At 35.5% G+C, this 72,089-nt stretch overlaps 4 protein-coding genes across 4 annotated transcripts; 3 read left to right on the top strand and 1 right to left on the bottom strand.

Annotated features, from left to right (window-relative positions):
• Positions 1–10,771: 10,771 nt before the first annotated feature.
• Positions 10,772–13,059, top strand: LOC131155844 (uncharacterized). Its single transcript, XM_058109292.1, has 4 exons — positions 10,772–11,022; positions 12,000–12,096; positions 12,598–12,657; positions 12,814–13,059. The coding sequence occupies exons 1-4, from the start codon at positions 10,772–10,774 to the stop codon at positions 13,057–13,059; spliced, it is 654 nt and encodes a 217-aa protein (XP_057965275.1).
• An 18,099-nt stretch (positions 13,060–31,158) lies between these two features.
• On the top strand, positions 31,159–32,668 carry LOC131154900 (ribonucleoside-diphosphate reductase small chain-like). The gene is made up of 2 exons (XM_058107715.1): positions 31,159–31,299; positions 31,442–32,668. The coding sequence occupies exons 1-2, from the start codon at positions 31,223–31,225 to the stop codon at positions 32,442–32,444; spliced, it is 1,080 nt and encodes a 359-aa protein (XP_057963698.1). The 5' UTR covers positions 31,159–31,222; the 3' UTR covers positions 32,445–32,668.
• Positions 32,669–35,425: 2,757 nt separating this feature from the next.
• Positions 35,426–38,258, top strand: LOC131154899 (probable starch synthase 4, chloroplastic/amyloplastic). The gene is made up of 5 exons (XM_058107714.1): positions 35,426–35,504; positions 35,886–35,999; positions 37,563–37,624; positions 37,741–37,837; positions 38,042–38,258. The coding sequence occupies exons 1-5, from the start codon at positions 35,442–35,444 to the stop codon at positions 38,159–38,161; spliced, it is 456 nt and encodes a 151-aa protein (XP_057963697.1). The 5' UTR covers positions 35,426–35,441; the 3' UTR covers positions 38,162–38,258.
• A 12,948-nt stretch (positions 38,259–51,206) lies between these two features.
• On the bottom strand, positions 51,207–51,812 carry LOC131155843 (uncharacterized mitochondrial protein AtMg00810-like). The gene is made up of 2 exons (XM_058109291.1): positions 51,515–51,812; positions 51,207–51,406 (listed from the first exon to the last, which is right to left on the bottom strand). The coding sequence occupies exons 1-2, from the start codon at positions 51,810–51,812 to the stop codon at positions 51,207–51,209; spliced, it is 498 nt and encodes a 165-aa protein (XP_057965274.1).
• Positions 51,813–72,089: the final 20,277 nt, after the last annotated feature.

Genomic DNA, 72,089 nt, shown 5'->3' with positions numbered 1-72,089 from the left:
GATCACTTCACTCAATTTTCGCAGAGAAGGCTGTTCAAAATACTTTCTGATCACTACCCAATTCTGTTGGAGGGGGGGGGGGGGGAGTCATCGGAGAGGTAGAACTCCTTTTTGCTTTGAAAATATATGGTTGAGGGTGGAGAACTTTGTTGATAAAGTGAAGGAGTGGTGGGCATCCTATTCGTTCCAAGAAAATCCTAGTTTTATACTAGCTAAGAAATTGGCAGCATTGAAGTTGGATTTAAAAAAGTGGAATGAGGCAGAATTTGGGAATGTCACTGTTAGGATACAACAACTTTGGAACAAATTGAATGTGTGATGACCCAAATATATATATATATATATATATATATATATATATATGATTAAAGTACAATAATAATAAAATAATAAAAATAGTCATTAAGTTAATATCAATACAGAAGTGTTTTTCTGTAGGATCCTTGATTCCATGTTTGATGCCTAAGAAAGACCTTGTCTTAGCGAGTGCTCAGAGACCATTGCGGCTCAGTCGCTCCCTGGAGGTCGGCCTGGTCAAAATGGAATTTCATAGGATAAACAGGATAGACACTATTTGTATACGTAAATAAGTATATATACATAAAATAGTGTTTTAACAGACATAATTTGTAGAAATACATAATAAGATGATAATAATATAGGTATCATATGTGGGGCCCACAAGACTATGTGGGGTCCATATGAGTCCCGGAGCCACAAGACACTGTTTATATACGTAAATGAGTACATAAAACAATGTTTTAACTGATATAATTTGAAGTTATATGATAAAATAATAATAATATAGGTATCCTATGCGGGGCCCACAAGACTGTGTGGGGCCCACATGAGTCCCGAAACCGTATGAAGGTTTTCACAAGTCTCAAAACTATGCAGGATGCATAAAATCGTATAAGAGTTATTGGAATTACGTACGATCCATTTGGGTCTCGAAATTGTGTGGGGCCCACAAGACTACATGGGGCCCACAAGACCATGTGGGGCCCACATGAGTTTTTAAAATTTAAATTTAATTCTTGTTCAAAAATAAAATAAAATAAAATAAATACTAAATATAGTTTAAAATTAATAACAATGATAATAATAATGATTAAGAAAAATAATAAAATAATAAAATAATTAGTTAGGTAATGGATTAATTAATAAGGTAAGTAATTAATTAAAAATTTATTTTGTGAGAATGGTGGCAAGCACTCCCAAATGGCCTCCACTCAAGTTTAAAATTAATAACAATGATAATAATAATGATAATAATGATTAAGAAAAAATAATAAAATAATAAAATAATTAGTTAGGTAATAGATTAATTAATTAGGTAAGTAATTAATTAAAAATTTATTTAGTGGGAATGGTGGCAAGCACTCCCAAATAGTCTCCACTCAACCCATACCTTGCCCATCCCTTGCCCATTCTTTAATTTTTAAAATTTTAATTTCACCCATCTCCCCACACTTTTATAAATTCTATTTCTTCCCCAAAATTTTCCTATAAATAGGGAGCTCTCAACCTTCATTTTTCACAACAATTTTTCAAGGAAGAGAAGGATTAGTGAGTGAAAGAATTTGTGGTGGAGAGAGAATTTTTGAATAAATTCTTAATCACCCACTTTTTCCGATCTCATTTCTTAAAGATAATTATTGTGTTCGTAGCACACGGTAAAAGAAGAAGGTAAGTAAAATTTGATTATGTTAGTATTTTTATTTAAAATTTATACCCGAGTTTATTTGTAAGTAAATTTTGATTATGTTAGTTTCTTTTTATTTTAAATTCATACCCGAGCTTATTTTGTACGTAAATTTTAATTATGTCAATTAGTTCCACAAAATTTTCATGAGTTTATTTTCACGCATATTTAATTATACCAGTTCTATCTTTAATATACTTGCATCTATTTTTGGGTTAAGAAATGTTCCAATCCCCTCGGGTAAATTTTCAGCATTTCTTTCTATTCAAAAATAAAATTATATATATATTTTTAACACAAAAATTGTGTGGCATGAGTTTATTTTTACGTTACATTTTTTATGTAAATATGAGTAAAGATAAGATTTTCACGATATTATTTTAAATTGCATAAATTATAATAAGATGATTTTCAAACCCCTTCTGGCAACGAAAGTTCAAAGTTACAGATGCTCGGTACCGCAGCTTAAAGTTTATACGGATCAGAGTGCACCCACACTGTTTACAGAGTGGTTATTTATGTTAGTGGATTTCTCCTGAGTGCACACCTGGTTATTTATGTTAATATTCCAGGCCCCTTCGGGGTCGGGGTGTTACATTTGGTATCAGAGCAATAGGTTATAGGTTCTGTAGACTTTAAAGAAATAATTTTACCAGAGCATAGGATATAGGTTCTGCATAATCTAATATATAAATTTTATCAGAGCATAGGTATAAAATATGATTTGGGTAGGATTGGGTAGTTTAGAATATTTATTTTAGTTTGTTATATTATTATGCGTTAATAATAGATTTATAATTTTAAAATAACATTTGATCATTATTTACGAATGGATCCTAAAGATAGTAGCATTGGAGGAAATGAGATTTACATGAAGGCTCCCAAGGACAGGTAATAATTATAAATTCTCTAAGAAAAATAGTACTATTATTGAAGACACGTTAATTAATTTAAATATATTATTTATGTTTGTAGAAACACGTACCCATATTGATGATTCATAATTAATTGTCAAATGCAATTAATAATTTAAATTTTTTATATATATATATATAAATATAATAATAATATTTGAGATTTAATTATTTTTACTGTTGTTATTTTCACTAAATTTATAAGAAATAACCTATTAGACCCTACTGAATTTAGAAGTGCTACACATACAAATAGATATGAACAAACGGTCTATTATGAAATCTGAATTTACCCAAAATTTCTTTGCATGTATAAGTTGGATATGAATATGTATTTTTACATTACATATTCAGTTATCAACAAAACATTCAAGCTTAATTTAGGAATATATATTTTGACAAAATCTTTAATTTTTATTTTGTATTAGTATATAAGGAATTAAATATCATTTAAATATTACTTATTATATTTAAATTCAATATATATATATAATCCCTTAGCATGTGCAAGTTAAATATGTATATCTATTTTTTTTTCCCATTACATATTCAATTTCCATCAAGTATCCAAGTTTAATTTAGGAGTACAAATTTTGATGAAATTTTTAATTTTGTATAACTTTCTAAAAGTTAATACAACTTAAAATTTTCTATATAAAAAAAAAAAAATATATATATATATATATATATTTTTAATGAAAGCAATATAAAAATTTACTAATTTCCTTCAAATAACTAACCAATGTCAAATCATCAATCGGCTAAACATGCCCAACATTTATTTGATCTAATAATAATAATAATAATAATACTAATGTTAATGGAATATATATATATATATATAAGGGGTACTCTTGTGGTTATAAAAAAAAAAAAATGAGCCTCATAGGTGGAAATCATCGGCTATAGCTCACTTACCCCCGAAGCAAGGTCAGGGCATGAGACCACTTGGGCGTAGTGGGGATTCGAACCCGTGATCACATGGATGCACGGCCGGTTCCTTACCACTAGGCCACCCACCCAAGTGGTGATCTAAGGATGAAATTAATTATAGTTAAAACATTAATAAAGATGTAAAAACATAAAAAGAACCTAGAATTTGCAAATTTTGCAATACGTGTCACTCGCTCAATTTCCGCGACACATGTCGCTATCTCTCGATTTGTGCAAAACGCGTTGCTCAATATCTGTGACACGCGTCGCTCTCTCTCGATTCTTGTGACACACGTCGTTCTCCCTCGATTTGTGCAAAACGCGTTAATCGATATCTGTGACACGCGTCACCCCCTCTCGGTTCTCACGACACACATCGTTATCCCTCGATTTGTGTAAAATGCGTTGATTGATATCCATGACACGTGTCGCCCTCTCTTGATTCTCGTGACACATATCGTTCTCTCTCGATTTGTGCAAAATGCGTTGCTCGATATCCGTGACACACGTCGCTCTCTCTCGATTTCCACAACACGCGGTCATCCCCTTATAAAAAGGGTACGCCCTCCTCGAACTCTAAGCATCACAGTTTTCTATCATCTTGAACAATCACATTTCGGTTTGTAGTGATTAGCTCTTCCCAACTTGTCTCTTAGTTGTCTCATTACTCGAAAATGTTGCCAAATCACCCAACTCCCGAAGTTGCTGAGAGCAGCACTAGATCGTTGATTCAAAGATGGAAACCCGGTAAGGCACAGCTGGAGATTCTAGAGGAGGTCTTCCACAACAGTCAAGGGGAACTCCCTTCAGTGGAGCAGACTATCTTGCTTGCAGCACAACTCCGACGGTATGGTTCAATCGAGCCGAAAAATATACGCTTTTGGTTTGAGAACCGTAGGCGTAGGCGGGGATCAGTTGGAGAAGCCACTATCTCAACTACTGCCCCAACAATTCTCCATATTACCTCCTCCGCCACTACCGACCCAAGTAGTGCCCCTGCCATTCTTCCAACCCTCTTCCCTATCGAGAATATTCCGGCTGTGAAACTTACAACTAATAACTCACCAATGAGCCATATCCCTTACAATGGCAATATCGCAGTCACCACACTAAGGGTTTCGGATAATGCTGGCCTACTTCACCATTTCAAGCAAACCCGATTCGCAATGAGACTCATATATGGGCCACCAATAACTCGGGAAGAGAGCAGCTCTTCCTCCTTCGCCGAACAAATGGGCGTCCTCTCCCTTTTTCCGACCCAAGCCGGCGACATTATAAGAGGTCAACTCTGCCAAGAAAGAACCCAAGCGGTTAGCAGTGACACCGTTAGTACTGCGATAGATGTTGACGTTGATCTAAGGCTCTAAAGGCCAGATCTCGTATATTTTTATTTATTTATAGGACATGTATAATATATATACATATATATAATTATCCTTTTCCACATCTTCTGAATTTCTTTTCCATTTCAACCACTATTAGACCGACGATTCACACTTCAATTCCCAAAATAAAATACTTCGTCAAATTGACTCTTAATCTATTCTAAGACTTAATTAAATCATTAATCGATTTACTCTTTCTAATAGCGCAAACCAGTTATACAGTACTCATTTTAAATTAGCAAATTTCGAGGACGAAATTTTTATAAGGAGGGGAGATTGTGATGACCCAAATATATATATATATATATATATATATGATTAAAGTACAATAATAATAAAATAATAAAAATAGTCATTAAGTTAATATCAATACAGAAGTGTTTTTCTGTAGGATCCTTGATTCCATGTTTGATGCCTAAGAAAGACCTTGTCTTAGCGAGTGCTCAGAGACCATTGCGGCTCAGTCGCTCCCTGGAGGTCGGCCTGGTCAAAATGGAATTTCATAGGATAAACAGGATAGACACTATTTGTATACGTAAATAAGTATATATACATAAAATAGTGTTTTGACAGACATAATTTGTAGAAATACATAATAAGATGATAATAATATAGGTATCATATGTGGGGCCCACAAGACTATGTGGGGTCCATATGAGTCCCGGAGCCACAAGACACTGTTTATATACGTAAATGAGTACATAAAACAATGTTTTAACTGATATAATTTGAAGAAATATATGATAAAATAATAATAATATAGGTATCCTATGCGGGGCCCACAAGACTGTGTGGGGCCCACATGAGTCCCGAAACCGTATGAAGGTTTTCACAAGTCTCAAAACTATGCAGGATGCATAAAATCGTATAAGAGTTATTGGAATTACGTACGATCCATTTGGGTCTCGAAATTGTGTGGGGCCCACAAGACTACATGGGGCCCACAAGACCATGTGGGGCCCACATGAGTTTTTAAAATTTAAATTTAATTCTTGTTCAAAAATAAAATAAAATAAAATAAATACTAAATATAGTTTAAAATTAATAACAATGATAATAATAATGATTAAGAAAAATAATAAAATAATAAAATAATTAGTTAGGTAATGGATTAATTAATTAGGTAAGTAATTAATTAAAAATTTATTTAGTGGGAATGGTGGCAAGCACTCCCAAATAGCCTCCACTCAACCCATACCTTGCCCATCCCTTGCCCATTCTTTAATTTTTAAAATTTTAATTTCACCCATCTCCCCACACTTTTATAAATTCTATTTCTTCCCCAAAATTTTCCTATAAATAGGGAGCTCTCAACCTTCATTTTTCACAACAATTTTCCAAGGAAGAGAAGGATTAGTGAGTGAAAGAATTTGTGGTGGAGAGAGAATTTTTGAATAAATTCTTAATCACCCACTTTTTCCGATCTCATTTCTTAAAGATAATTATTGTGTTCGTAGCACACGGTAAAAGAAGAAGGTAAGTAAAATTTGATTATGTTAGTATTTTTATTTAAAATTTATACCCGAGTTTATTTGTAAGTAAATTTTGATTATGTTAGTTTCTTTTTATTTTAAATTCATACCCGAGCTTATTTTGTACGTAAATTTTAATTATGTCAATTAGTTCCACAAAATTTTCATGAGTTTATTTTCACGCATATTTAATTATACCAGTTCTATCTTTAATATACTTGCATCTATTTTTGGGTTAAGAAATGTTCCAATCCCCTCGGGTAAATTTTCAGCATTTCTTTCTATTCAAAAATAAAATTATATATATATTTTTAACACAAAAATTGTGTGGCATGAGTTTATTTTTACGTTACATTTTTTATGTAAATATGAGTAAAGATAAGATTTTCACGATATTATTTTAAATTGCATAAATTATAATAAGATGATTTTCAAACCCCTTATGGCAACGAAAGTTCAAAGTTACAGATGCTCGGTACCGCAGCTTAAAGTTTATACGGATCAGAGTGCACCCACACTGTTTACAGAGTGGTTATTTATGTTAGTGGATTTCTCCTGAGTGCACACCTGGTTTAAGTCCAGGACTTAATAAGGAAAATCTCACTTAAAGTTTACGTACGTTGATTTAGTTTGGTCGGCCAGCCAGCTAAGTCCAGTCTTCGGACCGCACAACCCAGTCATGGGGGTAAACATGACTTACGGCAAACAGGCCTAAGGGTGGTTTTTATAATATATGTTTATACATATTTAATTACGTATACAAGTTACTGATGATTTGAAGGAAAAGTATAAGTTTACGTGAAAAGGATCATTCTGGTGCTTAAATGACGATCTAAGGAAAACGTATAAGGAAAAGTATATGTATGTTTATCATTAAATGTTTTTACAGTTTTAAAGTTAAAAGTTTAATTTAGCAGTTATAATATATGATTATAAAAATTTACTGTTGAAATTGATGACAAAAGTTTTATGCAGAAATTTTTAATTTTATATTTATTCTAAAAGCAGTCTTGAAGTTATATTATTAAATATTGTTTTACGAAATTCTTTAAAAGCTCATTTTAGCCACACACTAATAATAATCTTATTTACTTACTGAGCGTCGTCTCACCCCAATCATATTTTATTTCAGAAAACTCTGAAGGACATGTCGGAAATCAGGCTTAGCAAGCATGCGGGTGGGGATTAGAAAAATAAAGATTGATTAGAAATATTAGTATGGTTTCAGATATTTATGTTTGTGTAATTTTTCTTCTTTTGAAATAAGTGATTGTAACAAGAATAATTAGCGCTCTGGTTTAATAAGAATCGAGTTTATTTGCTTCCGCTGTAAATTAGTAGTAAAGAGTTAATATTCCAGGCCCCTTCGGGGTCGGGGTGTTACAGAATGACTTGGATGTTAGGGAGGAAACTCATCCTTTAACAGCTGAGGAAAAGTTAGAACAAGCTACTCTCTGCACCGATATTGAAAAGCTCACTCTTTTAGAAAAGATTAGTTAGAGGCAGAAGTCTAGGGTGCTACATTTGAAGGAGGGGGATGCAAATACCAAATTTTTCCATAGAATGGCTAATTCTAATAGAAGAAATAATGGTATTGAGAGCCTTGTGGTTGATGGTGTCTTGTCTTCCGATCAAGGTTTGATTGCTGATTACATCACTCAATTTTTCATTTATTTATACTCTGGGCAATAAGTTAGTCGATCATTCCCAGAAGTCTTAGTATTTCCAAGAATATCCGGTGATAATGCAGATTGGTTAGATAGACCATTTGAGGAGGTGGAAATTTTTGATGTCATACAAAATTTTAATGGTGATAAATCGCTTGGACCAAATGAATTTACAATGGCTTTCTTCCAAGCTTGCTGGGGGATTCTCAAACCTGATCTTATGGCTGTGTTCCATCATTTTTTTGCTAAAGGCCAGTTTGAGAAAAGCCTGAATGCTACTTTCATCACTCTCATCCCTAAAAAAAATGAAGCAATTGAATTGAAGGATTTTCGCCCTATTAGTCTTGTTGTGGTGGGGGGGGGGGGGTTTATAAGATCATTGCTAAGGTCTTAGCCATCATACTTTGCATGGTTATGGAAGATATAATTTCAACTTCACATAATGTTTTTGTGAGGAACAGGCAGATTCTTGACCTTGTACTTATTGCTAATGAATGCCTTGATAGAAGATTAAAAACTGGGGTGACAGGGCTACTATTCAAATTAGATGTTGAGAATGCTTTTGATCATGTGAATTGGGGTTTTCTCATGCAGTTATTAGAATAGGGTGGGTTCTTTGCCAAATGGAGGCGGTGGATTTTCTTTTGTATATCTACAGTTCGTTTCTCCATTCTAATAAATGGCACTCCTTGTGTTTTTTTTGAGAGCTCTAGGGGGTTGAGACAAGGTGACCCATTGCCTCCTTTGTTGTTTATCTTGATTATGGAAGCCCTGGGGAGAATGTTGGATAAAGCTGTCCATGATGGTCACATGTCAGGCTTTCGTGTGGGGCGTATAGAGGGAAAAGCTTTGGTGGTGTCTCATCTTCTCTTTGCAGACGATACTCTAATTTTTTGTGACACTAATCTGGATCATATTTTGTTTCTCCGTGTGATACTTATGTGGTTTGAGGTAGAGATGTCTCTGGTTTAAAGATAATTTTGGGCAAGTCAGAGTTGGTTCCTGTTGGTACGACGTTTAATTTTGACTTATTCTTGCACGTCCTTGGCTGTAAACAAGGTAATCTTCCTATGAAATATTTGGGTGTTCCTTTGGGAGCCAAATTCAAGGATAAGACAATATGGAACCCAATTTTGGAGAAGATAGAACGAAGGTTAGCAGGGTGGACACGTTTGTCCTTATCTAAGGGAGGTAGAGTCATGTTAATTAAAAGCGTTCTATCTAATTTACCCACTTACTTTCTATCTTTATTTCCTATTCTTGCTGCTGTGGCTAACTGTATTGAGAAACTTCAAAGGAATTTTGTATGGGGTGGCATTGGTGATGAACCAAAATTCCATTTTGTTAAATAGGAGACTGTTTGCTCTCCCATTTCTTTGGGTGGCTTGGGTATAAGGAAGGTAAGACAGTTTAATGAAGCTTTGCTTGGGAAGTGGTTATGGAGATTTGGGATGGACAAGGGTGCTCTTTGGAGGCAAGTGATAGAGGTGAAATACGGCTGTGAATGGGGGGGTTGGTGTACTAGGCCTGTTAATGGTGCACATGGTGTTGGCTTGTGGAAAAATATTAGTCGGGGATGGCTTCTTTTACTTGCCACATTCTATATGATATTGGAAATGGGTCTAAGGTGAAATTTTGGCAAGACCATTGGTGTGGTGAGACGTCTCTTGCAGTCAGCTATCCTGATTTGTATAGATTTTGCCGAGATAAAGAAGCTAGCGTGGCTGAGCTTATGAAGTTTGATAATGGAGTCTTGTTTTGGGATAAGTTTCTTTAGGGGTATTCATCTTCGGGAATTAGAGGCCTTGACTGGTTTTATGGATACCATATATGGTGGATCGGTGAAGGGGTCCGGTGAGGATAAGATGTACTGGAAATCTGATAGAGAGAAAGGCTTCTTGGTTAAAGGTTATTATGGTATTTTAATGGGCTCCAAAGATTGTGGCTTTCCTTGGAAAAGTATTTGGAAACAGAAAATTTCATCTAGAGTAGCTTTTTTCGTTTGGACTGCTGCTTTAGGGAAATGCTTAACGATTGACAATTTACGAAAAATAAAGGTTTGGATATTGGTTTGGTGCTACATGTGCAAGTGTAATAATGAGACAGTTGATCATATTTTTTATTCATTGTCCGGTTGCAATAGACTTGTGGGTTATGGTGTTTGGTTTGTTTGGAGTGAGCTGGGTTATGCCGCAATCTGTAGTGGGACTTCTAGCATGTTGGCAAGGCAGATTTGGTTGTTATTGAAATGGGTTTATTTGGTTGATAGTTCCTCATTGTTTATTGTGGTGTCTTTGGAGGGAGAGAAATAGTAGGTGTTTTGAAGATGAGGAAAGATCCATTTCGGACCTGAAGCTGTTTTTTTTTACAACTTTGATGGATTGGTTGGCTACTTTGCGAAACCAATCATTTTCTTATGTTTTTGATTTACTAGATTCTAGTAATTTCTGTTTTTGATTTGTTTACCCCATGTACACTCCTTGTGTACTTGGTGTTCATTTTTTATCTCAATAAACTTATTACTTATCAAAAAAAAAAAAATTCCCCAAAATTGGGATTATGATTCATGACTCAAATCTTAATTTGACTGCCATGAATAGACTTGTATTTAAGCCTATCAATTGTTTTGTAAGTGTATGTCATTGTCTAGTAATAAAGGCCCTATTAATTATTTTTTCCTTCTTTGTGTGTGGTTATGTTGGAGTATGATCAGACTATTGAAGATTTAGATGAGTACGAGAAGGAAGAAGGTGAAGACGGAGTTGAGGAGGTGGAGGAGGAGGAGGAATGTGAAGAGGAAGAACCTCCAAAACCTACCAAGGAGGAATTGGAATATCTTGAATTGAGGCAACGACTGAAAGAACGTTTTAGAAAGAAAATGAAGAAGGAAAATGGCTCTACTCAGGCCAATTGCCCTGAGAAAAGGAAGAAACTGTCGTATGATAAGTAAGTGATGTGTCCTTTTCATTACTAATATTGTTATTTGTGAGACTAATTCATCTTTTGCCTTTGTTGTGAAATAGCTTTCTAGTAATGCATTTAGTTCAAACTGGGGGGGTGCAAGTGTGCATGCAGCCTACATTTTGATTAACATTGTCATCATCATCATTATAGTCATCTCTCTGCTCTATCTGAAAATGCTTCTCTTTCAAACATTTGGGAAAGAGGGACCACACAATGATAAATACTATCCAAAGGATCAATTTTTCTTACCCTATTACCAATATTTCTCTTTCCAAATGCATCATCTAATTTCTTAATGGATTTTGTGTGTGCATGCAAATATTTTCTGCCCTTTCCTTTTAGTAAATGTTATTATATTATGATTTTTTTGGGGAGGGGGGGGGGGGACACCCTTTGTGAACTAATACATGTGAATGTTTTTCCTTATATTAATTAGATTAAATTATATTTTTGACATTTTATTTGGTAGTAACTTTTCCCGCTCTTGTACATGGGAAAGGATTTCTGAAGTTCCTAGCAAGAAACAGAAGTTTTGAAGTTCATAATTCTGAATTATTTTGTTTTAAACTTGTATTCACTTTTATTTTCACCTTGTTAGGGGAATACTATGTGGCTTTGTGAATGGATAGACTTGGTCAATGGTTTGGTCGCTTTTTGATTGTCTAGTAAGATTCAAATTGATTTGGTGTGGAATTCATATGAATTGTATGATTCTAATAACTATGGTTTGAAGTATGACATTGCTTGCTTTTACATATGACCTAAATGGTTGGTCAGGATCACATGATTGTATGTGGTGACTGTTGGTTTATTGGTGTGGATTGTTTCATTATGTTCCCTTTGTGATGTTTAATGATTATTTTATGTTCATGCATTTTTTGGGTACAAATAGTGAAGTGGTTTGTTGTTCCAAACTTTTTTCTAGGGATCTTCTTATATCTGTCATCTCATTTCTACAGTTATGGATCCTTCTTTGGCCCTTCAAAGTCAGTTATTGCTCAAAGAGTAATCCAGGAAAGCAAGTTATTTTTAGAAACTCGGCATTTGGCATCGAAGGTTTCTGAATTGTAGCATCGTGTATGTGGCTTGAATTTCTCAGTATAGGGTATTGTATGCTGCAAATTTGAGTTTTGCCTCAACATGTTGCTCATGTGCTTGTGGAGTGTTGTGATTCACCCTTTGATGAACCCTTCTCGAAGTTTTATATCAGAACTATTTCATGATATTTTCTTCATTTTAGATTGGTAAAAAAGTCCGTGATGCTTAAAATCTTGAAGTTGATGCCTTGTCTGACAGGGAGACCATTATAATTTTCCTTCATCTTATATTGAAAGAACATGGGTAATTATCAAATAAAGGATCAAGTCCAAAGTGTTGCATGGTTGGTTTCAAGTCTGGACAGTAGATGTTATTTGTTGTAGGTCAGTCGGCCTTTCTATATGACATAAATATGGAGATGTGGGAAGATGTGCAGAATGCAGTTGCATTGAAATGCTTTTTCCTATTCAACTGCTTTGGGGTGTAGTTTGTCCAATTATGTTTTACCTGCCTCTGCAGAATAAAAATGGCTTTGCTTCAACTGCTGCTCGACCTAGTCAACCGACAATGACAAATGAGGTAAAAAAAGGGCAATATGTTCTAGATTGATGTTGTAATTATGATAAGGACTATAATTTGTTTTAACTGTTGTCATGGATTTTTCGATTTGTACAGTTGAAGTTTTAACTGTTGTCATGGATTTGATGATATGTGCAATTGAAAACGAAAGTCCAGAAGCTTCAGGATACAAGAGATTACTCTTTTCTGTTGTCTGATGATGCAGAGCTTCCAGTTCCACCAAAAGAGTCTCAACCTCGAAATGGCACTGTTTCAAACTCTGGTGTGTTGTTTCTTCACTGCTCCAAATCTGGTTGCCGGTCTATGAGGTTCAAAGCATACTATTTTCATAAAGAGAACTTACACAGTTTTCCATACTTTTCCCTGATGTTGAAGACATGCGATTTTATCAAGCATCGGTAAAGAGCAAGAGCAAAGAATCATCAAGCAATAGTGGCAAACAATTCCTCAATAGACGTGTAGAAAGAAAACCAGTTTCTACAAATAGTCAAATGCAACCTAAATCAGGATCCCAGAAGTCCACTTCTAATAATAGGGCTAATATAATGTTAGTGGATTCTAGAAAACAGCTTGGTAGCAATAATGGAAATGGCCCAGGACGGCCCATGGGGCCAAAAAGCTTGCCTTCAAAAATCTCAGCTTCTGCTGTGGAGAAGGCTTCTGCATTAGGAGCGAAGAATTCCATGTCTGCGATGCACAAACCAAAATCTTCAAAAGTGCATGCGCCCATTCCAAAGCAACAATTTCAATCGACGAAGGAATCCCAAGAACACAATAAGGGTAAAATGATGCCAAAACAAATAATTTCTGCAAAACAGCAGGTGGTTCCAAAATTGCCACTAGCTCCAAGACAGTCAATGGCCCCAAAACAATCAGAAGCTTCAAAACAGCCAATGGCATCTTCAAAGCCTTAGGTATTCTCTTGCAGAGAGGCTTGTATGCCACGGGGTCATGGAACGGTGCCTTCTCTACTAAAACTGGCATGTAAGCAGTGTGATGATGCACAAGCATGCATGACATGGTTTTATTTTAGGGGGCCACAGTTCCCTATGGCACCTAAGTTTTTTCTATTTTGCATCCACATTTAAGATTTTGCTATTTTGTAACTAGTATGAAGGATTGCTTGATATTTTCAACTTTGCTGATTATAGTAGCTAAACAAACCTTTAAAGCAAATTTCATCACGTACTGGTTTAGAAGAGCACCGTCATAAGAAAAAGCTTGTCAGGCAGTACTCTGATGATGAAGATGATGATGAGGGTGGGCGGGCTATCAGTATGATCAGAAAAATGTTTGGGTAAAGTTTCTTTCCTCTTTCCTCGATTCTTCTATTTTTAGCATTTTCCTTTACTTTATCATCATGCTTGGACGGTTTTATCATTTTTTGTGTGTATAAAGATGATTGTCAAGTTACAAAATTCATCTTTAAAACCCACGAGTGGTTATCTGATTTTGGTTGTTGTTTACCAACATATTTCGTCTATAAAGTTTATAATTTTTATCATCTTGTCATGTAATTGTTGTGCTTTTTCGTTACTCAGTGCCCATTTTACATGGTGATTGCTTTTCTTCTAGAAGAAGACAAGAAGTCCTCAAAGTAGTGGAAAACAAAGGGGGGGGGGGGGGTGGAAATCAACCTGGAAATAGATTAGTATGGAATAAGTCACTTGTTAAGATTATCCCTCTTTAATTCTTCTCCATTGTAATTTATGGAGCTCTTCAAATTGTTCAATTCCCCTTGCTAGTTGCTCTTCCTAGCTAATATTTTCTCCAATTTATGAGATTTCTATTCTTTTCCCTGAAGAGCAACCAGACCTTGTCCAATAAATCTAACAGGACCAATGCATAATTGACACCATCAAAATTCCCCTTCATAACTTGATCCGATTAATCCTACATTAGTGCCAGTATCAAATCATCACACCTTAATCATGACTCTCTTTCCCATATTATCATGACCATTAGAACAAAATTTTTCCTTAGGCTCACGCACCATTTTTTTTCCAACAGCAGCTGCACTGCCTTCATTAAAAATTTTAGGTGTGGCCATGTTTGACAATTGATGTCTTAGACACAAGAAATGGCATCTTAAGGAAAAGACATATTGTGACTATACAGGATTGATAAAATTCTAGTGCCTAATTCATAGTGATCATTTATCAAAGAATGGCTATGGTTATTGAATGATTAAACAGTCGGGAGCAATTTATGTATGATACTTAGTTGACATTCATAAAAAGAATCTAATGAATTATGCGTTCGTAATTCTTCTAATAATAGCTCACCATCACACCCATAAACACTATGAAAGATACACATCTAGAGACGGACAGACAGAGATGTACACCAATCCTATTCAAATTGGTAAACACCTAACTTTTGTAGTAGTATTGGGATTCAAAATTAGAGAAACCATGGGGAATTGAGCACTGGTAGAAGCTTGAGTTATACAATCTAAGATATCAAGAAATCTCCTAGAAACTTGGTCATAATCCTCACAGGGGAGTGTTAATGTTTGTCATGCAAGTCCTTAGAAGTTCCCTTATGAAGGTTGCCCAGTTCTTCTTTCCTCTTGCTTCAAAGCAAATAATGGCAATTTCATTCGGATTTGGGAGGATCTTTGGGTTGGGGGTGGGGGGGGGGGTCGTTTACTTGTTTTGATGCCTCGTTGATGCAGGGCAGCATCAAAGATATGCAGCCATGGGCAGAAATTGAAGGAAATTGAAGAGAGGAAGGAAAAGGAAAGAGGAGAAGAGTGAAGGGGAATGGGTGGATGGTAATGGAAGAATAGAGATTGAGTTTGCGCTCTGGTACCAAATGATGCGGGACAGCATCAAAGATTTGCAGCCATGATGAAGGGAGGGTTGGGTCTTGGAAAGTTGGTGTCTAAAAACTCCGGTCTCTTACGTAAATCGTTATGGCATTTTCCCTCAAAAGATTCTTCCCTTTGGCATAGAGTTACTAGAAGTAAGTTTGGGTTGAGTGAGAATGGTAAAGATAGTAGTGTTAGTTTAAGATGTTCTTCAGAGAGTCTAGGGAGATTCAATTTATCCTCATTCGCTCCTCACACTAAATTTTTGGTGGTGAGGGGGTTCTCAGATCCATTTTTAGAAAGACTTGTGATTGGGAAACGATATCTTTTCCGCATCTTCCAATTGAGCTCAAGGCAAAATAGTGTTATTTCCTTCTTTGCGGTTGATTTGGTCAGCCTTTTGGTTTCCTGGGAATTTCATTTTAGGAGATCTCCTGAGGATAGAGAGCTAGTGGAGTTATCCTCCTTCTTGTCTTTATTGAATATTTGTTATCTTTCTTCAGGTAGGCATGTTTCTGTTTGGATCATTCGGGGGTTTATCGAAAATCATTTTATGAGTTCTTGATCCATTCCAATTCTTTTTTCCCTCTATATTCAATTATTTGGAAGCCCTAAGTACCCCCAAAATTCAAGGCTTTTATTTGGTTGGTTGTGCTTAATAAAATCAATACCAATAGTTTGTTGCAAATCAAGAGACCTTTGAAGGCTCTTTCTCCACATGTTTGTGTGTGCTGTTATTAAGAATTTTGAGACAGCATCTCATCTCCTTTTTGCACTGTGATTTTCTTTGGAGGGTTTGGAATAAGTAATTTGGTGTCTTGGGAGAATTGGGTTTGTCCTATATCAGTGGAGTAATTGTTCGCTACTTCATTGGAGGGCTTTGGGAGGAGAAAGGATGATGCTGTATCATGGAAATGTCGTATTTTTGCAGCGTTGTGGGAGTTATGCTTGGACCATAAGGCATGATCTTTTCAGGGAACAAATTGAATTGGCAGCTGGTTTTGGAAGAGATTCACTACTTGGCCTCTGTTGGTGCATTGGTTTTAGGTTTTCTTAGGGAGTTTGCTTTTTGGAAGTTCAGCATGATTGGAGGAATCTTTTGACTTGATTTTTTTTTCTTTTTTTCTTTGTTTTCTTTTATTTTTCTCCTTCTAGTTTGTTCCATAATGTTTTTGGGGGATGTCATTGTTAGAGGTTATATATGTCTTTAAGTATTATTATTATTATTATTATTATTATTATTATTATTATTATTATTATTATTATTATTATTATTATTATTATTGAGTGTGTTAGTATTTTAGTTAATGAGTGTTAGTAAGTGGTATTATTGTCAGTAGAATGTATTTAATTTGTATTATAAATAAAGGAAGAGACCTATCTTCAGGTTGGGTCATTCATTTAATCAAATCTTAACATGGTATCAAAGTTTGATCCAACCTAAACCCTAGTCCCCTCAGTTGTCACTGGAAAACACCATTCCCGCAGCTGTTCTTTCCTTATCCATATTATTTCATAAATCCAACCATATAACCATAAACAGAACCACCACCCCCCCCCCAGCCCCCCGACAATCCACCCCACAAACTCCCATCGTCAGAGGACACCCCATGCGCCCTCACGTGTTGGCCAAATCTTGGCAAGGCCAATCCCATGCGTTGGCACATGAGTTAAATTCCGGCCACTTTTTTTACTTTTTTCCTCTGCCATGCTCTAATTCCTTCTTTGGGGCTATATTATCAAGCTGTTAGGCCAGTCTTTTGCTTAAAAATTCAACCTTTTTCAACAATGCACTTGTGGTATTCTGTTAATTTCAATTCAGGGTTTGTCAAGGCTTGTTTGTGAATTTTTTGGAACCGTGGTAGCGTTCGTATGTTCAGTTGTGAGGCTGTGGCAGTGTATAATCCATCGGTAAGTTGCTCACCTAGTCTGTGGTTGTGTCAGTGCTTCACATAGTTTGTGATTGTCTCGATTATTGATTGTTCTTCTTGTTTTTGGTGTGGTTGCTGATTTGTGAGTGCTGTGGCAGTTCGATATCCGTCGGTGAGTTGTTCACCTCGTCTATTGTTGTTAGTGCTTCACATACTTTGTGATTGTCCCGATTAGTTTTGATTGTTGTTCTTGTTTTCAGTGTAATTGCTTATTTGTGAGTGTTGGGATGGAATCTATGAATCCCAAAAATTTGTTTCCTACATTGCTGTCACAAATAACGACTCAAACGTTGGATGGAAAGAACTATGTTCAATGGTCTAAAGCTGTTCGGATTTATTTAGTAGGATGAGGGAAATCTGACCACTTGCTCCATTCTGATTCTTTTGATGAGAAGAGAAAAGACATGTGGGTTCAGGAAGATGCCTTGATTGTTTCCTTTCTATGGAATTTGATTGAACCACAGATTGGACATATGTGTATGCATCTAGATACTTGCAAGGAGATTTGGGATTATGTCAGACTTCTATACTCCAATAACATTACATGTATATGATTTATCCCAGGAATGCTTTCAGTTACAATAAAGAGATAGGAGCATTGCAGATTATTTTGGAGGGATGAAACATATTCATGAGGAGCTTAATGTCGTGCAACCTATAACTGTCGATGTTTGTGAGATGCAGAAGCATAGGGATTAGATTACAATTCTCCGTGTTCTAGCAAACTTGAGACCTGAGTTTGAGGTAGTTTGGTCTTAGATACTCAGTAGTGCTGAGCTGCCATTATTTGCCGATGTTTATTCTTATGTCCTTCATGCTTCCTTTAGCACGCATTCCCCTGCTCTTGCATCTAGCTTTGAGAGGACAACCTTTGCTACACAGGGTGATTCTAATTCTCTATCAAATAACCACAAAAGTTATTGTGGTGGTTTGAGTGATTGTAGTGGTAGGGACAGATGAGGCAGAGGTACTCCTCGCAAGTGCATCCATTGTGGATAGAATAATCATACCATTGAGCAGTATTGGGATCTTCATTGCAAACCTTTACGTGTTGCCAATGCAGCCACCACTGACTACACACCTTTGGGACAGCTAACGTAGCCACCACTGACTCCTAACCTTTGGGGACGAATGGGGGGCAACGTACTGTATTTATGTCAGAAGAAGAGTATTCCAAGTTCTAGCAGTGTCAAACGTCACAACAAGCTTCTCTTCCCATTGCATTTCTTGCCCAAACATGTAATCACACAATGTATCTACCATCTAGTACTTGTCATCCTAGTCCTTGGGCCATAGACTCAACTACCACTGGTCATATTGCAGGTATACCTAGTTTTTTTCCACTCTTCGATATCCTAAAAATTTACCTTGTGTTACTCTTGCTGAAGGATCTACTACTGCAATCAAGGGAATTAGGACTATAAATCCCACTTCTTTTATTTCCCTTTATTCGGTTTTATATATTCTCAAATTTCCTTTCAACCTTATGTCTGTTGGAAAAATTACTAAATCCATGAATTGTTCAATGGCATTCTTCCTTGATTATGTGGTTATTCAAGATTCAAAAACGAGGAAGCTGATTGGCGAAGGGCGTGAAGCTGGTGGACTATATCACTTTGAGCCACTATCTCCTTCTACTGCCTACACTACTGCTGCTCCCACACCTTTTCAAATTCATCGTCACTTGGGTCATCCTTCATTGGAAAAGTTAAAATGTCTTGTTCCTAGTTTGAGTTCTGTGTCTAGTCTCGATTATGAGTCTTGTTAGTTGGGAAAGAAGCATCATGTTTCTTGTGCTTCCCAAGTCAATAAACGGACTGCAAGCCCTTTTATGTTAGTTCATTTAGATGTCTAGGGTCCTAGTAGGGTTGTGTCCAAGTTGGGTTTCCAGAATTTTGTAGCCTTCGTGGATGATTATTGAAAAATTACTTGGTTATATGTAATAAAAGATTGTTTAACGTGGATGATTATTTAACATGACCTTCACACACTATTTATAACAAGCCTCTAATGCATTTCACGTGCAAATTTACCCTAAAACTATATTAAAAGCAAGCCCCCCAAATACATAATCCTGATGCAAGCAAACTAAATGCACATAATTGAACAACTAAGTAAGCACATCTGAATTTAGAATCCAATAATCCATTGACCCTATTCTTCAACATAGGCCTCCAAGCTGGGTTGAAATGATCCATCGAAATACCTGCTTTTTGTCGTTCATCACTCAACTTTTCATATTTTAATCCATTCATAATGCTCTAGTCTATCCTTTTTATTTCAAAGAGGGGGGACATTGTCACTTGGGATTTCCAGCCTTTGGAATCTTGAGGAAAGAGAGCTTGATGAGCTCATCACATTTATGAGGGTTTTGGACTCTGCTTCCTTAGGCGGGTATTGATTATAGGGTTTGGTTGGGAGGTTCATCTGAGGTACTATTAGATGCACTGGTTAGAAAGAGTGAATATATTGGGGTTGTTAGCACCATTAGAATATAGAACAAGGGGAAAATATTTTTTTTTAAAAAAAGTGGGAGTAAAATCTGTTAAAATAAGATATAGTGGAATTTTGTTTAACTATCAAGGGCTATAAGGCAACTTTATACCAATGGAGCAAAAAACCCATTGCAGTTGGGGAAGTACCTGGTTGTTCTTGGAGCTTTAATTTATAGTTTAATGTTTTTGTTATTTTTAAAATGTGAGCCTAAATTTAAAAACTTTCATACTTTCAATTTGCAACTATATAATATTAATTTGGACATACTCTAGAGCACAATTACATTTTACTTTACTTTGATGTTTCTGGTGGTTTTATACGGATGGCAGCGCCATGCGAGTATGTTTCATGTGATCACCATCTATAGTTGTTTTTTTCGGGTATAATCCCAATAAATTTGCTAGCCATGACGATGATGATAGTGATATGGAGGCTAACTTTGATGATATTCTAGAGGAAAGGAGGAGGTCTGTGTAGACAAAAAATTTATATGAAAATATTGTTTGATCCCCTTCTCATATTATTACTTACGTGTATAATGCATGTATATAGTGTACCATATGTTGCTTAAAATAAGTCTGGCATATTACCATTCACGTGTAGAACTGTAAACAAAAGAAAAGAAGGAGGCAGTCCGGTGCATAAAACTCCCGCATATGCGGGGTTCATGAAAGGGGCGGACCACAATGGGTCTATAGTATGCAACCTTACCTTGCATTTTTGAAAAATTCTGTTTCCACGCCTCGACCCCGTTGCGCCTAAGCTCCCCTTCCATGTGTAGAACTGTGCTAAAAAAAAAAGAGAAGAAGAAGAAGAAAATGTACACTCAATGCGAACCCAAGCTGGCTTCTTTTGGCTTGAATTTTCTGTCAGTTTGAAATGTATGTAACACAACATATTTTGTTCAATTGTTGGTTTTCTACTAAGACTATTCTTTTGCAAGTGTTAGAAAAAGTTACAAAATTTTTCCTTTGGTGGAACTTTCCCTAAATCAAGTTCATTTCTCAATTGGCATTTGATCCCATCATCCCAATTCTTACATCAGCAACTGAGTTGCTAAGCCTCTCCCTTCCCAAATGGCAAGCACAAAGTTGAGCGTCATCCTCATACACGGTGTGGCAAGTTGGAAACCTTGTAGCTGCCAAGCACAATCCGTGCTTCCTATATTGTTGCTTCTTTAAGTTATCTCGAATTCTCAATCTGATGGAGTTCTGCCTCCTTGTCTTAGAAAGTGTTGAACTAATTGTAGCTACCATATTGATTCTTGTTCATCTACACTGCAACATGTTTCCTTCTGTTCAATTCTTCATCAATTGGTTTGCCTTCTACTTCCATTTGAAGCAGCTACAACCAATGCTTGCCTGCAGATCAACTTGTTTGCTATACATGCTGCTCAATGTGATCAACCCATCTGACTCAACTGTGAGGTCCCCCAAGTTTAGTTAGGCAATATGATAATGTTAGTTTGGTTGAGATTTTTACACCAGGCCAACCCTCTGCTCTGCCATCTGTGTATCTAAAGGGTGTTGGCTTAATGGAGGGGAAAGATGAAACATGATTTAAAATTTCACATTCTTCCTTGTGGTAGAAACAAAAGAAATTTGCTCTTATTTAGTGGAGAAAGTAACTGTTCTTTATTTACTACCTTTTTTTGGGGTTGGGGGAGGGTGTAGAGAGAGGGGAGTAATTGTTAGGTGAAACAAATTCTCATTTTCTATCTCAAATCACCTTGTTTGGGATTATGGAATTTAAACTTTGGATTTGGAACTCTGCATATTCAAGCTCTCTGCCACTTTTTTTCCCCCCAAGTTATTACCTTATTATGTACCTTTTGGGTGTCATATTCGTTTTTTTGCTACAGTACTAAATGGTTTTTCCTGTGATTTTGTGGTGATGCAGTGCAAGAATTGGAAGACAAGAGGATGAGGAAGAACTTTGAAGGAAAAGAGGAAGAAAAGAAAATGGAGAGGTCGAGAAAAATTGAAAAGAAGCGCAAACTGAGCAGGCGATGATATGAACAAAAATAATTTTTTGTCTGATTTATTATATTTGGTTTGTTAATTTAAGGGTTCAAGGTGTAAACACTGATTCGAGATCTAAAAATGCGATGCGGGACTCGATCATTTGTTAATGATACAAAATATAATGCCTTCTCAATGTAGAATAAGAAGCACGGCCTTTGGGAAATTTTGGATGAGTTTTGTTGTGTTTAATTAATTAATTTATGATGTATGTTTAGTTTAATTAGTATAGAATTGTGTATTTAGGAATTTTTAAATTTTTGTTTAGTTAGGAGTATGTTTGTAATTTATATAATTTTAGGGGATATATATGTAATGTCATGTGTTAAGAGGCTTGCTTATAAATAGTGTGAAGGTTATGTTATTTGAATTGAGTAGTTAAAATGAGATTTCCCTTTTCCCTTGTATTTCCTCACTTCCTTCTCCTTCCTTCCCCTCTCTTGCATTAAACCGTCGCACATCCTTGATGTTGTCTGCTAAGGCTCTGTTTGGACTCGGAAAAAAATATTAGGGAAAGAAAAGGAAAATGTTAAAGAATTTATATTTTCATGTTTGGTTATCAAGAAAAGGAAAAAAAAAATGAAATAAAAAATATAACAAATTTATAAACAAAATTTTTACTTTTACACATTATTAACATTTAATTTTTTTTATCGTTAATAATATTGAAATAAATTTTTGTATTCGATAGTATTTAATAGAAAATAAAAATATAAGAAAAAATGCTTTTATTCTTTATTATTTTTTACCCAAATGGATTTGTAGACAGGAAGAGAGGAGATACAAGGCAAAAATCTCATTTTAACTTCTCAATTCAAATTCATAAACAACTATTTTCATATGCTTATTTATAAGAAGGCAGAAATACATGAAATTACACATGCACTCCTAAAATTGCGTTAAACTACAAACATATCCTTAAATTATACAAATATTAAAAACAAGCCCCCAGTTATACAATCAAATTTTTTATTCGCAAAGGGACAATAATATTCACATTTCAAATTTTATTCAAAATTTACACTTGGAAAAAGGTTTTTAGCGCATACTTTTATTCAAATTTTGGGGGGTTATGATTTTTTATTTTTTTTATTTTTATAATCAAATTGTGGGGTTTTTTTTCGAAATCTCATGAGGGTTTTTTTTTTTTTGGCTAAAATCTAAGAGAAATTTTGTAAACTTAGAAAAAGTTCATGTGTTTTTATTAGACATTAGAGATTTGACTTTTTTTTTTATAAGGCAAAAGACATTAACTTTATTTTGTGTTTGACCAAGAAATAGAGTTCTCTTGAAATTTTAAACATTTCACAAATCTTAAAAATCTTAAAAATCCAAGCTCCTTGATAATCTTTTTTTTTTTTCCTGCTTCAACTATTATTAAAATAACTTAATATATCATTAAGTTCTTTAAAATAATAATTACATTAAATACAATTTCTTTTAAAAAAAGTAAAGATAGTTGCAGCATACCTCTCATATCTACCGAATCTTAGTTAAGGGTACTACAATCCATTGTGACAATACTAGTACCATAAACATCTCAAAGAATTCGTGCCTCCATTCTAGAACTAAGCATATTGAAATTAGGCACCACTTCATTCGAGACCATGTTCAAAAGGGAGACGTTGAGTTGGTTTATATTCCTACTGAAAGTCAACTAGCCGACATTCTAACTAAACCACTCAATGAAGAAAGATTCCATAAAATCTGACATGCCCTAGGTATGTGTACTCCTTCAGACATATTATAGGATCCTTATATTACTTACTTAATTATTTAGCTCATCCTTCGCTTAACTGAATTTCTCTCTTCCTGCTCTCGTCAACGAACACGGGGTATTCGTCGTCGAGAAGTCTATAGTATTCGTTGACAAATACAGGATATTCGTCGACGAACACAGGGGTCTCGTCGTCGAATTTGCCTTAATTTCGTTGACGAACACAGGGCTTCGTCGACAAAATCTGTCGGGAAACTTAATCTTCCCACTCGAACAAACCCTAGCCATCCCCTTCGCTCCTCTCCTTCCTCTTCGCACTCTGACCCTTTACCTCACTCCATCATTGTTCCGCGCTCCCTCTCAACTCTCTTCCTCACTCCACCTCTCTCTCTCTCTCTCTCTCTCTCTCTCTCTCTCTCTCTCTCTCTCTCTCTCCATAACACACCCTCTCCACGGCCTCCCTTCTCCTTGGTTCTCCACTTGTCGTCGCACCTATCGTCACTCTTTCCCAGCTCTCTCTTCTCCCAGCTCTCTCAACACACTCGGGCTCGTTTCCATCCCTGAACTCCTGAATTTACCCTCCGTTTGGAGTTGTGGGGTCAACTTCAAGGGGAGCAGGATTAGTCATGTGGACCGTAAAACGGACGCCTGGATACCCGGTGCATATTCCAAAAAAAATAGAGGTCACCATAGTGAATTATGAAGATCCTAATAATAAAATGTTAATAAAATATTTATTAGTTAGCATCTCAACTAATGTTTTAGGTATCTCATTAAGTATTTTAGAGTTGTGGTTTTCCTATGCATTTCAACTTAATTAGTTTGCTTAATAAAATTTCTTCTTTGATTTATTGAAAAAAATAGTAGTTTTGGCTGACAATGTCCATGATGAAATGAATATCTAATATTAAATATATTTCTATTTTAAAACTTTTCCTTGAAATGTTAGTATTCAAAAATATTAACTTAGTTTTGGGCATGACCTCATTAGCGTTGAAATTCAAAATTTAAAAATAATTACTTTTTAATCACGCTCTCCTAAATTGTTTAAAATTTCTTTTGATAGAAATTACATTTGTCACTCTCATAATTTTTTTTTTTATGATGCATGAAATTTTTTGAGATAAAATATTCTTGACAGTGTTACGAATAGACTCGAAATAGATACTCATATTTTATCTAACATATTATGAATATTATTATGTGATGAAATTACAAATTGTTAAAATTGAATTTTGGTATAAACAGTCTTAAAAAGTGTGAAGGGCTTTTAATTTAGGTATTTTTCTTGACGAATACATTTCCCAACTATAGAAACTTATTAACTAAGAAATTCAATAATTTAAATATTTTTATATTCTGCATCAATTTTTTTTTGAGATAAAATATTCTTGAAAATGATATGAATAGACTTCAAACATGAGTGTGCATAGTCTTAAAAGTGTGATGAGCATTTAATTTAGATATTTTTCTTGGCCAACACATTTTCTTAGTAAAGAAATTTATTAACTAAAAAATCAATAATTTAAATGTATTTAACTAATATAAGTCAATTTTATTGTAATTAAAATATTTATGCAAAAAGAGGGTATCCACATTAAAATTTTCATCTCATTATAGAAGGGCCTAAAAAAGAAAGATTTTTTGTATCATCAATGACAACAAATATAGAAAAAGCTAATTATAGAATGGAATAATGGTAAAATATTAAGAATATTACAACTTCTAAATTTTTGCAACTCTTCCAATACTATATAAACCCGCTTGTACCTAAAGTTTTTTCATGCCATTTTACTTGTTTTCAAAAGATAAAGGTAAAATGAGTTTCGATGCAATATTCAAAATTCTTATCTCAATGGTGGATGGTTCTCTTTTTCTGAAGTATTTGAAGAGAAAAGATTTTTGTCTAGAAGGACAGAAGGAAGACTCTTTTCAAATGAAGGTCCTTGCTCTTGGCAGGTCAAGTAAAAGCGTTTAGCTTTTGTAATAAATTGAAGTTTTATATATCAATTACACACACACACACACACACACACACACACACACATATATATATATATATATATATATTTATGATGTTTTAACAATTTGTATCACTTTTTATTTTGCTTATAAGTGAAACTGTTTGGAAACATTTGATAAAATTTGAATAATATGTAAGTGAGTTTTTTGTTTCCTTATTTTTTATTTTTTTTATGTTTTCTTTTTACATATCTTGATTATTCCGAATGTAAACAGCTGACTCTTTTATTGATTTAGGAACACCATGCTCAACTTTGGTGTTTTTGGTTTATGATATATAATCACTGAGAATTTTTTTTTTTTTTTTTTTTTTTTGAAGGGAAAAAGGAAGGGCTTAAAAAAAAAAAAAAAAAGAAAAAATCTAAGAAGTGGCTGGCATAGTGTCATGTATATAGAAAAAAAACTACAACACTAATTAGGGTTTTGTTCATTCTAAATTCAAGAATTTTGACCAACGGCTAATACATTAAACTCTTCTTCTTTGGAACCAACTCAAGTTCATACCAATAAGAATGTACTGATTCAAAAAGCACCAAAAGGTTCACAAAAATAAAATAAAATAAAATAATAATAAAGCAAATTCGTGAAGAATTATTCAATCAGTCTCATCAGGTCCTAACTCCTAACCAATGAAACACAAGTGTGGACCAAAAGGCTTGCATTCATGAGATTCTCCTTCTGCATCCTCGCTATTGATCTGGGGAGTTATCCGACCCTACTGTTGCGTATAAACCACATCATAGCCTTCTACATTCAATCCTGAAGCAAGGAATAGTGTTATTTCAATTACAAAATGCTCCGCTCTTCCAGTCAAAAAAGGCCTTGCAGCATCTAAGACCAGAGACTTGAAGGCTTCTTGTTTTGCTTCAGCACTTGTAGGTCACTCATGTCTGGACAATTGAAGGTTAGTGTAAGCACGGTATGCAAAAATAATTATAATGGAAAAGTGACTCAATATTCACAATATCCTTCACAATTTGTACGTGTTTATAGTTTCAACGCCAAACTTAAGCATATATGTGACATAATCCAGAAGGATTAACAGTCAGTGAAGGATTTAAATTTTAATCCATTTTGGATGGCATGTTATCAAAGTAAAGATGCATCAATCTTCGATGCTTGCTAGAATGCAACTTATGACCTTTTCCTGAATGAGTCAATTACGCCAAGTACATGATGCACAGTGATGTCAACATCTTCCTCCTACATAAAAATATTAAGTCGACCATGCATTTCATAAAATGAAAGGGAAAACTTGACACATTCAGGTAAAACATGCAGTCATCCTGATAATGGGTTTAAAATGATCAAATATTTTGTAAATTGGCAAAATCAGTAGGAAATCTAAAACTCTTGACCACAGGATCTTTGTTCCTCTAAGAAGCATCTTATGGGTTTCATTACAATGCCAAGAGTTTGTGGTTGGGATGTTGAATGCGTAGGTATCAATTGAGCAGAATAATGCAGCTCTCACTGTGGTGCTGTTGTCGACAATTGTTTACAAGTAAAATAAATTATCCAGCCATGAGATTTGTCGATACAGACTTCCCTGACATTTGAAAAATGACACTCTAACCTCCTCTTGAATTTAAATTTAATAATACTCATACCCTCTTCATTAGTCGAGGATCTATGATGGCCTAACATATTAATTTGATCCCGATGTGGTAAGTGGAGGAAGTTCTAATGCCAAAAGAGCACCCATATGCCATTATTGGATGAGTTCCAAAAAATTTTCTTGAATCCTTATCTTATTTTTTTACTATATCTTAAACTCTTTGACTTAATGTTTTAGTTTTGGATCTTAAGCTTTTAATGTATCAATCCATATTTGATACACTAAATAAAGTAGATTGGCCAATTCTTGAAATTTTCAAAAAGTTTATTATAACAACTTGCATCCATGAGCCAAAAATAAAGTAGAATGGTAGATGGATGTGACAATAGAAAAGATAATGAACTTTCAAGCTAATCATTTTGCAGTTTGAAAATATTGGATTTAATAAATTTTATTCAAATTTATGTAAATATAAATGATAAGATATGAAAGTGATGCTCCTAAACAATTAATCATAATTTTATGCAATTTTGAATTTTAAATTTATTTTTACTAATAAGTTATGAAAATAAAACGTTGAGTGTCATAGGCACGTGTCATTATGAGTTCACATGACAAGATCAAATGAATAAAACATAGTGTTCTTACTACTTGATCCAACCTAATACTGTCACGTGAGCCCATGCATAATAGTTACTCGTCATGATGCTCGGCATAGTTGATTATGAAAGTAATGATTTTTTGTTAAAGGAGCCAGACATGTGCTAATTTTTCATTTAAATCATATTTCTTTTAATTAAAAGAATTTACTATTACGGGCTCATGTGAAAGTATTAGGTTGGATCAAGTAGTAAGATTACTATGTTTCATTCATCTAATCTTGTTGAAGGAGCTAGGCATGTGCTAATTTTTCATATATTTTGAAATTTCAATATATTTTACTATTTTTCTTATTGCACACATATGCATGTCATGTGGAATCGACTGTTTTTCTTCCAAAATTTGTATCTATTAGAGGTTATTTATGTCTTTTAGTATTATTATTAAGTGTGTTAGTACGTTAATTAGTGAGAGTTAGTAAGGGTATTATTGTCATTAGAATGTATTTAATTTGTACTATAAATAGAGTGAGAGACCTACCTTCAAGTTAGGTAATTCATTTAATCAAAATCTCAACATGGTATCAGAGCGTGATCCAACCTAAATCCTATCGTACTCGGGCGTCGCTAGAAAACACCTTCCCATCACTACCTTTCTCATATCCACCTCCACCCTTCTTTATTTCACAAAACCAACCATTAAAAAAAAAAAAAAACTTTCTAAAGCCTACCCCCGCAAAACCCCATTGCTGACATGTGTCCCACGCGCTGGCCAAATGACGATAGTTCAACTCCATATACTGTTGTGTGAGAGAGTTTCTGACTACCTTTTTCTTTTTCTTTTCCTCTGCCATGTTCAGATTCCTTCTCTAGACTATGTTATCAAGCTATCAGACATGTTTTTTGCTCAATTATCTAACCTTTTTCGACCATGCACTCGTGGTAATCCGATAGTTGTTTTTCGGTGCTCATAAAGGCATTGTTTTGAGTTTCTTAGGGCAGTGGCAATGTTAATAAGTTCAGTTGTGAGGCTGTGACAGTGCTATATCAGTTGATAAGTAATTCATCATGTCCATGGTTGTGTTAGAGTTTCACATAGTTTATGATTGCCCTGATTAGCTTTGATTGCTCTTCTTGTTTGACATTGGTGTGGCTGCAAGTTTGTGAGTGTTGGGATGGAGTCTATGAATCCTAAAAACATGTTTCCTTCATTGTTGTAACAAATAACAACTCAAAATTTGGATGAAAAGAATTATATTCAATGGTATAAATCTGTTTGGGTTTATTGAGCAAAATTTGGAAAATCTAACCACTTGCTCCAATCTTATCCTTCTTATTAGATAGAAAAAAGAAGTGTGGATTCAAGTAAATTCCTTGATTGTTTCCCTTTTGTAGAATTCGATGGAGCCACAGATTGCACTGATATGCATGCTTCTAGATACATGCAAGGTGATTTGGGATTATGCCAAGCTTCTGTACTTTAGTAACATTACATGTATGTATGATTTATCCTGGGAGTAATACTTTCAGTTACAACAAGGAGATAGGAGCATTGTAGATTATTTTGGTGAGATGAAACGCATATATTCATGAAGAGCTTAGTGTCGTGCAACCTATGACCATCGTCATTCATGAGATGCAAAAGTAGAGGGAGCATATGACAATTTTTTATGTTCTAGCGAGCTTGAGCCTGAGTTTGAGGCAATCCAATCCCAAATACTTAATAGTGCAGAGATGCCATCATTTGCCGATGTTTATTCTCATGTCCTTTTGTAACGACCTGAAGAATAATGATATTTAAATAATAAAAAGGAAGGAAAATGGAAACAATAACAAAACGAGGTAACCGACTTCGTTGACGAACGCTCTGCATTCATCGACGACGTTGCACTTTGAATGTAATAACCCAAGGAATTTACCCATGGCCTCGTTGATGAATACAGGAGATTCATCGATGAGGGTACAAGAGGGTCTCATCGACGAGGACATGTTTCGTCGACGAGAAGATATCGAGAGAATTGTAACAACCTGCTATATATATATATTAAGTTAAGCTGCGCTCATAACTCCTGATGGAATAAAACATCAACCTAAGCAGCGGGAAGCTGAATCCATACAATTGAAACCATATATATACAATACAATACTAGAGTGCTAACATACCCTCACAGTATAAATACACAGCAATATCTCTCAAAATATACCTCATTCAAGACTAGAGCTATACAAGGAAAACCTTTCCCAAAATACTCACTCTAACAATAGGCAGGACTGAAACCCCTTTATCTGCGAGCCTGATCTGCTCGCCTCGCTGGATCACTTGAAAAATATAAGTTAAATGGGATGCGGCGACGCTCAGTAAGAAGAAACATGCTATTACTAGGGTGTAGCAAGTGAGTCATATACTTGGAAAATCTGATCTGAAATAATATACCATACATAATAAAATGAGAAAACTTGTATATCTGTTACCATATAAAACATGCTTCTGTAGCTTAACATAAACTAATTATTCAGAATGTTTTATTCATGATATTGATAATACTTATAAGTATAACTGTCGTCTATAAATCTGATCATAATATGTATGAATAATAACTATGAAAACTCCCTAGATGGATAATTGAAGTCATGACTTAATCTCTCATGATAGGGTTATGAGAGGTATGCTGCAACTATCTTTACTTTTTTTAAAAAAAATTGTATTTAATGTAATTGTTATTTTAAATAATTTAATGATATATTAAGTTATTTTAATAATAGTTGAAGTAGAAAAAAAAAAAAAAGATTATCAATGATTATTTGTTGATGAGTTAGACCAATACTCTTAATGCTTAATGTTAATAAAAAAAATTAATAAGGTTGATAAACATCAACATATTGCAAAAAATTATAATTTAGTTATTATTAGAAACAATTAAGCTCCAATACATTTAGTTCTTATTGGAAGTTATAATAAATTTTAGTTTAGTTACAAAACATAAACTGCAAATTTATGTTACAGTTTTAAATTATTAATTATTTTATTAATGGTGCAACTCCATAATACTACCATTTCATTAAATTAGACAATAATTGACAGTTCCAAAGTTTTGACATTGAAAAATTAAATTTTTTTCTTGTAAAAGATAAGAAATTCGTAGCATTCACAAAATTTTAAAATTTTCCTGCACATTTTTTATTTTTGTATTTTCATTAATTTTGTAAAAGCATTAAATTTCTAAATATAGGTTATTACTAAAGTTGAAAAACAATATATATATATATATGTATATATACACTTTTTATTTTTGTATTTTCATCCTCATTCTTTGTATTTATTCACTTTTATTGAATTAAGAGAGCACAGTGACCTGTTTGTGGATATGTGCGCGCGCGCGCGTGATTAATCTATGTCTTTCTGTTGAAGATGATGTGGGCTTTCTTGCAGATTGTAAAGGTAGGTCACAGGTGGGACTTCGCCATCGTCCTGTGGTGCTCAGCAAGGTGAGCCTTCTCTACCGCCCCCTGTTCATTTCCCAAAATTCAAATCACCCGCCCACTTTCATTCAAAATTTGCTGGGAATCTCCCTATAAATTTCAAAGCATCCCGAGCCCAGATGCCTCAATCTCAATTGCGGTTGTGCAGTACTTCGAACCAGATGCCTTCAATGCCGGAAGAGCCCTTGTTGGCTCCAAACCCAGGTCGGTTCTGCATGTTCCCCATTCAGTACCCGCAGATTTGGGAAATGTACAAGAAGGCTGAGGCCTCCTTCTGGACCGCCGAGGAGGTCGATCTCTCCCAGGACCTCCGCCACTGGGACGCACTCACCGGCGACGAAAGGCACTTCATTAGTCACGTCCTCGCCTTCTTCGCTGCCTCCGACGGTATCGTCCTCGAGAACCTCGCCGGAAGGTTCATGAAGGAGGTTCAGGTCGCCGAGGCCCGCGCCTTCTACGGCTTTCAGATCGCCATCGAGAACATCCACTCGGAGATGTACAGCCTCCTCCTCGAATCCTACATCAGGGATCCAAACGAAAAGAACAACCTCTTCCACGCAATCGATACCGTCCCCTGCGTCGCCAAGAAGGCCGATTGGGCCCTCCGGTGGATAGACAGCTCGGAATCGTTCGCTGAGCGTATCCTCGCCTTCGCCTGCGTCGAGGGTATCTTCTTTTCCGGCAGCTTCTGCGCCATATTTTGGCTGAAGAAGCGCGGGTTGATGCCAGGGTTGACTTTCTCGAACGAGCTAATCTCCCGCGACGAAGGCTTACACTGCGATTTCGCGTGTTTGCTGTACGGGTTACTGAGGTCGAAGTTGAGTGAGGAGCGAGTCAAGGGAATCGTCGCTGATGCAGTGAACATAGAGCGGGAGTTCGTGTGCGACGCGTTACCTTGCGCCCTCGTGGGGATGAACGGTGATCTGATGAGCCAATACATCGAGTTTGTGGCTGATCGGCTTCTGGGTGCATTGGGATACAGCAAAATCTACAACGTCCCAAACCCGTTTGATTGGATGGAGCTGATCTCTCTGCAAGGAAAGACCAATTTTTTCGAGAAGAGGGTCGGGGAGTACCAGAAGGCTTCGGTGATGTCGAGCTTGAACGGGAATGGAGGAACTCATGTGTTTAAAATGGACGAAGATTTCTAATTTTCTGATTTAGGATACTGTGGAACCCTGTGTACCTTATTTTAGTATGCTCGTTAGACTTGTTGATTCTCTATCATCTAGACATTATGGTTTGGTCCACGCTGTTATGTTTACTGGATTCAAATTTTGAACCCCTTGACTGTGTTGTGGAGGATTCTCCACTGAAATATTGGCTTAAGTTGATCAGATTATAAAATATGCACAGTGCATAATTGCATATGAAATTAAGAATTGATTGGTACGAGTATACTACAAGATAAATTTCTTGTCGGAATGAAAAGAAAGGGTACCTATCTTTATGATGGAAACCAATGCTCGTTGCTCAGCCCAGTTGTGTTTCCCTAGTTGAACTTGTAAATTTATTTATTTATTTTGTGAATACTGAATTTGATATTATACAGGAAGCTGTTGCTGCAACCACTGCTATCCAAGAGAATATATTTTTTGAGATGGGAGTTGGTGAGCTTATTCCTTTTGACGCAGTGGATATACTAGTGTGAAAGTTTCTGGTTTCTTTTAATTCAGTAGATCACAAAATAAATTCTTTTATTTTCAGAAAAGTGGTAGATTTTGATATGCTGGCTAATATGGCAACCTTTCATTGGGAGTATATTAATTGTGGTGAACATGTAATAGTTATGAAGTTGAGCATCTAGTTCAATTGTCTTCATGGCGGACTTTTTGTTTGTGTACTCTTGCATTCTAATGCAAAAGTGACATTTGTTCCTCCATACAGCATAAGCGTGCTGTGCAACAAATATTAACACTTTATTTGGATTGTGATTTGGAGAGAAAAGAAAAGAAATTAGTTTTTATCTTCAAATCACTTGTTTAGATTGTTCTTTATGAAATAACTGGAGACATGTGGAGGGAAAGCAGACCCATTCGTGACCTTTGTTTGGAAAAGAGATTAAATTTATAGTACTTTTTAAAGTACCAAAAACACCTCAAGAGAAAAAAGTTTATTGTCTTAGTTAATGAATAAAAGGCCAATTTGGTAAAAAGTTTATCGTCTTAGTTTTAGCATTGCTACTTGTGTTGCAGCATATGCTGTGCAGTTGCTGTTGCACTTTCATGGACTGGACAGCAAAGTTTTGACTTGTCTAGACAAACTATCTTGTGTTTGTTATTTTAAACAATGCTTAATACCTTAAGGGGACATTTGATTCATGGAATCCTTAAGAATTGTCAAGAGTGGGCTTTGGAGTCCTAGATTCCCACGTATTGTTTACCTTGGGAATCGGAATCCTAATGGCTGGGATTGTCCCTCACATTCCCATAGGTACCCCTATCTTGAACCCACCCTTCTCTTTTGAATCTTGATTATTTTCTTTTGACTGATTTGCCCTTAATATTTAGAAGGTGGGATGAAAGTGTGACATCCAGATCTTAATATGAGATGAATAATAAAATATAGTTAAATCATTAAATACGGAACATCAAATAAATAATGAACAATAAAGTAAATAATAATATAATAACTAAATCATTTGCCTAAAAAAATGTGAAGTCATAATATATAATAAAAAAATAATAATATGGTAATGATAACTGTACCCAGTATAAAGTAGGTGGCATTTCCTTTATAAGAGCTTGAGGATGAAGCCTCCTCAGATGAAGATGTCTCTGACAATACTCTCCCATAAAAAAACTTTTCTATTTTTGATGTGTTTAAACTTATTGTTCATGCTTTAGGGGTAATGTTGTTAAAACTGAAAGAAACCTAGGTTGAATTAACTGTAGGAATGATGTATTCCTGGATATTTTGATGGGCAAACAATAAAAATATTGCCATGGGATTGGCTTCCCATTCCCAGACAATGATTCCTGTGCAAAAGTGATCCAGAAGAGTGTCAAGGATCACTTAAACCAAGTGCCCTCTAAATGGCAAGTGTCTGTATGTTCTATTTCTGTTCAGGTTGTAATGAGGCTGAAGGAGTAGCATTATGAAGTTAGAGCAGGTGAGAGACTGCTCTTTGATGTTAAAAATGTAGTCCGTTTCATTTAATTTATGGAATTTTGATTTGCATATCATATCATTTATTTCTTGCTTTTACTTTTATTGTTCATCTATGTATCCTGGAACTCTAGATTTTTTTGGTTTTGCAAGAATGTAAAAAATTGTCTTGCCCTTGGCTTCTCAAATGAATAGTCAGTTGAAGGGGTCCTCAACAAGAAAAAGAAAAAGAAAAAGAAGTATCTTTTCATTTGCTTGGATTGGTAGCACTTTAATATCTTTTCACTTTTGTATTTGATAAACTGTATTTAGGAAGCTAGGTAGGGATGATACCAATAACCTATCTTTCTGTTATTGTTTATTTTGTTTTCAAATGTTCTAGATAACTAGGGACAATATTAATAACCTTGAGACTCTGTTCAGGTAGCACCTTGATTTCTTATTTATTGGTCAAATTTTAGAACTAATTAGGTGTTATATTAGATACAATGGCCATTTTTCTGGGTGTATTTATTTTTCTTTTAATATTGTATATGGTGCTTATTATTATACATTGTCTTGAGACAGATATGGTTTTTGTGCCTTCTATTATCAATCAGGGAGAAAGTATGGAATGAGTGTGGGATATTACTCTGAACATATCCATATGCTTTTCTAAATAAATTAATAATGTTTTATCTGGTAGGATGTGTCCTCTCAGAAGTTTCAGATGTTGATCTGGAGATGTTGAAGGCAGCTGTTTTGATTGCTTACAGGAGAGGCATTCAGGTTAGTTCTTTTTTGATGGATTCTTTGTCCTTCAAATGACTTTCATTGTAGCTGAATTATGCTAAAAACACTTATTAGCTGATGTGGTAAGGATCCTTTTAAACCTACCTTCTAGGTGAATGATGATCTTTCTTCCGAATGCGAAGAGAAGTGAAAATCCACATCAGCCAGTAAAAACTTTTGGTTTATTTATTTGGCTTCAATTATATTTTTCTTTCCATTAATTTTGCCTTGGATACAATATGTTCAGTGAGTCCCTGCAGTTTATCTTCATGGTGTCTAGCAAAATGCCAAGTATAAACAGGGCTCTAGAATCTTTTCAAGAAGAACTCAAGGTAAAAACTTTGCCTGTTCTTGTCTTTTTCATCAGCACTGTATACAAGAAATTTTTAGTGTTCACCATGCATTCAAGATAAAGATGTTGAAGCAACAAAGGTGCTGCTCTTTTATGCAAAATTTATTCTGCTTGCATTCTATTTTGAAAGCAAGCAGGTTAAGCTGTAAGCACAGTTCCTGCTTTTCAATGTGGTATGCCATTTTTTTTGTCAAAGGAAGCATTTTCTGCTAAATATGTATGGAATTCAAATGTTTTTTCAGTCATCAATAGATGTTTAATGGTCGGGCTTTATGCTTGCAATAAATATTAGGATTCATTTGATTTGGTTCAACTTACTGGCATCTTACATGCTGTAATGGGTTCTCTTCCATGTCTGCAGGATGAAAGTGCCAGATTTATAAACAAATACGATGAGGTTTTATCACATTTAATCTTTGCAGGATCAGACATTATCTTGTGTCCATCTTTTCATGACCCAGTGCTCCAAGTTCTGGTATGTCAAGTAGAAGTATAATTAATGTGAAAAGACTAAAATTAACATCCTTCTCTCAATCAACTCAGCTCAAAAGAGTTCTTTCTTACCTGTTTGGGATTTGAAGCATGAATCCCTTTATGTGCTGTTTGGACCTGAAGATCTGAGATGCACTTCCAAAATATAAGTTCCTGGGAATCTAGGCATGTAAAAAATATGGATGTTGGGGATGTTAATACACTGAAGTTTGATTCAGATGATGAATATTATTGGATTCTGGGAACACATGGATACTACAATCATTGTTGCTCAGAGTTGGTGTGTTATTGTCTTTATTTGTTATAAAGCACATTCAACAAGATGGGAATGTGGATATGCTCCCATAAAGATGAACATCTAGACTCCATCCAAAATTGATTTTTTGTGAGAATTTGGATTCCCATGGGAACCTACATTTCTGTAAATGTATCTAGATGTTCATGATTACCTTCCCAGAATGTTTTGAGGAAAACCCTGAACCATTATTCCACCATAAACCAGGAAAGTAAAAAACAGTCATGCACCCAATTTCTTTTCGATTAATTAGGGCGCCCATTGGGTGTGAGCTGCTAAAAGCAGAGCATTCCATAATCACTCCCCCCCAATCCCTAATCCCTTACCACCCCTTCCCAAGATTAGAACCTAACATCTCCAATATTAGGCCCTTTTCACTTGTGGAGAACAGTTTTATTTCCATTTCTAGCTTTTCAAATGATTTTCAAAAATGCCACCTTGTTTTCCAGTTCTCTAAATTTGTAGAGGAAAGTGGGAATTTCTAGCTTTTGTATTTAAATATTAGAAAATTGGAAAATAAGGTGGCATTTTTTTGTAAATATATTTAGAAATTTTGGAGATGGAAAATAAAAAACTATTTTCCACAATTAAACAGGCCCTTGAAGTCCCAAGCTCTGCCCATTGACCCACTCAATTTAGATATTAAAGTCCCAAGCTCTAACCATTCACCCAACCGATTTAGCCGTCAGTTGTGGAAATTAGTTTTCATATTTTCATTTTTCAATTTTTTTCAAATAATTACAAAAATGGCACCATATTTTCCACTTTTACAACATTTATTCAGGAAGCTGGAAAATAATAAAAGAAATATTTTCTAATTTTTTTATTCAGCTGCTAGAAAGTTGGGAAATAAGGTGGCATTCTATTCAATTATTTGGAGAATTGAAAATGAAAAATGGAAACTTTTTTCCACAAGTGAGCAGCCCTTAACCTTGTCATTGATTAGCCATTGCACTATAATTCACATTCTTTATCACCTTTTTTTGGCACACTTGTGCCATTTGTCACCATGCTTTTAATCAAATCATATTCCCATATTAGTGCAGTCATTGATCATCAATATCCAATAGGCAAGCAATTTAAGAAGAAAAAGAATCCCCTTTCTTGTCATGACCTGGTACTACATAACTTCTTGCAAATTCACATATTTCACCATGTTCACTTCCCTTGTATCATAACCCCATATATATGCACAAAAAATTAAATGTAATTTTCATAGTTGATTTTCTTTTTATGCCACTGAAAATGTAGCTGAAGGCTATAAAATATGGAGCAGTGCCAATTGCAGTAATGTACAATGACAACAGATTCGGGTAACTATTAATATTTGATTATTTGAAGTAACAAAATAGAGTAATAAAATGTTTTTCCTTTTGTTATTTACTCTTTTTACAGAGTAATGTTCACGTCATTTTGTACTTCTTCACAGGCACAGTGGAGATGGTGAATTTGACAGCACCAAGGTATCGCACTACATTGGCAGTACCTTTGCAAATATGTCCCTGAGCCAAGCCCTTGATGAAATGGTTAGCTTTTCTTTTTTTCCCCCTGTTGGTCATTAATTTTTCTTCCACTTCAATTGTTAAGATTTTCTCCACTCACAGGAAGAAATTATTGTAATAATTTATTATTATTACTACTGATGTTGTTGTTGCTGTTATTATTATTCAGAGTTTGTGTGTGTTAGGGAACTAAATCTATTTGAATCTTCATTGTTTTGTTGTTTGCAGAAGAACAATCCATTGCAGTGGAGTCGAAGGATCCTGGATGCAATGGAAAAGGACTTCTCATGGGATGCAGAATGCTGTGACATACATATTGCTGCTTATGCATTCCTAAAAAACCTGTGAAGCTGGTGGAATTCAAATGTGCATATGTATATGCAAATGTGTCATATGTGTAGCTTTATGGGCACTGCAGAGACGAGGCATTTTTTTCTATGTTGATGTATTTGTTAATAGACTTCACGGAGGGGTTGGTGGAATTAATTCAAGTTTGTGGTCTTTTAGCGTTGAATGCAGCAGCAGTAACAAACTTCATTAAGAGGATTTTTTTTTATATTTTAAATCTTCCATGTATATACTTTCTTTTAGCAGACTCCACCTAGTGGGGCTTAAGGCTTGATTTGCTGCAGCAGTTGTATATTTCTTCTTTTCTTAATAAAGTTTCTATTTCTACATAAAAATGGAATTTCTTGGATTATGAGACCTGTTGTGCTGTATAACCAGTTCATGTTTTTATATTATCATTCAATAATTAGCAATGTACTCTGCAACATCTGCTGGCCTTAGGACCTATGCTTCTCGATTATGGAAAAGAGTGACCATTTTCACAGCTAGTATATGTGCCTCAACTAATTGAAAACTGTTGCGGCCAATGTTATGTCGATCTGTAATACCTTTGGGGAGCTTCAAGTAATTTTCTTGGAGCTTGATGGAAAGCTGATTGCACTTTTCACTGGTGTAATTTTAATGTATGCTCAAAATATTATGTTTTCCTGAAGCTGAAATGTTGAATTTGTATGCATACAAGGTTTCACGTACAATTTTTCTGGGCTGGCATGGGAGAAACAGAAAATTTCCATTTTCCAATTTCTAGTTTTGGCAGAATACAAATAACTAAACATTTTTACTTTGCTGGTTACCCACAATACTTTATGTAGTTAATATGTTCTGTTATTTGGATTGAGGAGCAACAGCTAGCAATGGTGCGAGTTGGAGTGGTAGGACATGCACTGAGATTGTGGGATATGCACTTCAGCTAGCGAAATTCAGTAAGATTTGCTGATATTTTTTGTTTGATAGTAACAGTCTACTTTTGCTCGCATCGATTCCTGAATATTACATCGAAAATTTCATGTTCATAATTTATAATCTGCAAATAGATTGATATTATCATCTTGTGGTTGTGTTAATCTTGTACAGTTTCATGTTGCAAACAATCTAGACACTGACTATGAATCAAGCATGCTCTTTTCTCTCCCTTCCTCTCACTGTGAATCAAGCATGTTCTTCTGTGCGCGTGTTAAGAAAATTGGAACATCAGTGGGCACAAGCATGTTCTCTCATACAGTGTTCGTGTGTCCTATGGAAAGTGAGACTGCACAACAGATCCTTTTTCGTTGGCTGATATCAGAACAGCTATTTTACTTTTGGGCCAGTGGCTTAAGCAGCTGGATTATCCAGCATTTTAAAGTATATTTATTGGTTATTATTTTCTTAACGTGTTATGATTCCTTGCAGGGGGGATTTTAACTCGTATAGTTTTCAAGATGGTGTTCTATCATCGGCATTCATGGCTGGTCTGTGGCTTCTCCGATATATGCATCCTTGCAAAGTGGTCATGCTGTATAATGTTTGTTAATTGCTCACTTATTTACGATTTAAAGATTTGACAGTTGTATGAATATAACATAGCTTCTCCACAGGTAATGATCCTGAGTTAAAGCTTAATGAAACATGATGTAGGGCTAAAAGTAAATGCATTCAATAATTAAGTAAACTCTTAAAGAGTAGTTGAATCAAGCTACTCGGTCAAAGTTGGTTCATTGAATTTTAGGCAGATTGCTGATATACTTACTGGAAATGGCAAACTAAATAATGTTACTCAAGGGAATAAGATTGGGTGAGAACTCACGTGTGCTAATTTTGAGTTTTCCCATCCATAAACTATGAGGAAAGTAAAACACATAGTATGCCCCATCTATGATGTCGCCAATACCATCCCTAATAAATTTGAATATTGCTTGTATTCTATCAAATTAAAATGTCAGATTTCAACTGAAAAGATCTAATAGCCAGAAAGGAGCTTGTTTTAACCCTCAAATTTTTTTAGTCTTTCTTTTCTTTTAACATTTGAGTTGTGATTGCGAAGCTCAATTGAGTTTTTGGTGCATTGCCTCATCTCTATCTCACTCTTCACAAATATCCTTTTTGATAGCAAAAGAAATTTGTTGAGGAAAATGGAAAGACTTACAATCTTAGATGGGGAAAAAGTCCTCAAAGAAAACTTAAAAAATAAAAATCCATTAAAAAAAAGCACAAAAATATCTCCTACTAAACTAATTTGAAAAAAAAAAAAAACCTGTTTTCAAACCCTTCCCATCATAATTAATAGAATATTTTAAATTGGCTAACTTGCATAGTCCCTCTTTTCGTCCTAGATTTGCTAACCACGAGCCATCTTACTCTTAACGAATATTGCTTAGTCTCTTTTCATTTAGGATTTGCTGAGCTTTTTAATTGTTGCATTTTCTTGGAGCACCATTATCATTTCTTTAAATTTAATATTGGAGGTTGGTTCCCAAAATGGTGGAATTCACCATCTTCCTATGGTTATGGATTGAAAGTCCTAGTTTTTATAATTGTAAACTTGGATCATGGAAAATAAAAAGATTCAACCAAAGCAATTGAAAGACTCTAAACATCAAATGGATCATGGAAAATAAAACGAGACTGAAAGGGGGCTTTAAAGAGAAAATTAAAAAAGATTCAACCAAAGCCACCACCCTTAGACCAAAATTAAGATGTTTAATCTCAATCTACAAAAGATGATACGATGGCCGCTAAAAAGACTCAAAGAAGTTTAGAGTACAACAGGCTAAAACTTGACAAATGTTCCAAAATGCATTTCCAATATTTATAAAAAGAAAACCCAAGTTTAATATCTAAAAATTCAATTGTAATCGAGGGGGGTAATGTAATGTATTGTGTTAAAAAGAAGTTTCTTGAGAGTGTAAAGCATTCGCGTATGTTTTTATGTACTTTGCACTCCAATGACAACTTCCATAGGCCTCGCACATCTGCAACTCCACACAATCTGCAGTTTCACCAAAAGTTCATTCATTATTCAGTAACAATTCCATGTACAGGTACAAATGAAAACAATGTAGTTTGATAGTCCAAGAGCATGAACATGACTATATTCCAACATCCATTGATGATTGATTTTTCTCATTAATATAGACATCAACAAAAATACCCCATACACGTGAGTATATGTGTGTGCGAGTGCACCCACCCCTATACAAGATTAAACTAATCACAAAAGATGCAATAACAAAGCAGTCCTTGCATGATAACATTTATTAAGAAAATTTACTATTTCCAGAACATCAAAGTTAAATAAACAATGACTTGGCCTATCTGGTAATAGAGAGTGTCTCATAAAAGGGCATGTAAGGGTTCCAATATTCCATGCATTTGAGGTAGATCAAGGGTTGGTTTGAATGTCATGCCAAAAAGTAGAAAGGGAGCAACAATAGGACATGCGCTCTTAGTTCCTAAAACCAAACGAAGAACAATTTCTCCCCCAGCTCCAACAAATTGCATTCATGTATCAGTCAAGAAAATTAAAAGAAATTTGATCTCTCTGACCATTCAATCAAGAGGCTAAAAAAGTCAAGGAAAACAAATTGAACCATTCCTCATGCAATACAATCAACTAGTGCAACATTCCATGCAGTAGGCAACCTGGACACACCTAGACTCATAAAAGCTCCATCTTGTAGGGAAACACACTAGAATTTCAGAATAATGGAGATCACAAACAGTCAGCCAAAGGGTGTCTTCTGGGAAAATAGAAAGAAGCCTTCGATAGAGATGATTCCCCTGGGGGGTGGGGGAGAGAGTTGCCTCATTACATCAATTAGTAAACCCTATATTGCATAAAAACCTAATAAAAAGATCCATCACCCTTAAAATAGGTTTTATTTCAACGGTCCAAGATAACTTAAAAGGTAAAAGACAATGAACTCTCCTAAGGTTTGACAAAAATACAAAGACCTTCCTAGAAGTTTCAAAAATCTTAGGGACCTCCCCCTAAGATTTCAAAAATAACAGAGACTTTCTTTAAAGTTTGCCAATAAGACACAAATCGCCCCTTATATTCAACAAAAAGACAACTTTTTAGGGTCTATGTGTCCCAAGAATCAAAAGGCTGGAGAGGTCTATAATATTTCTAAAACCTCAGGGGAGGTGTCTTTGGCCTCAAACCATAAAAGATAATGAAAATTCAAATGTCTGCTCCTCCATCACAAACACACCACTAGACGAACTAATAAACTAAGGGGTCATTTGGTATCATAGTAAAAAATGATTAAAATGAAAATAAAAAACGAAAACTAAAAAATCAAAAATTAAAATTAAAAACCAAAAACTAGCAACCTATCTGGTTAATATTTCTAAAACTAAAAGAAAATATAAACTTGATTGCACAAATGTTCATTTTTGTCTTTAAATCAAATAACAATAAAAAAATATAATTAAATATTAAATACAAAAAGAATACGAAGTAAAAATGTTATAATAAAAAGAGAAATTATTATAATTAATTGACCTAATTATTATATGTCAAAGCTCATTGTTTAGTGCTATAAAAACAATCTTATCATACATGACACTTGAAGAAGTCAAAAAATATTTTTTGATGGACAATTTTTTTTTTTTCAAAACTTTTGAAATTTTATGGATATTTTTATTTTAATTATATTTTAAATTCACATGGCTGTTTTACTTTAATGTTATTAAAAATTTATATATAATGAATAATTTACTTTACAAATAGTTAAATCTGCATATTAAACCATTTTTAGAATAGGTTACCAAAATAACTAAAAACAATAAGATCTAGTTTTCAGTTTTTCTAAAAATAGATAAAAGAAGAAATATAAAAATGGTAATACAAACAAACGCATTGTCATAATCTATTTCTTCACTGTACAAAAACAAAATCAAGAAATGGAAAACAGAAAACAAAAGATATACCGAACAGACTCTAAGCTACCTTCTTATAGAATGTTTACAGCAGTTATCAACAAGCAATGATTTGTTTCTTCCATTAGAACTGACTACAGTACACCCAAAGAATGAATTAAGTAGAGGTTCACAAATCAGAATCATAGAGAAACTAGGAGTTGTGCTCTCTCTTAGGATTGTTGGATTCTTTCAAGTATTCTTATTCTAGAGAGATTAGAGTATGGTGTTTGGATAATTCTAGTGTTTTTTTCTTATAAATTTTTTTATTCTCATCTAAACCAAGTCATCCCATTATTTTCTTCTTGCTAATCAATTGTGGAGGGGTAAGAGCCCTTCAAAGGGAAACACTTTTGTGTGGATTGTCATTCTCATAATTATCAGAAAATGCTAACACCCTAGCGAACCACAAATTGGTACAAACATTCCAAAACATGGAACATTTCCATTTCAGAATGCTAAATCTAATGATCCAGAGTTTTAATTCTATATTTTTCACATAACATAACTTTTTGTAGTTGAATGTGGGGAATCATGACACTGTAGTTCTATTTTATAAGTATTAATGTATTTCTCAACAGAATCTCTTCAACATTTAGAAACACCTAACATCCTCTTCAAAATATACAAGTGTCATCATACTTTTTTCATCAATATATCTACTTATGTATACCCCTAACATTCCACATTTTAGAGCATGTGGCACACCAAGATCCTGCTCTCCTTCCACAAACCAAAACCTTCCACGTTCTTGTTAACATTGATCATTCTTAATAGAACTAACACCAACATTATGTGTGTTGTGTTACACTAGCAGTGAGGATCATGGTTTCAAATAAAGGCAGCGACCGTTACGGAACACCGTTACATAACAATTTTTTGGTTTACCGATACCGTTACACACCGCGAAATCAATGAGAAGAAAAATTACGGCCGAAGTACCCGTTACGGACCGTGACCGTTACGTAAAAGCCGCTATGGCTGTTATGTAACCGCTATAGGACTGTTACACAAAAAAAAATATATTTTATTTTGTACTTTTTCCTCACTTTTTCCCTCTCTTTTATAAATCATTCTCAATATACTATGTGGCGAGAGAGGGAAAAGATTATAATGGGGATGACAATAATACAAAATTTACTATTTCTTTAAATACTCACAATAGATGCATTACTTAACAATTTGAAAATACTAGTTAGGAAAATATTTTAATTTCATAATATTAGCAATGTGATATTTATGTTCTATATTTTTCAACTTCAACCACCTTTCTTTTCTAGTATTTTATATTTGTATTATGTGTCTAATATATTAATGGAGTGTATAATGTATTTTTTTTTATTAATTAATTTAACACACATAAGAATTTATCACAGATAAGAACAATGAGAAGTATAAATACACACACACACACACACACACACGTATATTAATTCTATGGATGATTTTTGGGGGTATTCAAAGACTCAATAAGAGCATGAACATCAATTGTGATTAATTTTACAAATATTATGAGAGCATCAGTTGTATGCTAAAAAAGAAATGTGGGTTCTTGACAACTAATATAAAATTTTTGGGTCATATCATAATCAAAGGATAATTATCTATTGATTCTTCTAAGGTTATGTCGGTGATATATCTTTGGAAGATTGGAGATGAAAATTGAAGTTGTTTAGTGTTGGTACTGAAGTAAGGTGCATTAGGACAAGATGTATAATCCAACGATTTATATTAGTTACCAGTTCTAATAGAATTATTTAAAAGATTAACTCAAAACTTGTTAGGTTAACAATGAATTTTACTTGAGGTTGTATTCAACAAATTTCGAGAATGAAATTTCTATAAGGATGGGAGAATGTAACGTCCCTAAAAATAATTATTATAAGAGGATATAATGGTTTTCAAAAATAAATAAATAATTAAATTAATAAATTATTATTATTTAAATAATATAATAATATATATTAATATACTCTATATATATATATATATATATATATATATATATATAAAATAAACAAATCCTTCTTGAAGAATGAGAAAGGATTGAAATTCAATCCTACAAGCAGAAACAGAAACCCCCCCAACGTCATTTCTCACTCTCTACTTTGTCTCTCTCTCTCTCCTCATCTTCTCTCTCTCTCTCTCTCTCTCTCTCTCTCTGCTCGATTTCCTCAACCAAACGGGCGTCGATCAAAAAACGGAAGATACCCCTAGTTTCCATTCTCCACCACTGACATTTTATCCAAAGTGGATTTGTTGTAGGAGCGACGTAGGTACCACTCCTAGGACTCTCACTTTCTCCTCAATTTTTCCTTAAATCTCCAGCCAAATTGACAATCGGACACCACCACATGGTCTTAGGTTCGATTCTTATCATGTTAGCCAGAGCAGATATTTGATTTGAAAGTCCTAAGCACCACTCCAAGGCTAAGGTGAGGAGTGTAATTATGTCAATTATTTTAGAAATTCAACGGATTAAATTATAATAGATGATTATTAAATTGGAGTATTGGATTATATCATATTTTTGGGAATGTTTTGGGATTAAGTTAAATTGTAGGGAATTGATTAAATGAAATTTTGGGAGAATATTTTGAAATTAGATTAAACTTCGGGGATTTGATCATACTAGTATTTTTAAATATGTTAGAAATTAAATTTAAATACGGGAAGTGGATCAAACCTGCATTTTTAGAATTTAACTGGTTAATGAGAGTGCGTGAACTTAGGAAATATTAAAATAATTATTTTTCTATAGAGTTAAATTGATTAATTTGGGGGAAATGTGATTTCAAGGTTTTGAGTTCCGAGCGCCATGGGTGTGGATGTAAGGTTTTAGGCAGGCTTCTCAGTAAGCAAGTAAGAGGAATAAATTATAACAGTTATTTTGAGAACTACTGGTTTAGTTAGTACGTGAAAATAAGAATATGATATTTTGCATGAAATTATTATGATACGAATATCAGATAAAATTGTATGACATATGATTTATACTGAATTGTAATGTTTTAGGATTTGAAATATGGGAAATGATGAAAAGTGGTAAATAAAATTGTTTTATTGAGAATGATGAATTATGTTATACCAACGTGTATTTTACTGGGAAGTGATGGAATACGAAATATGAATATAGAAATGTTTTCTATGATAAATGAGGAAATATGAAATAATGATATAATTTATTGAGAAATGTTAAAATACATGAAATGAAATATATATTGAAATGTGAATACTATAATGTGAATATTGTAATGTGAATACTGAAATGTGAATATTGCAACGTGAAACTACAATGTGAATAACGGAATGTGAATATTGAATTGTGAAATAGAAATGTGGAAATGAGAACCCTGATGGATTGAAGTATTTCTGAAAGTACGGTACCATTGCTAGTGGGATGATAAGTGCAACCACACGGTCTCGTGGAGAGTGTGGCGTGACAGTCGATTGAACTAGTGTGAAGGGTAGTTTTGTCCCTAGGTCTGGACCAAGGATAGGTAGGTCAATCGTACTATAGACGAATTTATGGATTTATTATTTTAATCTAACTGGGTAGTCCAACCGCGACTTAGATCCAGCCTTCGGGCCACACAACCTTAACCATGGGGGGAAGCATGGCGTGGTGAATATCCTCAGGGCAGCCATGAGTTATAGATGACACATGCATGAGTTACAATGAACCCTCATGAGCTAGATTGTGAAATGAAAATGAAAAATGAAATAGTGTGAGTTTAATTACATAAATAATTAGGGCGAAGTAAAACTCTTCGCCTGAGGGCTTACTGAGTAAGGTGAATATCCTGATAAGTATCAATTGTAGTCGCACCTGAACTATTCGAGCAATGTTACAAACGATATCAGAACAGAGGGGAGCTACATGTATGGGTGTGTAATCTTCCCTATCCTTGGGAACTTTCGCTGATAAATATGGGTTGCATGTGCATGAATTTGAGAAATGAAATAAAGTTTATAAAAGATTGTGTTATATATATATATGATTATGAATATGAATTTGTATATTTTCTCAAATGGTATTATCCCTGAAATGAGTATATTATTATATAATGAAACTCATACTGTCACACACACTGTAAATAATTTATTCCGTATTACTAAGATGTATCTCACCCAAATATCAAATATTTCAAGAAACTGTGATAGACCAGGATATAGAACTCTATGGTAGAGGGGAGTTGGTACCTTGATAGATAGGGTGAGTGTTTTGTTTAGGGATATATGATTCTTAGTGTATATTGTGGGTTTTTGGGGGACGAGTATGGTTGTATAGAACTCTGGGGTATTTGTATTCTGGATGATTTGTAAATATTGACTTTCGCTGTTAGGAATGTGTTTATATGGTGAATTGATTACCCTATACCCCACTTTGGGTCGAGTTATGTTTAAATGGTATCATAATTTTTGACATGGTTGATATTTGATTAATATTTATTATTTATTGAAGAGGGGAAAAATGGTATGAAAATCGAGGCGTCACACACACACACACACACAACACACACACACACACACACACACACACACACACACACATATATATATATATATATATATGTATGTATGTAAAAGATCAAACACATGATGCAGCAATATAAATGGTGAATACAGAACAATTCCACAACCATAATAAGTAAATAAAGCAATAACAATAACAATGACACCAGGAATTATGTAGTTCGACAATGCCTACATCCACGGGAACAAACGCCAAGGATTTACTATCTTCTTGTATAAATTATAAGAATAATACAAGAACCCTCTAAATAATACTCTTAACCACACTTGACCCACTATATACAACGTATTGAATGTATATATAAGCCTCCTCAGAGGTTTCCCCCCGAAATCCAAGCACACTAACATCCAAATATTAAAAATTCAAAATCTGCTTTGGGTGTCCCAAGCCAAATCGTCAATGGTTTCAGGCAGTATGTAAATTGCACTGCTGCATTGCACTATTGCACCTTGATTTCCTTCATGTTTTCCCTTTGAATGTGAGCCACAATTCACAATACCAATAAAAAGGGATTTAAAGTATTACCTGTTGTGGTCACAAAAGTATTCTTGAACCTAATTTCATTTCAAATTTTTTTCCTTTATTTTCCCTTTTTAAAACTAATCAAAGTGGCAACTCCGTTTTTCTAAAATAAATAAGCATGTTAGGGAGCTAATGGTTTGGATATCTACACTTGTTTAATTTGTAATCAATCTTTGAAATATTAGCAACCTAAATGGGTCTTCAAAACTCAATGTCAACGCCACGAATGAAATCCTAATTTTCTCCATTAATACCTCAAATACACTTAAAATCACCAAATAAATATCCAAATATACAAAATGATTTTTGAAATAATAAGAATTGCAACACAAGCTATAACAAAGTTGAACAAGTATTCAGACTTGGAGGAGAACTAAAGTGGATGGGGGAAAAAATACATAATAATGTGCTTATATAGTTGAAATTCTACATCTCAATGGCTAATTTTGTCACATTCACTAGTGGCGCTCATTTGCTATGGAAGTCATACAAGTAGGTGGAAAGGGGCAAGGCTTGATAGCAGGCTGGGGGTAGGGCCTAGGCTTTGTAGGCTACTCGACTTCTTTGTCTTGCATAATGGGCAAGGGAGGAGGAAGGAATTGAAGAAGAAGGGAATGCAAGCGAAACTCGTAGGAGCATATAATGAGATTTCTTTAAGACTCGCAAATGGTCTTGTGAGTCATCTTGCGAGTTTTGGCAATGCCATGCTATTAGGGTTCATGACATATTGCCCTTTCAACACTGACAATTTATGTTGCAAGCTTTCTTTAAAACTTTAAGGCCATCAGGAAAGTTTTGGTCATGCATTAAAATTTCAGAAAATAACTTAAATCGAATGCTATTAAAATAATTTTCAAATAAAATAATATTATTTATGAAAAAAAAAATTATAGTCGAGTTGAGCTTGAATTTTATTTTATTATTGACCAAGTTGGAGTTAAGTTCTAAACATTTTCAAGTTGAGTCGAGTTTGAGTACCCCACTGTGTTGACTTGACTCGATTTGAATGCACTCTTAATTTTGCCATAAAGTGATAGTCTTATGTAATTTAAGCACATATAATGTTACAATTGAAAGATTTATAAATACAAAAAAAAAAACATATTTAAGTTCTTCAAATTCTCTCAATTTTCTAACTGCAATGACTTGAAAACCTATTCAAACCCTGCTCAAATTTGAAGTCATTAGCCTAGAGAGTTTGTTATCATTAAAACTCAACTAATGAAACCCTAAGGCTGAAACAAGTTTAGGAAGTAACATGTAACTAAAGAAGCTTTAAGGACCACTTCTTTATTTTAATATAGGTTAAATCTTCAACCTAATCAAGAAATATTTACTGAAAAAAATAGAAAAATTATTACGGACAATCATTGTCATTTGACTTATAAATAAGGAAGTTTCTTGTGATTTTATCCTCAAAATCTCTCGTGCTTTTGAAAACTATATAAATTACAACCTCATTAATCTTGAATGACAAAACATACTAAAAGGATCAAAATATTCACTTAGTGTTAATTAACTTAAGACTTTATTTAATTTAATTAGTATAAACACTATTTTCAAATCTTATGCTCCTCCTCGTCAATGAAAAACACATCAAATCAATGGCGTGCATATCCATCTAGGAGCTCATTAGTGACGTTGTCAATGACAATATATGATAAAGAGTGGTGTAACAACAAAAGAATTAGTGGAAAAGCAAGCAGTTAAAAGAGATTGCCAATGGTCCAATCTAGGGTGATGAGAATGCACGCGAGGGTGAGTATATGTTGAGTCTCAAATCTATCTAATTATTAAACCAATTAATTAATGTTTTAATTGGATTAATTGTTTTTTAGATATTTTAGTAATTTAGCATTTGTTGTTAATAAAAAATAATGGAACTAATACTTTATCCATTTTTGGGAAGCATAAGGAGATTTATTGACCATAATAAAACTACTAGATGTCTCCACATTTAATTTTTTTTTAATTGTCAATTATATCACCAATTTTTTTTTAACAAAATTGATAATTAAAGAGAAAAATATTTCCATTTTGTTTCCCTTCTTTTTCTTCTCTTTCCTTCATTTAGTCAAAAATCTTAAAACTCCAAAATATTAGAGAAACAAAAGAAAAATATGAAAAAATAAAATTTTATTTATATACGTTGTTATTTTTTAATAATGGTTAGTATAGAGTGAAAATACGTTTGTACCCTTATAATCGAAAGGTACCCTAAACTCATACGGCACCCCAAAGTGTTCTTTCCCTTGCGCTATGTTTCTTGCTCCCAAACACGGCGAAAACGATAAACCCTCTTCTGAACCCTCACGGCCTCCTTCTTTTGAGCCCTCACGGCCTCCCCCACTCTGCTCAGTCTCTCTCTCTCTCTCTCTCTCTCTCTCTCTCTCTTCAATGGCGTCACGAAGAGGAGGAGTGAGTCTACCGGAGAGGCGAGAGAGAAGGATCAACAAGAGCCAACAAGGGGTGCTCTCTAAGGTTTCCGCGACATTCTCTCAATCTCCAATTGTGTACCAGGGTAAGCGTGCGGCATCCGACGCCACCTTCGTGACGAAGAAGCTCCTAGAGAGCACCAGGAAGGCCGCTTGGATCGCCGGCACCACCTTCCTCATCCTGGTTGTGCTTGAAAGAAGCCAATGAACAGTGGTTGTGCAGTGGTGATTTTATTCATATGCAAAGCCCTTTATATACACTTACAGGGGGAATAAAAAAAGAGAATAAAAAATGGTTACAAAATAGAAAGGAATAATTTGTTGGAATTTAGCTAGGTTTGTTATAACTGTTGATACGTCCCTTAGTGTCCAAAGGGGTGTCAACCACTTTGACACTCATTGTAAAGTGAAGGAATTTGTCTGAAACCAGTGGCTTGGTAAGAATGTCTGCAAGTTGATCGTTGGTGCTGCAAAAGGAAATTCTGAGGCTGTTGGCAGCAACACGATCCCGAACAAAATGGTAGTCAATGTCCATATGCTTCGTTTTTGAGTGAAACACAAGATTTGCACAGAGGTAAGTAGCACCAAGATTGTCACACCAGAGTGTAGGTGCTTGGGGTAAAAATATGCCAAGTTCCTTGAGAAGAGATTAGAGCCAAATTAGCTCAGTGACAGAGGATGCCAAGGATTTGTATTCAGCCTTAGTAAATGATCTAGCCACAAATTTTTGTTTCTTAGAGCTCCATGAGATGAGATGGTTGCCAAGAAAAATGCAAAAGCCACTTGTTGATTGACGATCATCCGGACAGCCACACCAATCGGCATCATAATAAGCTTGAAGAATAGGGCCTGAGTGAGAGGTAAAAAATAGTCCATGATTGATGGTGCCCTTGAGATATCATAAGACATGTTTGAGCGCACTCCAATGAGTAAGTTTGGGAGAATGCATGAACTGACAAAGTTTGTTCACTGCAAAGGAGATATTTGGCCGAGTGAAGTTGAGGTATTGAAGACCTCCAATGAGACTTCTGTAGAGGGCTGGATCATCAAAGTCAGGTGAATCAAATTTGGAGAGCTTGAGTGAAGCAGCCATAGGTGAGGACATGGGTTTGCATTGGAGCATGTTGCTGTGGGTGAGGAGGTTGTTGATGTATTTTCGTTGGGAGATGAACAGTCCAGCCGTAGTGTGATCAATCTCCAGACCAAAAAAGAAAGATAAATTGCCAAGATCTCGAACAGGAAAGGCCTTGCTCATGGTAGCAATTAGTGTGTTAATAGCTAAGGATTTTGATGCAGTAATGACAAGATTATCAACATAGACAAGCAGAAAAATTGTAGCAGCCGGGTGTTGAAGATGAAAAGGGAGGGATTAGCTTTGGAAAGTTTAAAACCATACTCACTTAACCAAGAATTGAGCTGATCAAACCAAGCCCTTGGAGCTTGCTTCTATCCATAAAGAGCTTTGTGAAGCTTATAGACATAGGTAAGATGAGCAGGATCCACAAAACCCTGAGCTTGTTGCATGAAAACATCATCTGTGAGATTTTCATGTAAGAATGCATTCTTAATGTCAAGTTGGCGTAGTGGCCAGTGCTGAGACACAACAATAGAAAGAATGAGATAGATTATGTAAGGTTTTACAACGGGACTAAATGTTTCATGATAATCAAGGCCAGGCTGTTGATGGAAGCCTTTGGCAACAAGTCTGGCCTTCCGACGCTGAAAAGAACTGTCGGCATTGGTCTTTTTTTAATAAACCTAGCGACAATCAAGGATGTTGAAAGAGGGATTTGGTGGGACAAGCGACCAAGTGCAAGTGCAGGTTAGAGCATCAAATTCGTGAGCCATTGCTGCACGCCACTAGGAAAATTTCGAGGCGACTGTGTAGCTCGAGGGTTCGTTTGGAATGGGAACTGTGGTGAGGAGGCATTGACGAGCTGGATAGGGTACGGTGCCATCAGAGAATACTTTTGGGTGGGAGGAATTAGTCTGGGACCGAGTGATGATGGGAGATCGAGGAGGGATGAGGATGGGTGGAGCAGCAGGGGGGTTGGAGGGTGAGGGGGAAACAAGAGTTGAAGAGTTGGGGGAAGATGGATTAGGGCTTAAGTTGGGAGCTGTGCCAAGTATAGATGGAGACGAGGTGGAAGATGGGCTGACAGGGTGTAATAGCGGGGCTGGGCCGAGAAGAGAGGGAGAAAGAATGGGTAAAGGGGCTGGAGGGGTTGAGGTGGGATGGGTAGGGATTGTGGGCTAAGAGTGAGCAAGAGGAAAGGATGATTCGTCAAAGGTGACATCACGGGAAATGTAGAGTCTATTATTTGAAAGGTTGAGACATTTTTAACCCTTGTGAGAGGAGCTGTAGCCAAGAAATAAACAAGGGGTGGACCGAAAATTAAATTTGTTAGGGAGATATGGGCGAAGATTGGGCCAGCAGAGACAACCAAAGACCTTCAAAAAATTGTAATTGGGGTCGTGATTAAAGACCATTGAAAAAGGGGAGCGATGGTTTAGGGTAGGAGTGGGAAGAAGGTTAATCACGTAAATAGCAGTCTCGAAGGCATCGGCCCAATAAGTGAAGGCAAGTGACGCTTGGGCCAAAAGAGCAAGCCCAGTGTCAACAATGTGGCGATGCTTTTGCTCAACGAGTCCATTTTGTTGATGAGTGTGAGGACAAGAGACACGATGCTGAATGCCCAATTTTTGACACATAAAGGATACATGTTTAAATTCACCACTACCATCAGTTTGGAGTGTAATTAATTTCGTGTTAAATAGTCGCTCAACAAAGGGTAAGAATTTGAAAAATATTTGAATGACATCAGATTTTTGTTTAATAGGAAATAGGCACGTAAAACAGGAATAGTGATCAACAAAGGAAACATAATATTTGTAACCCAAACGAGATACAAAGGGGGTGGGCCCCAAGGATCAGAACAAACTAATGCAAGGGGCCGCTGATAGATAGTCTGACTGGGGGGAAAGGGGAGTTGGTGGGACTTTGCAAGGGGACAAACTGGACATAAGAGGGAGCCTTCAGAGGTGCAATACTTCAAGCAGTTGGTGTGTAGAACGTGAAGGACGAGAGCTAAGGAGGGATGACCCAATCAGTGATGCCACTGCTCGAGGGAAGTGTGCTGACTGACATGAGTGGAAGGAGAGGATGGTGAAAGGAGGAAAAACATAGAGTCCGTCACGAATTGGCCCGGTGAGGAGTATTTGCTTTGTCTGCGAGTCTTTGACAGAAAAATGAGAAGAATGAAATTAAAAAAAGCAGTTATTATCGGTGTAGAATCGAAGAACTGAAATGAGATTCTTGGTGAAAGATGGAACATGAAAGAGATTTTTGAGAATAAAGGGAGAAGAAGTAGACAGAGAGGAGTCACTGAAATTGTGAATTGGAAGTCCAGAGCCATTTCCAACCTTGATGGTATCAGCACCATGGTATTGTTCTGCAGAGAGGTTCAGATTCGATAAATCATGGGTAATATGGTGAGTGGCAGCAGAGTTAGGATACCATATATTTGTCTGAAGGTGAATCTGAGGCAGTGAAATTTGCTAAGAAGTTGCCTTGAGGTGAGTCATATTGAAAGACATGATTGAATCTGTTTCGGCACTGAAGTGTCACATGCCCAAGCTTGTTGCAGATCTGGCAAGTTGGGTGAGCGGTGGAGAATTTATAGGATGAGTGGCTAACAGTATTGCGAGCTCTATGATTGTGAGAGAAGTGTCTCTCACGGCCACGACCATGTCTACCAGCATGATGAAAGGGGCGACCTTGTGAACCAGCAGCAAAGGTGAAATTTGCAGAGAGTTCTAAAGACTGAGGTGTAACTGTGGAGACATGGGAAAGACGATTTTCATGGATGATAAGTAGTTGATATAGTTCATGAGTGGACACGGGATCAGCTCTGGTGGTAATGGAAGTGACGAAGGATTCATAGGAGGGACCAAGACCATTTAAAATGTATGAAACTAGCTCTTTGTCAGACAATGGATTTTCGATTGCAGCAATGGAATCAGCAAGACACCGGACTTTGCCAAAAAAATCTGAGATGGATAGGTCCTCGCGAGAAAGATTGGTGAGTTGAAATTTGACCTGAAACTCTCTGGCTTGTGAGTGAGAGGAGAACATGGTTGAGAGAGAGCTTCAGAGGTCTTGAGAGGTCGAGGAAGAGAGTACATGGCCGAGAATAGAGTCGGAGAGTGAAGAGAACAAAACACTGAGAACCAGCTGATCAGTGCATCGCCAGATCAAGTATGCAGGATTAAATCTGGGTGGTTGTTCGGCAGAGCCAGGGAGAAATTCCGACGGAGAGGAGGTTGATCCATCAACATAGGAGAAGAGATCTTGGCCCCGTAGATATGCTGTAATCTGAGCTTTCCAAAGGAGATATTTTTCTGTGGTGAGTTTGGTTGTGATGATGTGAGAGAGAGAAGAGGCTGAGGGAGATGCAGGGATAGAAGAAGAAAAGGATAGCTCCATGGATCTCGACTGCTCTGATACCATGAAAGAAGCCAATGAACAGTGGCTGTGCAATGGTGATTTTATTCATATGCGAAGCTCTTTATATACACTTACAAAGGGAATCAAAAAAGAGAATAAAAAATGTTTACAAAACAGAAAGGAATAATCTGTTGGAATTTAGCTGGGTTTGTTATAACTGTTGATAGTGTTGCTTATCATCAAGATGGACCGCGAGCAGCAGTTGAATGACCTGGAGCTCCAGTAGGCCAGCCTGCTCGGCACCCCACCTGTTGTCTCACACAAGTAACTCTCTTTTCTCTCTTTCTATCTCTCAAGCATTTCATCACAACCCTTCTGTATTCCGACTTCCGGGGGTTTGTTGGGTTTTACTGCATCACGATGATCTGTATTTTTAGGAGATGGAGTCATAGAAAATTGTAGGGTTACAAAGGGTTTTTCAATTGGAGAATTGCTATTGGTAATGTTAGTTTTATTCCCCAACGGCTAGGGGAGATTTGGGGACTTAATCTGTTTAAAATCATTTAACGGTTTAATAAATCCTACAACATTTTTCTAATGAAATTTTTGTTTTTTGAAGTGTAAGGACCTTTGAACTGAAAGCGAAGTTCAAATAGTATGGTTGAAGATTTTAATGTGGTAGGAGTACTGACTAAGGAGGGCATTTTCAGTCCATGTAGAGAGTTTCGGGAAACCAGTATAGACATTCCAATTCAAGTCCCATTTAATCTTTACCATTCAACATGTTTGCAAATGATCACATGTCTTGGGACAAGTCAGTTGCCTATGCTTGCTGATTTTTGTGTTTTGGAACTAGTATAATTCCACATGATAGAAATGCTTATCTTCCTGCATGGGGCAGTAGGAAAATCATTTCTTCCTTCCATTTGTTTGGCCTTTCTTGGAATGAGGGGAGTGCCTTCTTTTACCAGCAATCTAATCAGTAAGATAACTTTTGGTTGTTACACTTTGGGATGATCTATGCAATCACGTTGTTGTTGATATAGTAAATTCTCAAGAAGTTTTTTGAGGTCCAAGTGCTCGCTTAACCTTTTGGGAAGGTGGATTGCTAGAGAGTGTTTTTAGCTGATCTTGAAGTTCTATGATGTATTGGACACTGGCAAAGGGAGAAGTTGCGACTCTTAAAGTATTTTTTTTTTCTTTAAAACATAATACGAAGAATTGTCATGCTAATATTCCGTGGGATTGGCAGAATACTGGCCTAGTATACAAGAATGCTCAGCATCTTCTTTGTTGTTTCTGTTTCTCATGTTAATGTTCCATGTTTCTAGGAGTTAAAATTGAAAAAAGAAAAAGAAAAAAAAAAGGGAATTCTTGGAACAACTTTCAGCTGCTCTATTATATACCCTCGGTAGTATTTTTGTTTGTAGCACTCAACCCCAGTTGGTCAACTGATATGTGATGGGAGCATGAAATTGAGACCTTGGATTGCATTTGTGTAGATTTGACAAAACTTAGTACAAAATTATATTGACCTTCTTCTTAATCCACATAAACCCAATTTCAAGTCCTGAAATCCATGCTCCCAAACATTATCTTAGTATGGCTGTATGAGTCAAAACTGATGGACTTCATATGCTTTTGGAGATTAAATTGCAGCCATGTTATTTGAACAATATGAAGTTTTTGTCGGCATTTCAAATTTACATTCATGTAATGAGTTTTGAGATATAACAAAATTTTGTAAGGATTCAATCATCATGATTCATGCCAATAGATGAGGACATGGAAATCTGATTGCACCTTGTTATAGCACCAGGGAAGTTCATGGGTAGGTTTGATACACATGGATGAACACCAACTTGATCCAAAAGTTTAAGCTTATTGGGTCTTGAGTCCAGTTATGTATATAAGCATTTATCATCCACTCAAAATTTTCAATATAGGACAAACTCACAAGTGGAATTCTCAACAATCTCCCCTTCACTTATAAGTTTCAACTGCTCCCCTTTGAATGAAAATCGTCTCCTTTATGGGAGTAAGTCCAATTTCCCAATAGTTGCTTAAGTGAGCCTTACCACTGGCAGCTTACGTGCCTTGGCTTGCATTTCACGTGCTTCTGAATCAATCCTACCTCCCACATCTTGATCGTAGTCAGATCCATCTCAGGCCTAGATGATCCTTATTGGTCTCGGTCATACACTTGGTCATCAAACTGTTAGCACGTCGGGAGAATTAGCTTCACGTTTCGACTTTCTTGACTTTTACGATGTCACTCACTCATATTTACAAATCGTTGGTTCTGATACCTTTTATTAGCACCAGAGGAGCCTATGAATGGGTTTGATACACATGGTCACCAACCTAATCCAAAAGTTTAAGCTTATTGGGTCTTAGGTCCAACCTTATATATAAGTACCCATCATTCATTCAAATTTTCCAATATATGACAAACTCACAAGTGGAATTCTCAACATACCGAAGCATGGACCAAGAGAGCTTTCTTAGAAATTGTCTTTCATGCAATTTTCGCTTTGCTTATCCGGCTTTGTATAAGATGGGTGTGTGTATGATCAGTTCCTTTATTAAGTTTGGTTTTCACTGTTTGAATCGCGGGTATTGGAAAATCAAATTCAACAAAAGAAAATCATAAATTGTGTGGGAAGGGACGATATTGTTTCCTAAAATACTAATTCAAAAGTCTAAATCCTAAGGAACTAATTATTCATTTCTGCATATTATTTATAGATGTAGAAAATTTTATTTCCTAAAAAAAACTAATTCAAATATCAAAAACCCTAATCCAATCTTTGAATTTGTATCGGATTTGGATAAGATATGATATAAAATTGTACCGAAATTTATTTAAATTCATCTAAATCGAAATTTATGCTCACGAATGCAACATAAAAAATAAATACTCATTCAAATATCTTTTGTCTCTCCATCACAACTCCTCTCGCCCTAGCTGTTTTGTCGCCCTCTCTAATCATCTTTCAAATGTTCACCATGCTTTCTTGATCTGATTCAAAAATAGAAAATCTGATTCTACATTATTAATCTATTCTTTCATTTGATATGTTTTGGAGATAATTTAATAAATTAATATGTTTAGTATTGATATATTAAAAAAAATTTAATACTATATCACTTGATTTGTGAATGTTTTAATGGATTAATTAATCTTTTGAATTTAAAATTGAAATAATTTGTGACTACAATTTGGAAAAATATTATTAGTAAGTTAACTTGCATGGACGTACCAAAATAAGTTGAATTTAAAATAAATTATTTGTAAATCAATATGCATTCAAAAATTAAATTAAATTTAAAATAAATACTATTTGACATTATTGACCTATCCATTGATTTGAGGATAATGTAATACGTCAATTGATATGGTGTTAATTAATTTAATTATATATTACTTTATTTAGGATAATTTAATAGGTCAACTTATTTAATGTCATGCTAAAATCATTAATCTAGTAGGCCATTAACTAAAGAAGCCAATTGATTTAAAAATAATTTAATAATCTATTAAATTTGCCCATTTATGTTTTCAATGTAACAAAAGTATAAAAATTTTACTCATGGAATGGAAAATGATTTAACAATATATTTTGGTTCAGTTTTGGTTAAAACTGAACCAAAATAAACCAAATACACCCCTAGTTTGAATAAAATTTTAGTGGGAAAAACGCATTGTATGATTAAGAATAAGTATTGGTTAAAACTGAACCAAAATAAACCAAATACACCCCTAGTTTGAATAAAATTTTAGTGGGAAAAACGCATTGTATGATTAAGAATAAGTATTTGAGAAGACATCCAATTTTAGAGAGAGAGAGAGAGAGAGAGAGGTGGGAATTTTATATTGTTAAATTTATAAAAATTCTATTATGCACCAAATCAACATTTGTAAGTTAAGAAAAAAATGGATATTATATTTGTAAGTTAAGAAAAACGCATCAAGTCAATAATTTTTAATCCAACAAAAGAGGTGATAATTTGTTAAAAATAAATACTACTTTTCCACAACTTTTAAGTTTAATGGAATGAGCTTTTTTAAAAAGACAGACTAATTTAATCTAACTAAAAAAATAATACAATAATTGTTTGCCGAGTCTTCTAGTATTACTTTGCATAAATATGTATATGAAGGGTCTGAAATGTTGATGTCGATCTAGCAAGTCTTGGAGTGTATTGGGAGCATTAATAATTTCTAGCTAATGTCCAATGGGTTCTTGGAAAGATTATAAGTCCAAAAGTATATGATTTTAAGTTTTTCTAGTAATAATTTCTTGCTAATGCCCATTGGACTCTTGGAAAGATTATAAGTCCAATAGTATACGATTTTTAGCGTTTCTAGTACTTCTGAAATCTCTAAATAACACACTAATAGCTTGAATTCATATTCACTCCTAGTAAATCCCCTTATTTAAAATTTATAAAGTTCTAATGATAAGCATTCAGCTTGATATTTTGCAAGGTGTTACGATATTGTGAAATCCTAGGCCAATTGCTGCTAGTATGCGTAATACTCTATTAACCAACTTTCTAAAAGTCGATTCTATTCCCATGAAAGCAATACGCCAATTCACTAAATTGAACTGACTATCGAAAAGACAGTTTTGATTGAACGTTTGAAGATTGTTATATCAGTCTTCATTTTTTTTCTCATTAGTTTAACTACAAAAAAGGATGAATATTTGTCGTTGTTCGTTCTTGAATACGCATAGCGGCAGCACACAATCACACACAAATCAATTAACAACTACAAATGCAATCACTCGATGATGAAATATACTCAAGAAGCAAATAATCAATAATGAGAAGAATAAAAAACACAACTAGAAGACACAAGATTTACATGGTTCGTCAATTTGCTTACGTCCACGGGAGCAAAAATCTTTTTTCCACCATGAACAATGTCAAAGCTTACAATAGGGTATTATATGTGAACCTTAAACGTACAGGAACCTTAGATCCTATCTAAACAATCCCTGTAGCAATCCCTAGAGGAAATCCCTCTGATTAGCCCAATCTACTAGCCCTCGATTTGAATTTACGTGATTTGTGCCAATTGAAACGTTCGACGATTTGGAGTAGAAAGAAACAACTTTGCATTCTTCCTAAAACCGTCGATGGTAGGGCCCAATCCATCGACGGTTTGCCTTCCTCCTGCAGACTCCTCTCTTTCTCTTGCTCCTCGCTTCACGTAGCTTTCCTCAGTGCATGCACTTCTGCTCAAAATATAAGCCAGATCCCCAACAATTTTCACCTTGGTGAATATTCACCATTTAGAAAATTTGAAAGCATAATCGCTACTCCACCTGGGCCTGTAGATTGGGTCTGTCTCCCGTCTAACACTTGGAGACTTTAATTAAGTCTAAGCAATGCATGAACTTGTCCGTTGTGACTGGTTTCGTCGGCATATTAGCTACATTGTCATACATATGGACCTTCTCAAGAAGAAGTTCCCTTGAAGCAATTAGTTACGTGACCTTGTGATACCGCACATCAATGTACTTCGTCCTCACATGGTGCACCTGATTCTTCACCAAGTAGATGACATTATGACTATCACATTGTAGTTGAACTCCACCTTACTGGATACCCAGCTCTCGGACCAGCCTCGTAAGCCACAACGCTTCCTTGGCAACCTCAGTCACTGCCATGTACTCCAACTTGGTAGTAGAAAAAGCCACGAGCGACTGCACCATAGACCTCCAAAAAATAGGTCCTCCCACAAGGATAAATATGTACCCCATGATAGACCTCCTATCATCCAGGTCTCCTACGTAGTCTACTGAAAGTAATGGTGTAATCACAAGGGGGGGTGAATTGGGTATTTTAAAATTATTATGCGGAACCTTAATTTATTTTAACCTTTTAAAAATTTACCAATCACAATCTCAAACACATTAAGCTAATCAGCGAACGTACTATTCCAATAGACAATCTTAGGAATATATGAAACTAAAAAATATGATCTGAATTTTTCCTTCAGCAATTTCAATAATCAACCATGAATTTCAATCAACAATGAAAAAGTAGATTCACAAATAAAGATTCAATTAAGTATCTCAAGTAAGTAATCTTTTTATGCTTGAATAAGCAGCCCACAAAAGCTTTACCTCAACCAACCAAGGACTAAATTCAAGTTTGAGCACTTGTCTGAATTTTCAGCCAAAAACATAAACCATTCAAATCATTAGCAGACCAATTTAATTGTTCAATCAAGAATTCAATCAAATCTTGGTGTTCAACAAAATTTTCCCAATAAATTCAAAACTTACACAGTAGATTATAAAGTGCAAAATTTAAAGAGATAGGAAAAGAAGACTGAACACAGGTTTTTTACAAGGTTTGGCTTATCGCCAACGTCCTTGCCCCAAGCAACTTGCTATGAGGATTTCCTTTACCCACGCTATTCAATAGGTAGAGTACGCCTCTCTCTGTTGGAAGTTGGAGACCCCTCTCTAATGAGAACACCCTCGAGCTAGGCAACATCTCTATCCCCGACTCGTCAAATTGCAAAACAAGCAATAACAAATCATTCGTATAAAAAGAACACTCTCACATGAGAGCAAATTTTTTACAAGATTAAGCACTATGTACTTGCAACAAAAATTATGCAATTGAAGCTCACAGAGAATTCAAAAGGGATTCTAATTGTAGAAGAGAAATTCAGAGAATTGAAATTAGAATTCGTTTAGGGCTCAAAATATAAGCATGGCGGCTTTTTCAGGGTTTGAATCAAGAGTATAACAATGAGATTCAAGTGTATTTGTTGCCCTAATACGAAAATAATCATCCTTATATAGAGTTAGGAAAATTCTTATTGTTTTCCCTAAGTTTGGAAACCATATCATTCAATTTTGTAAAGAAATCAGTGTTGTTAGAAAGTTTAGAACACAAACTTCAATCGTCTGAAGTACAGATTCAGTCACCTAAACTATTTAAAAATAGCGCTCCAGATCTGGCAATAACCATTCAGTCACCTGAACTCGAGAGGTCAGTTGCCTGAACTCAAGTTCTGATTTCTTCTACACTAGTAGTAGCAATTTAGTTGCTTGATAACTAAGCCTTAGTCACCTGAACAATATGCAACACAATGTTTTTCAAAATTTGATTCCAAAACTTGTTTATACTTACTTTGAAAAGTATTTTGGAATTTATGAAAATATTTTCGAAATTCTAAATCAAGTCTCTAAGTCCAGAGTTAAAACCTAGGAGCTTCAGTCACAAAATTGAAGTTTAAAAGTACTTACATAAGACTCTAATAAAAATTAAAACATTTAAATTCTAAGTCTTCCTGTCGTATAGCTTTAACATTGTCCAAGCTTTATCACCACTTCCATAAGCTCGTATTCTTCATGACTTGTAAACTTAAAATTAGCTTAGGTCCATCTTCATCAGGTTCAACTATTGAGCTTGTAAAAACTATTAATATTTGAAATTTAACTTGAAAGTACAATTAGTAACCTTAATTTGTTATCATCAAAATGAGATTAAACCTTGTTAGGCCCACATCTACATCCACGTACCCATCACCGACGGATCACTTTGTTGTGCATTGAACATGATGCCATATCCAGTCGTACCCCTCAAGTACCTAAGAATTTACTTCACAACATCCCAATGTTGTTGGCCCGGATTCGGGAAGAACTTGTTTACCACACTAATAGCATGTGTCAAGTCTAGCCTCGTACACACCATGACATACATCAGACACCCCACTGCACTAGCATAGGGGACCCTTGATACATCCCGAATCTCATTATCCGTACTTGGGCATTGGGTGATAGACAACCTCAAATGACTCGCCAAAGGCGTGCTCACTAGCTATGCTAAACCTTTCCAACACCTTCTCCGCGTAGCCGCCCTGAGTTAACCATAGTTTCCCTGTAGCTTTGTGTAAAGACTCGAGAAAATAAAATAATAAAGGAAAAGGAGAAAATGGTTTTTGGTCAGAAAAGGAAGAAAATCGGTGACAATTTTTTGGAGGAGCTAGAAAATCGGCGACAGTTTGGTTTTTACCGTGGAACGGTAACAAGTAAATGGTTAAAGTCGGGCCTGTTAAATAGAAAATTGGTGACAATTTTTTTAGGATTAGAGAAAATTGGCAATGGTTTTCTCTACAGTGAGGGTTATATGAAAGTCCCATGAGCCATTCCATTTTATGGAATCAAAATACTCTCTCTCTCTCTCTCTCTCCCTCTCTCATGTAGCCCACGAAGCTCCCTCCTTATTTCTTCGATTCTGGCTTCATTTTAGCTCTGCAACGTACGCAAAACATATTTTCAGGTTGGGGTTTCGGGGCACCATCCCAAAACTAGGGAAAATTGTGTATTTTAGGATTTTTAAGCTAATTTGGAGTATATGAAATATAGGAAGTGTTAAATGGAAGTTATTCTGGGAGTTGTGTTGAATAATTGGGGGAAAATGTGTATTGCAGGTTTTGGGCTACGAACGCCGAAGGGCGTAGAAAATTGGGTGTTTAGTGAAATTTCAGTAAGTCAGGTGAGGAGAATAAATTATAGCAGTTTATTTATGAACATTATGGATTGAGAAAATATGTGAAAATGAGATTATGTATTTTACCTTAAATTTATTATGATATAAATATCAGATGAAATATGTGTGACATATGATTTATATTGAGAAATGTTTAAAGTGGGGTAATTGATTTACCCTGTGAAATATGGGTTACCGGAATGTATTTTGATATGAGAATTGAAATATGGGAAAATGATGAAAGTGAAATGTGCAGGAAATGCATCTTTTGAGAAATGAAGAAATGTGAAATATGAAAATGTGTTTTGAAAAATATTGAATAATTGTGAAATGAGATATGTATATGATAGTATGAGATGAACTGAATTATGAATTAAGGAAATATCATTGAAATAATAAAATGTGTTGAGAATACTAAAATGTGAATTGCAATGTAAAATTCTGCAATACTGATATTGAAATGCGAATATAAGAAATGTGAATATTGCAATGTAAAATTATGCAATACTAATATTGAAATGCGAATATGAGAAATATGAATATTGCAATGTAAAATTCTACAATACTGATATTGAAATGTGAGTATGAGAAATGTGAATATTGCACCATTAATTTTTCAATATGAAAATGAGAAGTGTGGATATAAGACATATGATGATATTTGACCTAATCGGGTCGGCCAATTGTGGTTAGGTCCAGCATTCAAGCCGCACAATTGACTCACTCGAAAAATAAGCAGCTCGGAAGCTATCCCAAGTATAGGAGTTCTGTCGTGTAATATTAAGCCCAAGGGCTAGATCGTCTCCTCAGGGAATGTGTTTTAATCTCAGATCTTACGTTCTTCCAATCAAAATTAAATTGCACTGAACTCGGTTCAGATTTGGGTTTTCAAGATTGTTGAGTTCCACTTTGAATTAAATGACATGTAATTTAAAGTCCTAAACTAAAATGCAGTGAATTGAAGAACACTAATTCTAATCTACTCAAGGAAACATCGGAACATGCGTTGATTAAAGATGGAAAATTGGAACTTAGAATTAAAAACACACAGGCAAGGAAACTTAATCAGATTCAAACGCACACACTAAAATTGAACCTTCAACAAATTTAAGATATTGAATCAAGAGTCGCAATCTAAACACAAACATAAACAAAAGTTCGACGCTTAAATGACAACGAAACACAATAAAAACTCAAACTTTAATCAACCCAACCCTAACTAACCCAAGATTCAATAAAAAGACTAAACTTTGGAAAAACAACTTCAAACAAAAACTCTTTTTTTTTTATATTATTATTTGGCTAGAAGTAAAACAGGATTTAAATTAAAAGAATGATAGATAAATAATTGAAAGAAGCTAAACTAAACTCTACCAATCTAATGACAATATTAATTGAGAAATCTCAAATAAACAAGAACTAAACATCAATAAAATAAAATAAAGTAAAAGTACTTAATAATCACTCAAACAAATTTTCAAAACTCTATTTAACTAACCAAAAAATTTAAAAACAAAACATATTCAATTGCAATAAAAGGAGAAGGAGAAAAAAAACATAGCAGCTGGTGCTCAAGTTACTGCTGCTGCCGGATGTGATGGGGCTACTTTCGGTTGGCTAGGTCTCAGGTGGAGCTGCAGAGTCTGGCTGTGCTGGAACAGGGGGCTGAGGAGTAGGCTTGCTGTGCTGGTGTTTCACGGGTTGCAGCAGAGGGGCTGCTGTTTGCAGCAGAGAATGGCTTGGCTGCAGATTGCTGCTGCTGCTGTTGGTGTGGATTCGGGGCTGGATGTGCTGGAGATTGGCCGAGACTGCTGTGGCACTGCCGTTTGGAGTTGTGGCCGAGGAGCAGAGAAATTCCGACTGGTGTTGGCCTGTAGAAGAGGCTCGGGTGTGGCTCTCGGTTTGCTGTGCTGCTAGATGGTGTGTAGCAGGTGTGGTGGCTCTTGGGTCTGCTGGTGTACCACGAAGCTGGAGCAGCAGGTAAGGAACAGGGAGAGGGAGAGACTGTAAGAGATTAAGGAAAACAGGGGAAGAAGGAAAGGGAAACAGTGAAGGAGCAAAGCAGCAATTGAAAGAAAAAAATACAAGACCAAAGAAGAAGAAGAAGAACAGAGGAGAGCCGAGAGAAGAGACGGGGCTGCGCTGGCAGAGGGGTTTAAAAAGAAAAAAAAGAAGAAGCCCTACCCGGATAGCACTGACCCGACCCGGCCATGCATGGCCGGGTTGTAATAACCCAAGAAAAAAAAATGAATAATAATAATAATAGTTAGTATTAAAAAAAAAAAAAAAAAAAAAGTGTTTCTCTGTTAGGATCCTTGATTCCATGTTTGATGCCTAAGAAAGACCTTGTCTAAGCGAGTGCTCAGAGACCATTGCGGCTCAGTCGCTCCCTGGAGGTCGGCCTGGTCAAAATGGAATTTCATAGGATAAACAGGGTAGACACTGTTTATATACGTAAATATGTACATAAAATAATGTTTTGACTGACATAATTTGTAGAAATATATGATAAAATAATAATAATGTAAGTATCATATGCGGGGCCCACAAGACTGTGTGGGGCCCACATGAGTCCCGAAGCCGTATGGAGGTTTACACGAGTCTCGAAGCTATTTAGGATGCATAAAATCGTATAAGAATTATTCGAGTTACGTAGGATCCATTCGGGTCTCGAAGTTGTGTGGGGCCCACAAGACCGTGTGGGGCCCACATGAGTTTTCAAAATTCAAATTAAATTCTTGTTCAAAAATAAATAATAAAATAAATAAATACTAAAAATAGTTTAAAAGTAATAACAATGATAATAATGATTAAGAAAAATAATAAAATAATAAAATAATTAATTAACTAATTGATTAATTAATTAGGTAAGTAATTAATTAAGAATTTATTTAATGGGAATGGTGGCAAGCACTCCCACATGGCCTCCATCCCCATCCCATACTCAACCCATACCTTGCCCATCCTTTGCCCATTCTTTAATTTTTAAAATTATAATTTCACCCATCTCCCCACACTTTTACAAATTCTATTTCTTCCCCAAAATTTTCCTATAAATAGGGAGCTCTCAACCTTCATTTTTCACAACAATTTTCCAAGGAAGAGAAGGATTAGTGAGTGAAAGAATTTGTGGTGGAGAGAGAATTTTTGAATAAATTCTCAATCACCCACTTTTTCCGATCTCATTTCTTAAAGATAATTATTGTGTTCGTAGCACACAGTAAAAGAAGAAGGTAAGTAAAATTTTGATTATGTTAGTTTCTTTTTATTTTAAATTCATACCCGAACTTATTTTGTACGTAAATTTTAATTATGTTACTTAGTTCCACAAAATTTCCATGAGTTTATTTTTACGCATATTTAATTATACCAGTTCTATCTTTAATATACTTGCATCTATTTTTGGGTTAAGAAATGTTTCAATCCCCTCAGGTAAATTTTCAGCACTTCTTTCTATTCAAAAATAAAATTATATATATTTTTAACACAAAAATTGTGTGGCATGAGTTTATTTCTACGTTACATTTTTTTTTTTTATGTAAATATGAGTAAAGATGAGATTTTCACGATATTATTTTAAATTGCATAAATTATAATAAGATGATTTTCAAACCCCTTATGGCAACGAAAGTTCAAAGTTACAGATGCTCGGTACCGCAGCTTAAAGTTTATACGGATCAGAGTGCACCCACACTGTTTACAGAGTGGTTATTTATGTTAGTGGATTTCTCCTGAGTGCACACCTGGTTTAAGTCCAGGACTTAATAAGGAAAATCTCACTTAAAGTTTACGTATGTTGATTTAGTTTGGTCGGCCAGCCAGCTAAGTCCAGTCTTCGGACCGCACAACCCAGTCATGGGGGTAAACATGACTTACGGCAAACAGGCCTAAGGGTGGGTTTTTATAATATATGTTTATACATATTTAATTATGTGTACAAAGTTACTGATGATTTGAAGGAAAAGTGTAAGTTTACGTGAAAAGGATCATTTTGGTGCTTATATGACGATCTAAGGAAAACGTATAAGGAAAAGTATATGTATGTTTATCATTAAATATTTTTACAGTTTTAAAGTTAAAAGTTTAATAGCAGTTATAGTATATGATTTAAAAATTTACTGTTGAAATTGATGACAAAAGTTTTATGCAGAAATTGTTAAATTTATGTTTATTCTAAAAGAAATCTTGAAGTTATAGTATTCATTATTGTTTTACGAAATTCTTTAAAAACTCATTTTGGCCACACACTAATAATAATCTTATTTACTTACTGAGCGTCGTCTCATCCCAATCATATTTTATTTCAGATAACTCTGAAGGACATGTCGGGAATCAGGCTTAGCAAGCATGTGGGTGGGGGATTAGAAAAATAAAGATTGATTAGAAATATTAGTATGGTTTCAGATATTTATGTTTGTGTAATTTTCCTTCTTTTGAAATAAATGATTGTAATATGGAATATTAGTGCTCTGGTTTAATAAAAATTGAGTTTATTTGCTTCCGCTGTAAATTAGTAGTAAAAAGTTAATATCCCAGGCCCCTCGGGGTCGGGGTGTTACATTTGGTATCAGAGCAATAGGTTATAGGTTCTGTAGACTTTAAGAAATAATTTTACCAGAGCATAGGCATAACCATGATGTGGGTAAGAACGGGTAAATTAGGATGTTTTTCTTTTGCCTATAAATTTGATAAAATTTTAAAAAATGAGGTTATGATTTTAAAATAACTCTAGTCCTTTCCCTCAGAATGGACCCAAGGAACAACAACGTAAGTGTTGAAGGAAACGAGAATAATACGAGTACTCGCAATGGAGAAGACATCAATGCTACTACAGTGTTGCGTGACGTGGCACAAGTCATGAAGGAACTTCTGCGGAACTCCAAGGATCGGAATGATACACCAACCCATGGAGGTTGTACGGTTGAACAGTTCAATCGAATGCACCCTCCGACCTTTGAGGGAAAAGCCGATCCAATTGCTGCAGAAGATTGGATGCAAGCAATGGAAGAAATACTACGAGTCCTTCATTGTACGGACGAACAGAAGGTGCTATATGCAGCCTATAAAATGATTGGTGAAGCCAAACGATGGTGGAACTCGAAAAAGTTACTCTTGGAGGAAGGACCAAATCCAACCGTCCTTACGTGGGAGCGTTTTAAGAAAGTCTTCTTTGAACGATTTTTCCCCAAAACCACCAGAGATGCTAAAGCCAGGGAATTTTTGGAGTTGAAACAAGGAAATATGAATGTACAACAATACGCAGCAAAGTTCATTGAATTATCTCGTTTTGCATCTTATTTGGTTCCAGACGAATCAAAGAAAGCTCGAAAATTTGAAGAAGGATTGACCTCAAGGATTTATGAGATGGTAACAGTATTCGAGCTCGAAGACTTCTCCCAATTGGTGAACAAAGCAACGAAGGCAGAAGAAAGTCTACAAAGGAGTGCGGAGATATCCGAGCAGAGAAAGAGGCCCATGCCACAAGGGTCTCACCCTGGTAGAAATCAAGGACCTTGGAAAAGGAGCAACAACAACAACAGCAATAGTAGCAACAGCAATGTGGGGCGAGGACAAACAGCGAGAAACCCAAACAATGCACAAGGCACCCCTTGTCCAAAATGCAAAAAATTACATGGGGGAGAGTGTCGAGCCGGACTAGGGGTATGTTATCGGTGCGGTGAACCTGGTCACATGCAACGAGAATGCCCACAAAATCAACAAAGAGGAGGCAACCAGGCACCTCGAAGCAACAATCAACAGAACACCATTCAGGCACGTGTCTATGCCCTCACTCCAGGAGATGCCGAAAATACTAGTGATGTGGTGACAGGTATTATTCCCATATTCTCCAAGAAAGCAGTAGTATTATTTGATTCTGGAGCCACACACTCCTTTATATCTACAGCTTATGTTAAAATATGCGGGGTAGAGACTCAGCCATTAGAGACTGAGTTATCGGTGGGTACACCAATGGGAACGTCGGTAGTATGTAAAAAAATACTTAAAGGCTATCCAATTTGTATTGAGGAAAGAATACTACCGGCTAACTTGGTAGTATTTAATATGCACGGGTTTGACGTAATTCTTGGGATGGACTGGCTAACTTCTAGTTATGCTAGTATAAATTGCTATAATAAGGAGGTGGTGTTTAGACCTCCTGGAGAACAAGAATACAAGTTCAATGGAACTCGTGTATACCCTTCACCACAAATATTGTCGGCAATCCAGGCAAAGAGATTACTCTTGAATGGATGTCAAGGGTACCTAGCATGCGTGGTGGAGGCACCAAAGGAAGAGTTGAAGCTCGAGGATATCCCAATAGTAAGGGAATTCTCAGATGTATTCCCCGAGGATTTACCTGGGCTACCTCCTGATCGCGAAATCGAGTTTGTTATCGACCTACTACCAGGGACGACACCGATATCTAAAGCTCCATACAGAATGGCACCAGTAGAATTGAAAGAACTGAAGGAACAATTACAAGAGTTGCTGGACAAAGGATTCATCAGACCCAGCGTGTCACCATGGGGAGCACCAGTACTGTTTGTTAAAAAGAAAGATGGATCGATGAGAATGTGTATTGATTATCGGGAAATAAATAAAGTGACCATTAAGAACAAGTACCCAATACCTCGCATAGATGACTTGTTTGATCAACTCCAAGGAACACAAGTCTTCTCTAAAATTGACCTCCGATCAGGGTACCATCAAGTGAAAATCAAATCAGAAGATGTTCCAAAGACCGCATTCCGAACGAGATATGGTCACTATGAATTCTTAGTCATGCCATTTGGACTGACCAATGCTCCTGCTGCTTTTATGGACCTTATGAATAGGGTTTTTCATGAATATCTAGATCAATTTGTGGTGGTCTTCATTGATGATATTTTGATTTATTCAAAAAGCCCCCAGGAACATGAGAACCATTTGAGGCTAGTACTCAAAATACTAAGAGAAAAGAAACTCTATGCCAAACTTACGAAATGTGAGTTCTGGCTAGAAAGAGTTGCATTCTTAGGGCACGTGATATCTAAGGATGGTATTTCTGTGGACCCAAGTAAAATAGAGGCAGTAGTGGATTGGGCGAGACCAAAGAATGTTCATGAGATCAGGAGTTTCTTAGGTCTGGCAGGATATTATCGTCGATTTGTGGAAGGGTTTTCTAAAATATCTGGACCTCTGACGAGATTGACAAGAAAGAATGTGAAGTATGAATGGACTAATGAATGTGAGCAAAGCTTTCAAGAATTAAAACAACGACTCATCACTGCCCCGGTGCTGACAATTCCATCAGGAGAAGATGGTTTTGTGATCTACAGTGATGCATCTCGGAAAGGGCTCGGGTGTGTATTAATGCAACAGGGGAAGGTCATTGCATATGCTTCTCGACAACTCAAGGACTACGAGAAGAATTATCCCACACACGATTTGGAGCTAGCAGCTGTGGTATTTGCATTAAAGATCTGGAGACACTATCTCTATGGTGAAAGGTGTGAGATTTTCACAGACCATAAAAGTCTCAAATACTTTTTCACACAAAAGGAATTAAACATGAGACAGAGAAGATGGTTAGAATTAATCAAAGATTATGATTACGCCATCAACTATCACCCAGGAAAAGCCAACGTGGTAGCAGATGCATTAAGTCGAAAGTCAATGAATGCGTCAGTCTCGGCAATGGTGACACAACATCAAATTATGATGGACCTGGAAAGATTTGGTGTGGAAATAGTAGAAGGAAATCATCAAGCTCTTATTGCTAATCTGGTAATCCAACAGACCTTACAAGAAAAGATTAAGGCTACACAGATGGAAGATGCAGAGCTAGTAAAGATTATGGGTAAGGTACAGAGTGGACTGAAGGGAGACTTTAACATCTCTGACGATGGAGTTTTGAGATTCCAAACTAGATTGTGTGTGCCCAATGACAAAGATATCAAAAGAACAATCTTGGAAGAAGCTCATCGATCTCTTTATACAGTGCATCCGGGAAGCACGAAGATGTATAGGGACTTGAGAGAGTCTTTTTGGTGGAATAACATGAAGAGGGAGATTGCACAATTTGTGGAACAGTGTCTTACTTGTCAGCAAGTAAAGGCTGAGCACCAGAGACCAGCAGAACCACTGCAACCACTCCACATTCCTGAATGGAAATGGGAGCACATCTCCATGGATTTTGTAACTGGGCTACCTCCAGCACTCCATGGACAGAACGCCATCTGGGTGGTTGTTGATCGTCTAACAAAGACCGCTCACTTTATTCCAATCAAAGTTAACTACTCTATGACCAAGCTTGCAGAATTATATGTTCAAGAGATAGTTAGACTACATGGCGTGCCCGTTTCTATCGTATCAGATCGAGATCCACGATTCACATCACAATTTTGGAAGAGTTTGCAAAGAGCCTTGGGATCACAACTTACCTTCAGCACAGCATTTCATCCTCAAACTGATGGACAGTCAGAGAGAACCCTTCAGATATTGGAGGATATGTTGAGAGCTTGTGTACTGGATTTCAAAGGAAGTTGGATTCAGTATCTACCGTTAGTTGAGTTCGCCTAT

Source organism: Malania oleifera, chromosome 5 (genome assembly GCF_029873635.1).
Source record: "Malania oleifera isolate guangnan ecotype guangnan chromosome 5, ASM2987363v1, whole genome shotgun sequence".
In the NCBI taxonomy this organism is placed as follows: Eukaryota; Viridiplantae; Streptophyta; class Magnoliopsida; order Santalales; family Ximeniaceae; genus Malania; species Malania oleifera.
The sequence above is the reverse complement of the archived record's forward strand: the minus strand, read 5'-3'. Positions and strand labels throughout refer to the sequence as shown.

What these genes read in the sequence shown, in the direction of transcription:
- LOC131155843 (XM_058109291.1), bottom strand. Translation starts at nt 51,812, where the DNA reads ATGAGCAAGGCCTTTCCTGTTCGAGATCTTGGCAATTTATCTTTCTTT. An exon ending in CTTTGCAGTGAACAAACTTT is followed by an intron (nt 51,407 to 51,514) that starts GTCAGTTCATGC and finishes CCTCTCACTCAG; the next exon opens with GCCCTATTCTTCAAGCTTAT.
- LOC131154900 (XM_058107715.1), top strand. Translation starts at nt 31,223, where the DNA reads ATGATGTGGGCTTTCTTGCAGATTGTAAAGGTAGGTCACAGGTGGGAC. An exon ending in GTCCTGTGGTGCTCAGCAAG is followed by an intron (nt 31,300 to 31,441) that starts GTGAGCCTTCTC and finishes GCGGTTGTGCAG; the next exon opens with TACTTCGAACCAGATGCCTT.
- LOC131155844 (XM_058109292.1), top strand. Translation starts at nt 10,772, where the DNA reads ATGTTGGAGTATGATCAGACTATTGAAGATTTAGATGAGTACGAGAAG. An exon ending in AAGAAACTGTCGTATGATAA is followed by an intron (nt 11,023 to 11,999) that starts GTAAGTGATGTG and finishes TCATTTCTACAG; the next exon opens with TTATGGATCCTTCTTTGGCC. An exon ending in AACCGACAATGACAAATGAG is followed by an intron (nt 12,658 to 12,813) that starts GTAAAAAAAGGG and finishes ACGAAAGTCCAG; the next exon opens with AAGCTTCAGGATACAAGAGA.
- LOC131154899 (XM_058107714.1), top strand. Translation starts at nt 35,442, where the DNA reads ATGGTGTCTAGCAAAATGCCAAGTATAAACAGGGCTCTAGAATCTTTT. An exon ending in ACCCAGTGCTCCAAGTTCTG is followed by an intron (nt 36,000 to 37,562) that starts GTATGTCAAGTA and finishes CTGAAAATGTAG; the next exon opens with CTGAAGGCTATAAAATATGG. An exon ending in GCCAAGCCCTTGATGAAATG is followed by an intron (nt 37,838 to 38,041) that starts GTTAGCTTTTCT and finishes TGTTGTTTGCAG; the next exon opens with AAGAACAATCCATTGCAGTG.